We start from the raw sequence: 69,049 nt of genomic DNA, 5'->3' as shown, positions 1-69,049 counted from the left end.
ATATCGGCAAGGAAATGCTGTATTGTACCTTTGCATTTTTCTCCCAAACGAAAGACACTAGAATGAAAATTTTAAAGCCTCCTGTTAGTGCTTCATCTACACGTTATAGCCCTGCATTTTCCAATGCCTATCTCTTTGCAAAAGAGAGATATCGGCAAGGAAAAGCTGCATTGTACTTTTGCATTTTTCTCCCAAACGAAAGACACTAGAATGAAAATTTTAAAGCCTCCTGTTAGTGCTTCATCTACACGTTATAGCCCTGCATTTTCCAATGCCTAGCTCTTTGCAAAAGAGAGATATTGGCAAGGAAAAGCTGTATTGTACCTTTGCATTTTTCTCCCAAACGAAAGACACTAGAATGAAAATTTTAAAGCCTCCGGTTAGTGCTTCATCTACACATTATAGCCCTGAATTTTCCAATGCCTAGCTCTTTGCAAAAGAGAGATATCGGCAAGGAAAAGCTGTATTGTACCTTTGCATTTTTCTCCCAAACGAAGGACACTAGAATGAAAATTTTAAAGCCTACTGTTAGTGCTTCATCTACACGTTATAGCCCTGAATTTTCCAATGCCTAGCTCTTTGCAAAAGAGAGATATCGGCAAGGAAAAGCTGTATTGTACCTTTGCATTTTTCTCCAAAACGAAAGACACTAGAATGAAAATTTTAAAGCCTCCTGTTAGTGCTTCATCTACACGTTATAGCCCTGAATTTTCCAATGCCTATCTCTTTGCAAAAGAGAGATATCGGCAAGGAAAAGCTGTATTGTACCTTTGCATTTTTCTCCCAAACGAAGGACACTAGAATGAAAATTTTAAAGCCTCCTATTAGTGCTTCATCTACACGTTATAGCCCTGAATTTTCCAATGCCTATCTCTTTGCAAAAGAGAGATATCGGCAAGGAAAAGCTGTATTGTACCTTTGCATTTTTCTCCCAAACGAAGGACACTAGAATGAAAATTTTAAAGCCTCCTGTTAGTGCTTCATCTACACGTTGTAGCCCTGAATTTTCCAATGCCTATCTCTTTGCAAAAGAGAGATATCGGCAAGGAAAAGCTGTATTGTACCTTTGCATTTTTCTCCCAAACGAAAGACACTAGAATGAACATTTTAAAGCCTCCTGTTAGTGCTTCATCTACACGTTATAGCCCTGAATTTTCCAATGCCTATCTCTTTGCAAAAGAGAGATATCGGCAAGGAAATGCTGTATTGTACCTTTGCATTTTTCTCCCAAACGAAAGACACTAGAATTAAAATTTTAAAGCCTCCTGTTAGTGCTTCATCTACACGGTATAGCCCTGAATTTTCCAATGCCTAGCTCTTTGCAAAAGAGAGATATTGGCAAGGAGAAGCTGTATTGTACCTTTGCATTTTTCTCCCAAACGAAGGACACTAGATTGAAAATTTTAAAGCCTCCTATTAGTGCTTCATCTACACGTTATAGCCCTGAATTTTCCAATGCCTATCTCTTTGCAAAAGAGAGATATCGGCAAGGAAAAGCTGTATTGTACCTTTGCATTTTTCTCCCAAACGAAGGACACTAGAATTAAAATTTTAAAGCCTCCTGTTAGTGCTTCATCTACACGTTATAGCCCTGAATTTTCCAATGCCTATCTCTTTGCAAAAGAGAGATATCGGCAAGGAAAAGCTGTATTGTACCTTTGCATTTTTCTCCCAAACGAAGGACACTAGAATGAAAATTTAAAAGCCTCCTGTTAGTGCTTCATCTACACGTTATAGCCCTGAATTTTCCAATGCCTATCTCTTTGCAAAAGAGAGATATCGGCAAGGAAAAACTGTATTGTACCTTTGCATTTTTCTCCCAAACGAAAGACACTAGAATGAAAATTTTAAAGCCTCCTGTTAGTGCTTCATCTACACGTTATAGCCCTGAATTTTCCAATGCCTAGCTCTTTGCAAAAGAGAGATATTGGCAAGGAAATGCTGTATTGTACCTTTGCATTTTTCTCTCAAACGAAGGACACTAGAATGAAAATTTTAAAGCCTACTGTTAGTGCTTCATCTACACGTTATAGCCCTGAATTTTCCAATGCCTAGCTCTTTGCAAAAGAGAGATATCGGCAAGGAAAAGCTGTATTGTACCTTTGCATTTTTCTCCCAAACGAAAGACACTAGAATGAAAATTTTAAAGCCTCCTGTTAGTGCTTCATCTACACGGTATAGCCCTGAATTTTCCAATACCTAGCTCTTTGCAAAAGAGAGATATCGGCAAGGAAAAGCAGCATTGTACCTTTGCATTTTTCTCCCAAACGAAAGACACTAGAATGAAAATTGTAAAGCCTCCTGTTAGTGCTTCATCTACACGTTATAGCCCTGCATTTTCCAATGCCTAGCTCTTTGCAAAAGAGAGATATTGGCAAGGAAAAGCTGTATTGTACCTTTGCATTTTTCTCCCAAACGAAAGACACTAGAATGAAAATTTTAAAGCCTCCTGTTAGTGCTTCATCTACACATTATATCCCTGAATTTTCCAATGCCTAGCTCTTTGCAAAAGAGAGATATTGGCAAGGAAAAGCTGTATTGTACCTTTGCATTTTTCTCCCAAACGAAGGACACTAGAATGAAAATTTTAAAGCCTACTGTTAGTGCTTCATCTACACGTTATAGCCCTGAATTTTCCAATGCCTAGCTCTTTGCAAAAGAGAGATATCGGCAAGGAAAAGCTGTATTGTACCTTTGCATTTTTCTCCAAAACGAAAGACACTAGAATGAAAATTTTAAAGCCTCCTGTTAGTGCTTCATCTACACGTTATAGCCCTGAATTTTCCAATGCCTATCTCTTTGCAAAAGAGAGATATCGGCAAGGAAAAGCTGTATTGAACCTTTGCATTTTTCTCCCAAACGAAGGACACTAGAATGAAAATTTTAAAGCCTCCTATTAGTGCTTCATCTACACGTTATAGCCCTGAATTTTCCAATGCCTATCTCTTTGCAAAAGAGAGATATCGGCAAGGAAAAGCTGTATTGTACCTTTGCATTTTTCTCCCAAACGAAGGACACTAGAATGAAAATTTTAAAGCCTCCTGTTAGTGCTTCATCTACACGTTATAGCCCTGAATTTTCCAATGCCTATCTCTTTGCAAAAGAGAGATATCGGCAAGGAAAAGCTGTATTGTACCTTTGCATTTTTCTCCCAAACGAAAGACACTAGAATGAACATTTTAAAGCCTCCTGTTAGTGCTTCATCTACACGCCCTGAATTTTCCAATGCCTAGCTCTTTGCAAAAGAGAGATATTGGCAAGGAAAAGCTGTATTGTACCTTTGCATTTTTCTCCCAAACGAAGGACACTAGATTGAAAATTTTAAAGCCTCCTATTAGTGCTTCATCTACAAGTTATAGCCCTGAATTTTCCAATGCCTATCTCTTTGCAAAAGAGAGATATCGGCAAGGAAAAGCTGTATTGTACCTTTGCATTTTTCTCCCAAACGAAGGACACTAGAATTAAAATTTTAAAGCCTCCTGTTAGTGCTTCATCTACACGTTATAGCCCTGAATTTTCCAATGCCTATCTCTTTGCAAAAGAGAGATATCGGCAAGGAAAAGCTGTATTGTACCTTTGCATTTTTCTCCCAAACGAAGGACACTAGAATGAAAATTTAAAAGCCTCCTGTTAGTGCTTCATCTACACGTTATAGCCCTGAATTTTCCAATGCCTATCTCTTTGCAAAAGAGAGATATCGGCAAGGAAAAGCTGTATTGTACCTTTGCATTTTTCTCCCAAACGAAGGACACTAGAATGAAAATTTAAAAGCCTCCTGTTAGTGCTTCATCTACACGTTATAGCCCTGAATTTTCCAATGCCTATCTCTTTGCAAAAGAGAGATATCGGCAAGGAAAAACTGTATTGTACCTTTGCATTTTTCTCCCAAACGAAAGACACTAGAATGAAAATTTTAAAGCCTCCTGTTAGTGCTTCATCTACACGTTATAGCCCTGAATTTTCCAATGCCTAGCTCTTTGCAAAAGAGAGATATTGGCAAGGAAATGCTGTATTGTACCTTTGCATTTTTCTCTCAAACGAAGGACACTAGAATGAAAATTTTAAAGCCTACTGTTAGTGCTTCATCTACACGTTATAGCCCTGAATTTTCCAATGCCTAGCTCTTTGCAAAAGAGAGATATCGGCAAGGAAAAGCTGTATTGTACCTTTGCATTTTTCTCCCAAACGAAAGACGCTAGAATGAAAATTTTAAAGCCTCCTGTTAGTGCTTCATCTACAATTTATAGCCCTGAATTTTCCAATGCCTATCTCTTTGCAAAAGAGAGATATCGGCAAGGAAAAACTGTATTGTACCTTTGCATTTTTCTCCCAAACGAAAGACACTAGAATGAAAATTTTAAAGCCTCCTGTTAGTGCTTCATCTACACGGTATAGCCCTGAATTTTCCAATGCCTAGCTCTTTGCAAAAGAGAGATATCGGCAAGGAAAAGCAGCATTGTACCTTTGCATTTTTCTCCCAAACGAAAGACACTAGAATGAAAATTGTAAAGCCTCCTGTTAGTGCTTCATCTACACGTTATAGCCCTGCATTTTCCAATGCCTAGCTCTTTGCAAAAGAGAGATATTGGCAAGGAAAAGCTGTATTGTACCTTTGCATTTTTCTCCCAAACGAAAGACACTAGAATGAAAATTTTAAAGCCTCCTGTTAGTGCTTCATCTACACGTTATAGCCCTGAATTTTCCAATGCCTAGCTCTTTGCAAAAGAGAGATATTGGCAAGGAAAAGCTGTATTGTACCTTTGCATTTTTCTCCCAAACGAAGGACACTAGAATGAAAATTTTAAAGCCTACTGTTAGTGCTTCATCTACACGTTATAGCCCTGAATTTTCCAATGCCTAGCTCTTTGCAAAAGAGAGATATCGGCAAGGAAAAGCTGTATTGTACCTTTGCATTTTTCTCCCAAACGAAAGACACTAGAATGAAAATTTTAAAGCCTCCTGTTAGTGCTTCATCTACACGTTATAGCCCTGCATTTTCCAATGCCTAGCTCTTTGCAAAAGAGAGATATTGGCAAGGAAAAGCTGTATTGTACCTTTGCATTTTTCTCCCAAACGAAAGACACTAGAATGAAAATTTTAAAGCCTCCTGTTAGTGCTTCATCTACGCGTTATAGCCCTGAATTTTCCAATGCCTATCTCTTTGCCAAAGAGAGATATCGGCAAGGAAAAACTGTATTGTACCTTTGCATTTTTCTCCCAAACGAAAGACACTAGAATGAAAATTTTAAAGCCTCCTGTTAGTGCTTCATCTACACGTTATAGCCCTGAATTTTCCAATGCCTATCTCTTTGCCAAAGAGAGATATCGGCAAGGAAAAACTGTATTGTACCTTTGCATTTTTCTCCCAAACGAAGGGCACTAGAATGAAAATTTAAAAGCCTCCTGTTAGTGCTTCATCTACACGGTATAGCCCTGAATTTTCCAATGCCTAGCTCTTTGCAAAAGAGAGATATTGGCAAGGAAAAGCTGTATTGTACCTTTGCATTTTTTCTCTCAAACGAAAGACACTAGAATGAAAATTTTAAAGCCTCCTGTTAGTGCTTCATCTTCACGTTATAGCCCTGCATTTTCAAATGCCTATCTCTTTGCAAAAGAGAGATATCGGCAAGGAAAAGCAGCATTGTACTTTTGCATTTTTCTCCCAAACGAAGGACACTAGAATGAAAATTTAAAAGCCTCCTGTTAGTGCTTCATCTACACGGTATAGCCCTGAATTTTCCAATGCCTAGCTCTTTGCAAAAGAGAGATATTGGCAAGGAAAAGCTGTATTGTACCTTTGCATTTTTCTCCCAAACGAAGGACACTAGAATGAAAATTTTAAAGCCTCCTGTTAGTGCTTCATCTGCACGTTATAGCCCTGAATTTTCCAATGCCTATCTCTTTGCAAAAGAGATATATTGGCAAGGAAAAGCTGTATTGTACCTTTGCATTTTTTCTCTCAAACGAAAGACACTAGAATGAAAATTTTAAAGCCTCCTGTTAGTGCTTCATCTACACGTTATAGCCCTGAATTTTCCAATGCCTATCTCTTTGCAAAAGAGAGATATCGGCAAGGAAAAGCTGTATTGTACCTTTGCATTTTTCTCCCAAACGAAGGACACTAGAATGAAAATTTAAAAGCCTCCTGTTAGTGCTTCATCTACACGGTATAGCCCTGAATTTTCCAATGCCTAGCCCTTTGCAAAAGAGAGATATTGGCAAGGAAAAGCTGTATTGTACCTTTGCATTTTTCTCCCAAACGAAGGACACTAGAATGAAAATTTTAAAGCCTCCTGTTAGTGCTTCATCTGCACGTTATAGCCCTGAATTTTCCAATGCCTATCTCTTTGCAAAAGAGATATATTGGCAAGGAAAAACTGTATTGTACCTTTGCATTTTTCTCCTAAACGAAAGACACTAGAATGAAAATTTTAAAGCCTCCTGTTAGTGCTTCATCTACACGTTATAGCCCTGAATTTTCCAATGCCTAGCTCTTTGCAAAAGAGAGATATTGGCAAGGAAAAGCTGTATTGTACCTTTGCATTTTTCTCCCAAACGAAAGACACTAGAATGAAAATTTTAAAGCCTACTGTTAATGCTTCATCTACACGTTATAGCCCTGAATTTTCCAATGCCTAGCTCTTTGCAAAAGAGAGATATCGGCAAGGAAAAGCTGTATTGTACCTTTGCATTTTTCTCCCAAACGAAAGACACTAGAATGAAAATTTTAAAGCCTCCTGTTAGTGCTTCATCTACACGTTATAGCCCTGAATTTTCCAATGCCTATCTCTTTGCAAAAGAGAGATATCGGCAAGGAAAAGCTGTATTGTACCTTTGCATTTTTCTCCCAAACGAAGGACACTAGAATGAAAATTTTAAAGCCTCCTATTAGTGCTTCATCTACACGTTATAGCCCTGAATTTTCCAATTCCTATCTCTTTGCAAAAGAGAGATATCGGCAAGGAAAAGCTGTATTGTACCTTTGCATTTTTCTCCCAAACGAAGGACACTAGAATAAAAATTTTAAAGCCTCCTGTTAGTGCTTCATCTACACGTTATAGCCCTGAATTTTCCAATGCCTATCTCTTTGCAAAAGAGAGATATCGGCAAGGAAAAGCTGTATTGTACCTTTGCATTTTTCTCCCAAACGAAAGACACTAGAATGAAAATTTTAAAGCCTCCTGTTAGTGCTTCATCTACACGTTATAGCCCTGAATTTTCCAATGCCTATCTCTTTGCAAAAGAGAGATATCGGCAAGGAAATGCTGTATTGTACCTTTGCATTTTTCTCCCAAACGAAAGACACTATAATGAAAATTTTAAAGCCTCCTGTTAGTGCTTCATCTACACGTTATAGCCCTGCATTTTCCAATGCCTATCTCTTTGCAAAAGAGAGATATCGGCAAGGAAAAGCTGCATTGTACTTTTGCATTTTTCTCCCAAACGAAAGACACTAGAATGAAAATTTTAAAGCCTCCTGTTAGTGCTTCATCTACACGTTATAGCCCTGCATTTTCCAATGCCTAGCTCTTTGCAAAAGAGAGATATTGGCAAGGAAAAGCTGTATTGTACCTTTGCATTTTTCTCCCAAACGAAAGACACTAGAATGAAAATTTTAAAGCCTCCTGTTAGTGCTTCATCTACGCGTTATAGCCCTGAATTTTCCAATGCCTATCTCTTTGCCAAATAGAGATATCGGCAAGGAAAAACTGTATTGTACCTTTGCATTTTTCTCCCAAACGAAAGACACTAGAATGAAAATTTTAAAGCCTCCTGTTAGTGCTTCATCTACACGTTATAGCCCTGAATTTTCCAATGCCTATCTCTTTGCCAAAGAGAGATATCGGCAAGGAAAAACTGTATTGTACCTTTGCATTTTTCTCCCAAACGAAAGACACTAGAATTAAAATTTTAAAGCCTCCTGTTAGTGCTTCATCTACACGTTATAGCCCTGAATTTTCCAATGCCTATCTCTTTGCAAAAGAAAGATATCGGCAAGGAAAAGCTGTATTGTACCTTTGCATTTTTCTCCCAAACGAAGGACACTAGAATGAAAATTTAAAAGCCTCCTGTTAGTGCTTCATCTACACGGTATAGCCCTGAATTTTCCAATGCCTAGCTCTTTGCAAAAGAGAGATATTGGCAAGGAAAAGCTGTATTGTACCTTTGCATTTTTCTCCCAAACGAAAGACACTAGAATTAAAATTTTAAAGCCTACTGTTAGTGCTTCATCTACACGTTATAGCCCTGAATTTTCCAATGCCTAGCTCTTTGCAAAAGAGAGATATCGGCAAGGAAAAGCTGTATTGTACCTTTGCATTTTTCTCCCAAACGAAAGACACTAGAATGAAAATTTTAAAGCCTCCTGTTAGTGCTTCATATACACGTTATAGCCCTGAATTTTCCAATGCCTATCTCTTTGCAAAAGAGAGATATCGGCAAGGAAAAGCTGTATTGTACCTTTGCATTTTTCTCCCAAACGAAGGACACTAGAATGAAAATTTAAAAGCCTCCTATTAGTGCTTCATCTACACGGTATAGCCCTGAATTTTCCAATGCCTAGCTCTTTGCAAAAGAGAGATATTGGCAAGGAAAAGCTGTATTGTACCTTTGCATTTTTCTCCCAAACGAAGGACACTAGAATGAAAATTTTAAAGCCTCCTGTTAGTGCTTCATCTACACGTTATAGCCCTGAATTTTCCAATGCCTAGCTCTTTGCAAAAGAGAGATATCGGCAAGGAAAATCTGTATTGTACCTTTGCATTTTTCTCCCAAACGAAAGACACTAGAATGAAAATTTTAAAGCCTCCTGTTAGTGCTTCATCTACACGTTATAGCCCTGCATTTTCCAATTGCTATCTCTTTGCAAAAGAGAGATATCGGCAAGGAAAAGCTGCATTGTACTTTTGCATTTTTCTCCCAAACGAAAGACACTAGAATGAAAATTTTAAAGCCTCCTGTTAGTGCTTCATCTACGCGTTATAGCCCTGAATTTTCCAATGCCTATCTCTTTGCCAAAGAGAGATATCGGCAAGGAAAAACTGTATTGTACCTTTGCATTTTTCTCCCAAACGAAAGACACTAGAATGAAAATTTTAAAGCCTCCTGTTAGTGCTTCATCTACACGTTATAGCCCTGCATTTTCCAATGCCTAGCTCTTTGCAAAAGAGAGATATTGGCAAGGAAAAGCTGTATTGTACCTTTGCATTTTTCTCCCAAACGAAAGACACTAGAATGAAAATTTTAAAGCCTCCTGTTAGTGCTTCATCTACGCGTTATAGCCCTGAATTTTCCAATGCCTATCTCTTTGCCAAAGAGAGATATCGGCAAGGAAAAACTGTATTGTACCTTTGCATTTTTCTCCCAAACGAAAGACACTAGAATGAAAATTTTAAAGCCTCCTGTTAGTGCTTCATCTACACGTTATAGCCCTTAATTTTCCAATGCCTATCTCTTTGCCAAAGAGAGATATCGGCAAGGAAAAACTGTATTGTACCTTTGCATTTTTCTCCCAAACGAAGGACACTAGAATGAAAATTTAAAAGCCTCCTGTTAGTGCTTCATCTACACGGTATAGCCCTGAATTTTCCAATGCCTAGCTCTTTGCAAAAGAGAGATATTGGCAAGGAAAAGCTGTATTGTACTTTTGCATTTTTTCTCTCAAACGAAAGACACTAGAATGAAAATTTTAAAGCCTCCTGTTAGTGCTTCATCTACACGTTATAGCCCTGCATTTTCAAATGCCTATCTCTTTGCAAAAGAGAGATATCGGCAAGGAAAAGCAGCATTGTACTTTTGCATTTTTCTCCCAAACGAAAGACACTAGAATGAAAATTTTAAAGCCTCCTGTTAGTGCTTCATCTACACGTTATAGCCCTGAATTTTCCAATGCCTATCTCTTTGCAAAAGAGAGATATCGGCAAGGAAAAGCTGTATTGTACCTTTGCATTTTTCTCCCAAACGAAAGACACTAGAATGAAAATTTTAAAGCCTCCTGTTAGTGCTTCATCTACACGTTATAGCCCTGAATTTTCCAATGCCTATCTCTTTGCAAAAGAGAGATATCGGCAAGGAAAAGCTGTATTGTACCTTTGCATTTTTCTCCCAAACGAAAGACACTAGAATGAAAATTTTAAAGCCTCCTGTTAGGGCTTCATCTACACGTTATAGCCCTGAATTTTCCAATTCCTATCTCTTTGCAAAAGAGAGATATCGGCAAGGAAAAGCTGTATTGTACCTTTGCATTTTTCTCCCAAACGAAAGACACTAGAATGAAAATTTTAAAGCCTCCTGTTAGTGCTTCATCTACACGTTATAGCCCTGAATTTTCCAATGCCTATCTCTTTGCAAAAGAGAGATATCGGCAAGGAAATGCTGTATTATACCTTTGCATTTTTCTCCCAAACGAAAGACACTAGAATGAAAATTTTAAAGCCTCCTGTTAGTGCTTCATCTACACGTTATAGCCCTGCATTTTCCAATGCCTATCTCTTTGCAAAAGAGAGATATCGGCAAGGAAAAGCTGCATTGTACTTTTGCATTTTTCTCCCAAACGAAAGACACTAGAATGAAAATTTTAAAGCCTCCTGTTAGTGCTTCATCTACACGTAATAGCCCTGAATTTTCCAATGCCTATCTCTTTACAAAAGAGAGATATCGGCAAGGAAATGCTGTATTGTACCTTTGCATTTTTCTCCCAAACGAAAGACACTAGAATGAAAATTTTAAAGCCTCCTGTTAGTGCTTCATCTACACGTTATAGCCCTGAATTTTCCAATGCCTATCTCTTTGCAAAAGAGAGATATCGGCAAGGAAAAGCTGTACTGTACCTTTGCATTTTTCTCCCAAACGAAAGACACTAGAATGAAAATTTTAAAGCCTCCTGTTAGTGCTTCATCTACACGTTATAGCCCTGAATTTTCCAATGCCTATCTCTTTGCCAAAGAGAGATATCGGCAAGGAAAAACTGTATTGTACCTTTGCATTTTTCTCCCAAACGAAAGACACTAGAATTAAAATTTTAAAGCCTCCTGTTAGTGCTTCATCTACACGTAATAGCCCTGAATTTTCCAATGCCTATCTCTTTACAAAAGAGAGATATCGGCAAGGAAATGCTGTATTGTACCTTTGCATTTTTCTCCCAAACGAAAGACACTAGAATGAAAATTTTAAAGCCTCCTGTTAGTGCTTCATCTACACGTTATAGCCCTGCATTTTCCAATGCCTATCTCTTTGCAAAAGAGAGATATCGGCAAGGAAAAGCTGCATTGTACTTTTGCATTTTTCTCCCAAACGAAAGACACTAGAATGAAAATTTTAAAGCCTCCTGTTAGTGCTTCATCTACACGTTATAGCCCTGAATTTTCCAATGCCTATCTCTTTGCCAAAGAGAGATATCGGCAAGGAAAAACTGTATTGTACCTTTGCATTTTTCTCCCAAACGAAAGACACTAGAATTAAAATTTTAAAGCCTCCTGTTAGTGCTTCATCTACACGTTATAGCCCTGAATTTTCCAATGCCTATCTCTTTGCAAAAGAGAGATATCGGCAAGGAAAAGCTGTATTGTACCTTTGCATTTTTCTCCCAAACGAAGGACACTAGAATGAAAATTTAAAAGCCTCCTGTTAGTGCTTCATCTACACGGTATAGCCCTGAATTTTCCAATGCCTAGCTCTTTGCAAAAGAGAGATATTGGCAAGGAAAAGCTGTATTGTACCTTTGCATTTTTCTCCCAAACGAAAGACACTAGAATGAAAATTTTAAAGCCTACTGTTAGTGCTTCATCTACACGTTATAGCCCTGAATTTTCCAATGCCTAGCTCTTTGCAAAAGAGAGATATCGGCAAGGAAAAGCTGTATTGTACCTTTGCATTTTTCTCCCAAACGAAAGACACTAGAATGAAAATTTTAAAGCCTCCTGTCAGTGCTTCATCTACACGTTATAGCCCTGAATTTTCCAATGCCTATCTCTTTGCAAAAGAGAGATATCGGCAAGGAAAAGCTGTATTGTACCTTTGCATTTTTCTCCCAAACGAAGGACACTAGAATGAAAATTTAAAAGCCTCCTGTTAGTGCTTCAACTACACGGTATAGCCCTGAATTTTCCAATGCCTAGCTCTTTGCAAAAGAGAGATATTGGCAAGGAAAAGCTGTATTGTACCTTTGCATTTTTCTCCCAAACGAAGGACACTAGAATGAAAATTTTAAAGCCTCCTGTTAGTGCTTCATCTACACGTTATAGCCCTGAATTTTCCAATGCCTAGCTCTTTGCAAAAGAGAGATATCGGCAAGGAAAATCTGTATTGTACCTTTGCATTTTTCTCCCAAACGAAAGACACTAGAATGAAAATTTTAAAGCCTCCTGTTAGTGCTTCATCTACACGTTATAGCCCTGCATTTTCCAATGCCTATCTCTTTGCAAAAGAGAGATATTGGCAAGGAAAAGCTGTATTGTACCTTTGCATTTTTCTCCCAAACGAAAGACACTAGAATGAAAATTTTAAAGCCTACTGTTAGTGCTTCATCTACACGTTATAGCTCTGAATTTTCCAATGCCTAGCTCTTTGCAAAAGAGAGATATCGGCAAGGAAAAGCTGTATTGTACCTTTGCATTTTTCTCCCAAACGAAAGACACTAGAATGAAAATTTTAAAGCCTCCTGTTAGTGCTTCGTCTACACGTTATAGCCCTGAATTTTCCAATGCCTATCTCTTTGCAAAAGAGAGATATCGGCAAGGAAAAGCTGTATTGTACCTTTGCATTTTTCTCCCAAACGAAAGACACTAGAATGAAAATTTTAAAGCCTCCTGTTAGTGCTTCATCTACACGTTATAGCGCTGCATTTTCCAATGCCTATCTCTTTGCAAAAGAGAGATATCGGCAAGGAAAAGCTGCATTGTACTTTTGCATTTTTCTCCCAAACGAAAGACACTAGAATGAAAAATTTAAAGCCTCCTGATAGTGCTTCATGTACACGTAATAGCCCTGAATTTTCCAATGCCTATCTCTTTGCAAAAGAGAGATATCGGCAAGGAAATGCTGTATTGTACCTTTGCATTTTTCTCCCAAACGAAAGACACTAGAATGAAAATTTTAAAGCCTCCTGTTAGTGCTTCATCTACACGTTATAGCCCTGCATTTTCCAATGCCTATCTCTTTGCAAAAGAGAGATATCGGCAAGGAAAAGCTGCATTGTACTTTTGCATTTTTCTCCCAAACGAAAGACACTAGAATGAAAATTTTAAAGCCTCCTGTTAGTGCTTCATCTACACGTTATAGCCCTGAATTTTCCAATTCCTATCTCTTTGCAAAAGAGAGATATCGGCAAGGAAAAGCTGTATTGTACCTTTGCATTTTTCTCCCAAACGAAGGACACTAGAATGAAAATTTTAAAGCCTCCTATTAGTGCTTCATCTACACGTTATAGCCCTGAATTTTCCAATGCCTATCTCTTTGCAAAAGAGAGATATCGGCAAGGAAAAGCTGTATTGTACCTTTGCATTTTTCTCCCAAACGAAGGACACTAGAATGAAAATTTTAAAGCCTCCTATTAGTGCTTCATCTACACGTTATAGCCCTGAATTTTCCAATGCCTATCTCTTTGCAAAAGAGAGATATCGGCAAGGAAAAGCTGTATTGCACCTTTGCATTTTTCTCCCAAACGAAGGACACTAGAATGAAAATTTTAAAGCCTCCTGTTAGTGCTTAATCTACACGTTATAGCCCTGAATTTTCCAATGCCTATCTCTTTGCAAAAGAGAGATATCGGCAAGGAAATGCTGTATTGTACCTTTGCATTTTTCTCCCAAACGAAAGACACTAGAATGAAAATTTTAAAGCCTCCTGTTAGTGCTTCATCTACACGTTATAGCCCTGCATTTTCCAATGCCTATCTCTTTGCAAAAGAGAGATATCGGCAAGGAAAAGCTGCATTGTACTTTTGCATTTTTCTCCCAAACGAAAGACACTAGAATGAAAATTTTAAAGCCTCCTGTTAGTGCTTCATCTACACGTAATAGCCCTGAATTTTCCAATGCCTATCTCTTTGCAAAAGAGAGATATCGGCAAGGAAATGCTGTATTGTACCTTTGCATTTTTCTCCCAAACGAAAGACACTAGAATGAAAATTTTAAAGCCTCCTGTTAGTGCTTCATCTACACGTTATAGCCCTGCATTTTCCAATGCCTATCTCTTTGCAAAAGAGAGATATCGGCAAGGAAAAGCTGCATTGTACTTTTGCATTTTTCTCCCAAACGAAAGACACTAGAATGAAAATTTTAAAGCCTCCTGTTAGTGCTTCATCTACACGTTATAGCCCTGAATTTTCCAATGCCTATCTCTTTGCAAAAGAGAGATATCGGCAAGGAAAAGCTGTATTGTACCTTTGCATTTTTCTCCCAAACGAAGGACACTAGAATAAAAATTTTAAAGCCTCCTGTTAGTGCTTCATCTACACGTTATAGCCCTGAATTTTCCAATGCCTATCTCTTTGCAAAAGAGAGATATCGGCAAGGAAAAGCTGTATTGTACCTTTGCATTTTTCTCCCAAACGAAGGACACTAGAATGAAAATTTTAAAGCCTCCTGTTAATGCTTCATCTACACGTTATAGCCCTGAATTTTCCAATGCCTATCTCTTTGCAAAAGAGAGATATCGGCAAGGAAAAGCTGTATTGTACCTTTGCATTTTTCTCCCAAACGAAAGACACTAGAATGAAAATTTTAAAGCCTCCTGTTAGTGCTTCATCTACTTGTTATAGCCCTGAATTTTCCAATGCCTATCTCTTTGTTATCATGCTGTTAACTGGGTTCAGATCACAAGTTGTACGGTGTGATTGGTGTGGCTGGTATGAGTCTTACCCGGGATTCAAAATCCTTCCTTATTGTGTACGCTCGTCCGGGCACAGTATCCTAACTGAGGCTTGGAGGAGGGTCATAGGGGGAGGAGCCAGTGCACACCAGCTAGTCCTAAAGCTTTTACTTTGTGCCCAGTCTCCTGCGGAGCCGCTATTCCCCATGGTCCTTTCGGAGTCCCCAGCATCCACTACGGACTATGAGAAATAGAATTATCGGTAAGTAAATTCTTATTTTCTGGACTGTGTCCAGGATCATCCTTAGGAATAGAAGACGTGTCGTCGGGATCAGCTGCGATTTTGGAATATTAAGAATCCAACCGTGCTGCCGCAACACTACCTGAGATAGTGCTACCCCGACTACCAACTGTTCCCTGGATCTTGCCCTTATCCGGAGATCGTCCAAGTAAGGGATAATTAAAACTCCCTTCCTTCGAAGGAGTATCATCATTTCGGCCATTACTTTGGTAAAGACCCGGGGTGCCGTGGACAAACCAAACGGCAGCGTCTGAAACTGATAGTGACAGTTCTGTACCACAAACCTGAGGTACCCTTGGTGAGAAGGGTAATTTGGGACATGGAGATAAGCATCCTTGATGTCCAGAGACACCATATAATCCCCTTCTTCCCGGTTTGCCATCACCGCTCTGAGTGACTCCATCTTGAATTTGAACCTTTGTATGTAAGTGTTCAAGGATTTCAGATTTAAATTAGGTCTCACCGAGCCGTCCGGCTTCGGTACCACAAACAGCGTGGAATAATACCCCTTTCCCTGTTGTAGGAGGGGTACCTTGATTATCACCTGCTGGGAATACAGCTTGTGAATGGCTTCCCATACCGCCTCCCTGTCGGAGGGAGACGTCGGTAAAGCAGACTTTAGGAAAACGGCGAAGGGGAGACGTCTCGAATTCCAATTTGTACCCCTGAGATACCACCTGAAGGATCCAGGGGTCCACCTGTGAGTGAGCCCACTGCACGCTGAAATTTATGAGACGGGCCCACACCGTTTCTGTTCCTGGGAACTGGCTGTTTGCTGCAGCCTTTTTCCTCTCCCTCTGCCACGGGGCAGAAATGAGGAGCCTTTTGCCCGCTTGCCCTTATGGGGCCCAAAGGACTGCGCCTGATAATACGGCGTCTTCTTATGTTGAGAGGCTACCTGGGGTAAAAATGTGGATTTCCCAGCCGTTGCCGTGGCCACCAGGTCTGTTAGACCTACCCCAAATAACTCCTCCCTTTTATAAGGCGATACTTCCATATGCCTTTTGGAATCAGCATCACCTGACCACTGTCTTGTCCATAACCCTCTTCTGGCAGAAATGGACAGCGCACTTACTCTTGATGCCAGTCGGCAAATATCCCTCTGTGCATCACGCATATATAGAAAGCATATTTTAAATGCTCTATAGTCAGTAATATACTGTCCCTATCTAGGGTATCAATATTGTCAGTCAGGGAATCCGACCAAGCCACCCCAGCACTGCACATCCAGGCTGAGGCGATTGCTGGTCGCAGTATCACACCCGTGTGAGTGTATATACATTTTAGGATATTTTACTGCTTTCTGTCAGCAGGTTCCTTAAGGGCGGCCGTATCCGGGGACGGTAGTGCCACCTGTTTAGACAAGCGTGTGAGCGCTTTATTCACCCTAGGGGGTGTTTCCCAATGTGCCCTATCCTCTGGCGGGAAGGGGTATGATGCTAATAACTTTTTAGGAATTAACAGTTTTTATCGGGGGAAACCCACGCATCATCACACACTTCATTTAATTCCTCAGATGCAGGAAAAACTACAGGCAGTTTTTTCTCACCCAACATAATACCCTTTTTAGTGGTACTGGTATTATCAGAAATGTGTAAAAACATTTTCCATAGCCTCAATCATGTAACGTGTGGCCCTACTGGAAGTCACATTCGTCTCTTAATCGTCGACACTGGAATCAGTATCCGTGTCGGCGTCTGTATCTGCCATCTGCGGTAACGGGCGTTTTAGAGCCCCTGATGGCTTTTGAGACACCTGGACAGGCACAGGCTGAGTAGCCGGCTGTCTCATGTCATCAATCTTTTGTAAAGAGCTGACACTGTCACGTAATTCCTTCCATAAGCTCAGCCACTCAGGTGTTGACTCCCTAGGGGGTGACAACTCCATTACAGGCAATTGCTCCGCCTCCACACCATTTTCCTCCTCATACATGTCGACACAATCGTACCGACACACAGCACACACACAGGGAATGCTCTGATAGAGGACAGGACCCCACTAGCCCTTTGGGGAGACAGAGGGAGAGTATGCCAGCACACACCAGAGCGCTAATAATATATATACAGGGATAACCTTATATAAGTGTTTTTCCCCTTATAGCTGCTGTATTGTTATACTACGCCTAATTAGTGCCCCCCTCTCTTTTTTAACCCCTTTCTGTAGTGTAGTAACTGCAGGGGAGAGCCAGGGAGCTTCCCTCCAACGGAGCTGTGAGAGAAAATGGCGCCAGTGTGCTGAGGAGATAGGCTCCGCCCCCTTCTCGGCGGCCTTTTCTCCCGTTTTTCTGTGGAATCTGGCAGGGGTTAAAATTCATCCATATAGCCCTGGGGGCTATATGTGATGTATTTTCGCCAGCCAAGGTGTTTCTATTGCTGCTCAGGGCGCCCCCCCTAGCGCCCTGCACCCTCAGTGACCGAAGTGTGAAGTGTGCTGAGGAGCAATGGCGCACAGCTGCAGTGCTGTGCGCTACCTTGGTGAAGACAGGATGTCTTCTGCCGCCGATTTTCCGGACCTCTTCTTGCTTCTGGCTCTGTAAGGGGGCCGGCGGCGCGGCTCTGGGACCGAGCTCCGAGGCTGGGCCTGTGTTCAGTCCCTCTGGAGCTAATGGTGTCCAGTAGCCTAAGAAGCCCAATCCACTCTGCACGCAGGTGAGTTCGCTTCTTCTCCCCTTAGTCCCTCGATGCAGTGAGCCTGTTGCCAGCAGGTTTCACTGAAAATAAAAAACCTAAAACTAAACTTTCACTAAGAAGCTCAGGAGAGCCCCTAGTGTGCACCCTTCTCGGCCGGGCACAAAAATCTAACTGAGGCTTGGAGGATTGTCATAGGGGGAGGAGCCAGTGCACACCAGGTAGTCCTAAAGCTTTACTTTTGTGCCCAGTCTCCAGCGGAGCCGCTAATCCCCATGGTCCTTATGGAGTTCCCAGCATCCACTAGGACGTCAGAGAAACACTGATAGAGTACATTATATTTATGAATTAATTGCTTCCAGATTCTGCAGCAGCATCATCAGCACCACCAGTGTTACTCACAGTCACTTCACACTGACTGCTGCACAACACATCACTTAATTTCCGGGCCGCCCGCCACCTGGTGAAGAGACATGGGAGATGAAGGACCAGCAGTGCCACGTTGAGCGGAAGTATTGTGAATTAGTTACCCACACACTCCTTGTGACACCTGCTCCCCGTCTGCCCTCCCACCCGCCGCCTGCCATCCGGAACCCGCACTGACAAGTAAGTCTCAGCAGAATGTGTCTGCCAGCAGCTCCCAGTCCCTCCTAGAGGAACACTGCCAGTGGTGTGGCGGCCGCGGCACACTAGGACTGAGAGACCGCAGCAGGAGGAAAGCACAGGTGGGCGGGAGGAGAGCATGGGCGGACATCACCATGTCACATTGCAAGGTGACGCCAGTCCCCCCAGTGAGGCCGCCGACGAATGCACTCAGCATAGTATTAGCAGCAGGCAGAGGGGGGTCGGGTGCAGCGGTGGTGGGAGGTACGGAAATGAGCTGCAGGCTAGGCTCCACCGATCACACACTCAGCGATCACTGTGCTACAGCAAGCGTGGCGTGCAGCGGTGCTGGACATTAGGGAGTGCCTGTGCGCACCAGGCACCCCCTGTACGCACGCCTATGCGCTACCACCACCCATATGCCACACTACATCACTATGCTACAGCCCTCCCATATGCTGCACTTCATAATTACACTATACCCCCCATACAACATACTACATCACCACACTACACTACTCACAATAAAATTAAAACATCCCAGTTCCTCATTCTTAATGAGCTCACGTGAGTTCTCTCCCCAACGGAGCTCCAGACCAAGTAACAATGATGACACCAGCAGCGTGTAGGGGGCAGGCCTGGTCCACTTGTCAGGAGAGAGCAGTCACAGGAGGGTAAGAAGGGGGCGGGGCCTAGTCCTACAGACGGGAGAGAGCACAGACAGGAGAGAGCAAGGTACAGGGGTAGAAGGGGACGGAGCCTATTCTTACACGCTTTCAAAATTCGACTTTAAAATTCGACATTTGACAAATTCGACTTTTCTGCAATGGTACAAATGCGGCAATTCGACAAAAGTATATTCAATTGAAGTTTGTAAATTCGACAACAGTGCTTTTAAACAGTAAATTCGTCATTTTCAATCCGCCACACTTTGCTGGCGGAATCTAATAAAAAAAATTTAAAAACATGTTTTTTTTTGCAGTTTTTTTTTTTTGGTAATAGCATATCTATTTATATTAGAAGGGATTAGGTACTTGGTTTGTCTTTTTTGGAGGCACAAGTATTATTTATATATTTTTTAAAATATTATTTATTTTTTAAATGGAATGTGAAAAACCCGAAAAAAAATTGCGTGGGTCCCCCCTCCAAAGCATAACCAGCCTCGGGCTCTTCGAGCCGGTCCTGGTTCTAAAAATCTGGGGGAAAAACGGACAGGGGATCCCCCGTATTTTTAAAACCAGCACCGGGCTCTGCGCCTGGTGCTGGTGCAAAAAATACGGGGAACAAAAAGAGTAGGGGTCCCCCGTATTTTTTACACCAGCATCGGGCTCCACTAGCTGGACAGATAATGCCACAGCCGGGGGTCACTTTTATACAGTGCCCTGCGGCCGTGGCATTAAATATCCAACTAGTCACCCCTGGCCGGGGTACCCTTGGGGAGTGGGGACCCCTTCAATCAAGGGGTCCCCCCCAGCCACCCAAGGGCCAGGGGTGAAGCCCGAGGCTGTCCCCCCCATCCAAGGGCTGCGGATGGGAGGCTGATAGCCTTGAGAAAATTTAAATAATATTGTTTTTTCTAGTAGTACTACAAGTCCCAGCAAGCCTCCCCCGCAAGCTGGTACTTGGAGAACCACAAGTACCAGCATGCAGGAGAAAAACGGGCCCGCTGGTACCTGTAGTTCTACTGGGGAAAAAATACCCAAATAAAAACAGGACACAGACACCGTAAAAATTTAACTTTATTTCCCACCTGCCGACACACCCATACTTACCTATGTTGACATGAAGCAGTCGGTCCTCTTCTCCAAGTAGAATCCACGGGTACCTGAAAATAAAAGATAATTATACTCACCTGATCCAGGTTCCAGATTAAATCCACGTACTTGGCAAAACAACAAACTGAACACCCGGACCAGACGGACTGAAAGGGGTCCCATGTTTACACATGGGATCCCTTTCCACGAATGCAGACATCCGAATCTCGCGAGAATCCGACAGCGGGATGATGACGTTCGTGCGCGCTCGGGCTAGCCGAGCAAGGCGGGAAGGTTCGAACCTGCCTCGGACCCGTGTAAAATGGGTGAAGTTCGGGGGGTTCGGATTCCGACGAACCGAACCCACTCATCACTAGTATGTACGTGAGTGTCAGGTGCCGTGCGCGTACATACGTGTCAGTGCCGTGCGTGTACGTACGTGTGTGTCAAGTGTCGTGCGTGTACGTGTGTGTGTGTGTGTCAGGTGGCGCGTACCTACATGTGTGTATGTCAGGTGCTGTGCATGTGTGTACGTACAGGCGTGTGTCAGGTGCCGCGCGTGTACGTACGTGTGTGTGTGTGCCAGGAGCCGCGCGTGTACATGCGTGTGGGTGTCAGGAGCCGTGCGTATACGTACATACGTGTAGGTGTCAGGTGCCGTGCGTATACGTATATACGTGTGTGTGTCAGGAGCCGCGCGTGTTCGTACATGTGTGTGTGTGTCAGGAGCCACGCGTGTGTGTGTGTGTGTGTCAGGAGCCGCGCGTGTTCGTACATGTGTGTCAGGTGCCGCACGTGTATGTGTGTGTGTGTGTTAAATTTCGCGTGTGTACGTACGTATGTGTGTGCCTGGAGCCGCGCGTGTACATACATGTGTGTGTGTGTCAGGTGCTGTACGTGTATGTGTGTGTCTCAGGTGCTGCACGTGTATATGTGTGTATCTCAGGTGCTGCATTTGTATGCGTCAGCTGCCACGTGGGTGTCAGGTGTTGAGCGTGTATGTGTTTGTGTCGCATCTGTATGTGTGTGACTGTCAGGTGCTGCACGTGTATGTGTGTGTCAGGTGCTGCATGTATATATGTGTGTGTTAGGTGCTGTTCATGTATGTGGGAGTGGCAGGTGCTACATGTGTATATATGTGTGAGTGGCAGGTGCTGCGTGTGTATACGAGTGTGTGTGAGGTGCTGCGAGTGTATGTGTGTGTTAGGTGCTCTGAGTGTATATGATTGTGTGTCAGGTGCTGTGCGTGTGTGCGTTAAATGCCACATGTATGTATGTATGTGTGTCAGGTGCTGCGTGTGTGTGTGGGTGTGTCAGGTGCTGCATGTCTGTGTGTGTGGGTGTGTCAGGTGCTGCATGTGTGTGTGTGTGTGTGTGTGTCTGTCAGGTGCTGCATGTGTGTGTCAGGTGCTGCATGTCTGCGTGTGTGTCAGGCGCTGCATGTCTGTGTCAGGTGCTGCGTGTGTGTGTGTGTGTGTCAGGTGCTGTGTGTGTGTGTGTGTGTGTGTGTGTCAGGTGCTGCGTGTCTGCGTGTGTGTGTCAGGTGCTGCGTGTCTGCGTGTGTGTGTCAGGTGCTGCGTGTGTGTGTGTGTGTGTGTGTGTGTCAGGTGCTGCGTGTCTGCGTGTGTGTGTCAGGTGCTGCATGTCTGCGTGTGTGTGTCAGGCGCTGCATGTCTGTGTGTCAGGTGCTGCGTGTGTGTGTGTCAGGTGCTGTGTGTGTGTGTCAGGTGCTGCGTGCCGTGTGCGTGTGTCAGGTGCGTGAGTGTGCGTGTGTCAGGTGCGTGAGTGTGTGTGTGTCAGGTGCGTGAGTGTGTGTGTGTGTGTCAGGTGCGTGAGTGTGTGTGTCAGGTGCGTGAGTGTGTGTGTGTCAGGCGCTGCGTGTCTGTGTGTGTCAGGCGCTGCGTGTCTGTGTGTGTAAGGCGCTGCGTGTGAGTGTGTGCGTGTGTGTCAGGTCCGTGTGAGTGTCAGGTGCTGCGTCTGTGTGTGTGTGTGTCAGGTGCTGCGTTGTGTGCGTGTGTGTCAGGCGCTGCGGTGTGCGTGTGTCAGGCGCTGCAGGGGAGGGCGGGGGGGGACGGACAGCAGGGGAGGGCGGGGGGGGGGACGGACACACAGCAGGGGAGGGCGGGGGGAGAACGGACACACAGCAGAGAGGAGGAGGGGGGGTGGCCGGACACAGCGGGAGGAGGGGGGGGTGGCCGGACACAGCGGGAGGAGGGGGGGTGGCCGGACACAGCGGGAGGAGGGGGGGTGGCCGGACACAGCGGGAGGAGAGGGGGTGGCCGGACAAGGCGGTGAGGGGGGGTGGCCGGACACAGCGGGAGGGGGGGTGGCCGGACACAGCGGGAGGGGGGGTGGACGGACACAGCGGGAGGGGGGGGGTGGCCGGACACAGCGGGAGGGGGGGGGTGGCCGGACACAGCGGGAGGAGGGTGAGGGTGGCCGGACACAGCGGGAGGGGGGGGGTGGCCAGGACACAGCGGGAGGGGGGGGGTGGCCGGGACACAGCGGGAGGGGGGGGTGGCCGGACACAGCGGGAGGGGGGGGTGGACGGACACAGCGAGAGGGGGGGGTGGGCCGGACACAGCGGGAGGGGGGGGGTGGCCGGACACAGCGGGAGGAGGGGAGGGTGGCCGGACACAGCGGGAGGAGGGGGAGGGTGGCCGGACACACAGCAGGGAGGGCGCGGGGGGGAACACACTGCAGGGAGGAGGGGGGGGGACACACAGCAGGGAGGGCAAGGGGGGGGGCGACGGACACACAGCAGGGGGGGGGAGGGAGACGGACACACAGCAGGGAGGGCGAGAGGGGGAGGGGGGGGTGACTGGTGACCATAGAGACCTTGATAAATACCGCATACTGCACGGAGGGAGGGCCGGACACAGCGGGAGGAGGAGGAGGGAGGAGTGGCCGGACACAGCTGCCCGAGGCGCCTCCTACTGCCAGCCGCACTACAGACGCGGGGAGGAGACGCAGGCAGCCACCAGGGAAGGTCCGGCGGCGGGCCGGGCACACAGCGGGCGAGCGGGCGGGGCGAGCGGGCGGGCGGGCGGGCGGGCGGGCGGGAGGGGAGGGTGGCCGGGGCGGGCGGGAGGGGAGGGTGGCCGGACACGCGGGGGAGAAGTGGAAGCTGGGTACACAGCGGTGGGCTGCCTGACAGAACTCACCCAGTGCTACGCAGCTCCGGCGATCTCCTCCCGCTTCATGGACCTCAATGAACTCACACGCCGGGAACCGCTGGCTGTCCTCCTGCAGCTCCACGTGACTCCTTCCCGCTCTGTCTCCTCGTGCCCAACTGCCAGAGCTACTCTCTGTACACCCCCTGCTGGCGGTCACTGCGCAGGCGCAACAAATTGAAATGCCCTATCTCTATAATGGGGCATATTTCTCTTAATTAAAAAAACCCTATAACTTTCTGAAAAACCACAACCCCAAAAGGCACTACACTGGGGCATACTCTATCTAGTAAAACAAACCCCAAGTCTTAATTCGTCCTCTATCCTGACTTATGCCTTCCCAAAAAAATCTTCATTCACTCTATGGGAAAACGTTGTCAAAAAGCCACAGAGGGAGTGGCAGAAAAAAACTGACAGTTGGAAATTTAGCTTACTCCCAATTCCTCATTTTTTATTATTTTGCCCTGAAATTTGTCCTGCAGCAGCGGGTGACGATTCTACGCGTCCATACCAAATTTCAGCTCAGTACGTCCAATCAGTTTTGAGGTGTAGCCCCTCAAACACCATGCCCCCATCTCAGAAGTTCCCTATGGGAGAATTCCGTTTGTTCGATTCAGCCTTAATATAAGGGCACGACCGTGCCCTTATAATTGACTGTATTGTTTTCTTTCAAAAATCCACTTAATTTTCTTTACCCGATTATTAAAATGGTAATTGACAAAAACAAACTACATTGTCACCAGAAGAGCAATACAAAATGTACAAGTGATATATTAAAATCATCTTTCCAGCTTGAATTTCAATGATGCATTGGGGCAACGATTTTGTGAGAAACATCTTCACCCTTAAATAAAGATTTTCTTAATTCCTTACCTGTGTGCTAATTAGATATCACCTTGTTTTCACATTAAACAGACTTCCACATGAGAAAACAGCAAAGATGCAGTGGCGTTAATGTTTCCTGGTGTCAACCTGTATTATTTCCGTAGATATTGAAATGAGGATGCATCTTGCTGCCTTTCCAATGAAGCAAGTTTAATTTAGTAATAGGTGAAAAACCATCCCTACAAAGATGTTAATCAGATACTTGGCTTTGTGGACACTTTTCAGAGAACAAATTTGTTATCATAAAAATAAAGCCAGAAAATGAAGAGCTGTTTAATCACTCAATTGGATTTTTCTGCCAGCATTTTTCTTTTTCTCTGCAACCCACTGCTAAATTGTGCTTCCTAGCTGTTTTTTTATAAAATCACTTAATCAAATCTAACTCTGATTACATCAGAGAAGGCCAGGTACCCTACACCATAAGAGGGGGTTTGCAATTTTGACTTGTCTACTTAAATATCACCAAAATCTGATCACAAGGTCAATTACGTCCCTGGGTGGGATTGAACCACCAACCTTTTGATAAATAGCTGAACACACTAACCGATTGCGCCACAGAGACACTTTGCAAAAACTATATACTGACAAAGACTAATAAGCATTCATCTAGAACGTTTCCTAGAAAAACTTTAAAAAGTCAATAATCTGGAGAGTTTTTGTAAGATGTTTCTTCCAGCAACCAATGAAGAAACACATTGGTACTTTCGCATGATGTGTGAGTGCTTCAGGATCTCTTGCACTTACATGTGCAGCAGAGTACTGCAATGGAAGCATGCTGGGCCCATAACCCAGAGGTAGGCAGATTGAAACTATCCTTTGCTATATGCATTTTTTTTTGTTCACTAAAGTAATCCAAAACTGGGATTGATATTTTAGCTTTTATTTTTACTTAAAGTACAATAACTTTTACCATTTTAATTTGTTTTAATAGTATATTGACAGTATTGTTTTCTTTCAAAAATCCACTTAATTTTCTTTACCCTATTATTAAAATGGTAATTGACAAAAACAAACTACATTGTCACCAGAAGAGCAATACAAAATGTACAAGTGATATATTAAAATCATCTTTCCAGCTTGAATTTCAATGATGCATTGGGGCAACGATTTTGTGAGAAACATCTTCACCCTTAAATAAAGATTTTCTTAATTCCTTACCTGTGTGCTAATTAGATATCACCTTGTTTTCACATTAAACAGACTTCCACATGAGAAAGCAGCAAGGATGCAGTGGCGTTAATGTTTCCTGGTGTCAACCTGTATTATTTCAGTAGATATTGAAATGAGGATGCATCTTGCTGCCTTTCCAATGAAGCAAGTTTAATTTAGTAATAGGTGAAAAACCATCCCTACAAATATGTTAATCAGATACTTGGCTTTGTGGACACTTTTCAGAGAACAAATTTGTTATCATAAAAATAAAGCCAGAAAATGAAGAGCTGTTTAATCACTCAATTGGATTTTTCTGCCAGCATTTTTCTTTTTCTCTGCAACCCACTGCTAAATTGTGCTTCCTAGCTGTTTTTTTTTATAAAATCACTTAATCAAATCTAACTCTGATTACATCAGAGAAGGCCAGGTACCCTACACCATAAGAGGGGGTTTGCAATTTTGACTTGTCTACTTAAATATCACCAAAATCTGATCACAAGGTCAATTACGTCCCTGGGTGGGATTGAACCACCAACCTTTTGATTAATAGCTGAACACACTAACCGATTGCGCCACAGAGACACTTTGCAAAAAGTACATACTGACAAAGACTAATAAGCATTCATCTAGAACGTTTCCTAGAAAAACTTTAAAAAGTCAATAATCTGGAGAGTTTTTGTAAGATGTTTCTTCCAGCAACCAATGAAGAAACACATTGGTACTTTCGCATGATGAGTGAGTGCTTCAGGATCTCTTGCACTTACATGTGTAGCAGAGTACTGCACTGGAAGCATGCTGGGCCCATAACCCAGAGGTAGGCAGATTGAAACTATCCTTTGCTATATGCATTTTTTTTGTTCATTAAAGTAATCCAAAACTGGGATTGATATTTTAGCTTTTATTTTTACTTAAAGTACAATAACTTTTACCATTTTAATTTGTTTTAATAGTATATTGACAGTATTGTTTTCTTTCAAAAATCCAATTAATTTTCTTTACCCGATTATTAAAATGGTAATTGACAAAAACAAACTACATTGTCACCAGAAGAGCAATACAAAATGTACAAGTGATATATTAAAATCATCTTTCCAGCTTGAATTTCAATGATGCATTGGGGCAACGATTTTGTGAGAAACATCTTCACCCTTAAATAAAGATTTTCTTAATTCCTTACCTGTGTGCTAATTAGATATCACCTTGTTTTCACATTAAACAGACTTCCATATGAGAAAACAGCAAAGATGCAGTGGCTTGGATTTTTGAAAGAAAACAATACTGTCAATATACTATTAAAACAAATTAAAATGGTAAAAGTTATTGTACTTTAAGTAAAAATAAAAGCTAAAATATCAATCCCAGTTATGAATTACTTTAATGTACAAAAAAATAATGCATATAGCAAAGGATAGTTTCAATCTGCCTACCTCTGGGTTATGGGCCCAGCATGCTTCCATTGCAGTACTCTGCTGCACATGTAAGTGCAAGAGATCCTGAAGCACTCACTCATCATGCGAAAGTACCAATGTGTTTCTTCATTGGTTGCTGGAAGAAACATCTTACAAAAACTCTCCAGATTATTGACTTTTTAAAGTTTTTCTAGGAAACGTTCTAGATGAATGCTTATTAGTCTTTGTCAGTATGTATTTTCTGCAAAGTGTCTCTGTGGCGCAATCGGTTAGTGTGTTCAGCTATTTATCAAAAGGTTGGTGGTTCAATCCCACCCAGGGACGTAATTGACCTTGTGATCAGATTTTGGTGATATTTAAGTAGACAAGTCAAAATTGCAAACCCCCTCTTATGGTGTAGGGTACCTGGCCTTCTCTGATGTAATCAGAGTTAGATTTGATTAAGTGATTTTATAAAAACAGGTAGGAAGCACAATTTAGCAGTGGGTTGCAGAGAAAAAGAAAAATGCTGGCAGAAAAATCCAATTGAGTGATTAAACATCTCTTCATTTTCTGGCTTTATTTTTATGATAACAAATTTGTTCTCAGAAAAGTGTCCACAAAGCCAAGTATCTGATTAACATCTTTGTAGGGATGGTTTTTCACCTATTACTAAATTAAACTTGCTTCATTGGAAAGGCAGCAAGATGCATCCTCATTTCAATATCTACGGAAATAATACAGGTTGACACCAGGAAACATTAACGCCACTGCATCTTTGCTGTTTTCTCATGTGGAAGTCTGTTTAATATGAAAACAAGGTGATATCTAATTAGCACACAGGTAAGGAATTAAGAAAATCTTTATTTAAGGGTGAAGATGTTTCTCACAAAATCGTTGCCCCAATGCATCATTGAAATTCAAGCTGGAAAGATGATTTTAATATATCACTTGTACATTTTGTATTGCTCTTCTGGTGACAATGTAGTTTGTTTTTGTCAATTACCATTTTAATAATCGGGTAAAGAAAATTAATTGGATTTTTGAAAGAAAACAATACTGTCAATATACTATTAAAACAAATTAAAATGGTAAAAGTTATTGTACTTTAAGTAAAAATAAAAGAGCAAAAATATCAATCCCAGTTTTGGATTACTTTAATTAACAAAAAAAAATGCATATAGCAGAGGATAGTTTCAATCTGCCTACCTCTGGGTTATGGACCCAGCACTTCCATTACAGTACTCTGCTGCACATGTAAGTGCAAAAGATCCTGAAGCACTCACTCATCATGGGAAAGTACCAATGTGTTTCTTCATTGGTTGATGGAAGAAACATCTTACAAAAACTCTCCACATTATTGACTTTTTAAAATGTTTCTAGGAATCGTTCTAGATGAATGCTTATTAGCCTTTGTCAGTATGGACTTTTGCAAAGTGTTGCTGTGGCGCAATCAGTTAGTGTGTAAGGCTATTAACCAAAAGGTTGGTGGTTCAATCCCACCCAGAGACTTAATTGACCTTGTTATCAGATTTTGGTGATCTTTAAGTAGACAAGTCAAAATTTCAAACCCCCTGTTATGGTGTAGGGTACCTGGCCTTCTCTGATGTAATCAGAGTTAGATTTGATTCAGTGATTTTATAAAAACAGCTAGGAAGCACAATTTAGCAGTGGGTTGCAGAGAAAAAGAAATATGCTGGCAGAAAAATCCAATTGAGTGATTAAACAGCTCTTCATTTTCTGGCTTTATTTTATGCTAACAAATTTGTGCTCTGAAAAGTGTCCACAAAGCCAAGTATCTGATTAACACCTTTGTAGGGATGGTTTTTCACCTATTATTAAATTAAACTTGCTTCATTGGAAAGGCAGCAAGTGATGTCATCCAAGCAGTGGGTCAAAGTTGGCTTCAAACCTCGTCTGCTTATGAAAAGAGAAAAGGGGTATGCAGGGCATGGCGGCCTTTTGCGGTGCTTGGATGACCCCTAGTTCGCATTAAATAATGCAGTCGAGTTTCCCACATTTGGGGAAATCACAGGGGTCAGCATACCCAGAATGCAATGAATGAACCGCTCCCTGGGAGAACAGTCTTCATGACCATGGTATCTCCTATGCAAAATAAGTATGATTTGGGATAGGGCTGGGGAGGGCCGCTGCTCAGGCACATCTCTGTCAAGTAAAGGAGATTCAACTGAGGCAGCACAAGGGAACTCTCATCTGGGGACAACAACTGCAGGGAGAACACATATTTTCAGATGAACATGGGACGGCAGAAGGCTGCCTAATACTGAAGCACCCCCAAACAACAAACCAAATGCAACAACTAGTGCAAGCATTCCTGGGGGAAGGCCTGCAGCAGATGGATTTGCATATGGCGATGTCATCCAAGCAGTGGGTCAAAGTTGGCTTCAACCCTCGTCTGCATATGAAAAGAGAAAAGGGGCGTGCAGGGCATGGCGGCCTTTTGCGGCACTTGGATGACCCCTAGTTCACATTTCTTGCAGCAGCTGGGCACTGTAACAGCTCCAGAGCTGCTCTGTAAGGCAAGTAAAAGGGTGTGGGCCCTGCAGCACTACCTGTAGTTTGCATTGTGCGAGACCCCTAGTTCGCATTAAACACCCCCACCCTCCTTCGGTGTGGGGCTCATGTTGGCCATGCCCCAGCCCCTGAAGCATTCACGCTGATTTCTTGCAGCAGCTGGGCACTGTAACAGCTCAAGAGCTGCTCTGTAAGGCAAGTAAAAGGGTGTGGGCCCTGCAGCACTAACTGTAGTTTGCATTGTGCTTTGGAAGGCACAAAGTAAGCAGACGGGAAGAGAAGTCAGGATAGTGCACAAGGGTATAGACGGGAGGGGCTCAAGAAAAAAGAAGTGGAAACAGACAGCAAACTAGGCTTCCAATGCACAATGCAAACTACAGGTAGTGCTGCAGGGCCCACACCCTTTTACTTGCCTTACAGAGCAGCTCTGGAGCTGTTTAATCACTCAATTGGATTTTTCTGCCAGCATAATTTTTCTCTTACGTCCTAGAGGATGCTGGGGACTCCGTAAGGACCATGGGGGATAGACGGGCTCCGCAGGAGACATGGGCACTTTAAGAAAGACTTTAGATCTGGGTGTGCACTGGCTCCTCCCTCTATGCCCCTCCTCCAGACCTCAGTTTACTACTGTGCCCAGAGGAGACTGGGTGCTTTTCAGGGAGCTCTCCTGAGTTTCCTGACAGAAAGTATATTTGTTAGATTTTTTTATTTTCAGGGAGCCTGCTGGCAACAGACTCCCTGCATCGAGGGGCGGAGGGGAGAGATGCACACCTACTTCTGTGAGTTGATAGGCTCTGCTTCTTAGGCTACTGTACAGCATTAGCTCCAGAGGGATCGGTACGCAGGTCTCACCCTCGCCGTCCGTCCCAGCGCCGCGCCGCCGTCCCCCTCGCAGAGCCGGAAGATAGAAGCCGGGTGAGTATGAGAAGAAAAGAAGACTTCAGAGGCGGCGGAAGACTTCATGATCTTCACTGAGGTAACGCACAGCAGTAAAGCTGTGCTCCATTGCTCCCATACACCTCTCACACGGCAGTCAGTGTAAGGGTGAAGGGCGCAGGGGGGACGCCCTGGGCAGCAATATAGACCTCTCTTTGGCAAAATAAATATATATGCAGCTAGGCACTGTATATATATATAAGAGCCCCCGCCTTTTTTTTACTATATTTGAGCGGGACAGAAGCCCGTCGCTGAGGGGGTGGGGCTTCTCCCTCAGCACTCACCAGCGCCATTTTCTCCACAGCACCGCTGAGGGGAAGCTCCACGGACTCTCCCCTGCTTATACCACGGTAGAAAGAGGGTCTTAAAGAAGAGGGGGGCACATAATTAGGCGCATATATATATGGAAATACAGCGCTACTGGGTAAACATAAAATTATTGTGTTTTTTTCCTGGGTCATATAGCGCTGGGGTGTGTGCTGGCATACTCTCTCTCTCTGTCTCTCCAAAGGGCCTTGTTGGGGAACTGTCCTCAGATAAGAGGATTCCCTGAGTGTATGGTGTGTCGGTACACGTGTGTCGACATGTCTGAGGTAGAAGGCTCTCCTAGAGAGGAGCAGGAGCAAATTAATGTGGTGTCTCCATCGACAACGCCGACACCTGACTGGATGGATATGTGGAATGTTTTAAGTGCTAATGTAAACTTATTACACAAGAGATTAGACAAAGCTGAAGCTAGGGAACAGTCAGGGAGTCAACCCATGCCTGTCCCTATGTCGCAGGGACCTTCGGGGTCTCAAAAGCGCCCACTATCCCAAATAGTTGACACAGATACCGACACGGATTCTGACTCCAGTGTCGACTACGATGATGCAAAGTTACAGCCAAAATTGGCTAAATGTATTCGATATATGATTATTGCACTAAAAGATGTTTTGCACATCACAGAGTCCCCTGTCCCTGACACGAGGGTACACATGTATAAGGGAAAGAAACCTGAGATAACCTTTCCCCCCTCACATGAGTTGAACGAATTATGTGAAAAAGCTTGGGAATCTCCAGACAAAAAGCTGCAGATTCCCAAAAGGATTCTTATGGCGTATCCTTTCCCGCCAATGGACAGGATACGGTGGGAATCCTCCCCTAGGGTGGATAAAGCATTGACACGCTTATCCAAAAAGGTAGCGCTGCCATCCCAGGATACGGCTACCATCAGGGACCCTGCTGACTGCAAGCAGGAGGTTACCCTAAAGTCCATTTACACACATTCTGGTACCTTACTCAGACCGGCAATTGCGTCGGCCGGGGTTGTAGCGCGGTGGCAGCGGAATTGCAGACCCGTCCTCAATTCCTGCTAAAAGTGGAATCATCCTTTCATATGAACCAACCTATTGTGATGCCTGTGGCTACGCGTGACTTGGAGGATTCCGAGTCCCTTGATGTGGTCAGGGCTTTGAAAATTTACGTGGCCAGAACGGCTAGAGTCAGAAAAACAGAAGCACTGTTTGTCCTGTATGCAGCCAACAAGATTGGCACCCCTGCTTCAAAGCAGACTATTGCTCTCTGGATCTGTAACACGATTCAGCAGGCGCATTCTATGGCGGCAAATCCATCTGCGAACTACAGGTAGTGCTGCAGGGCCCACACCCTTTTACTTGCCTTACAGAGCAGCTCTGGAGCTGTTACAGTGCCCAGCTGCTGCAAGAATTCAGCTTGAATGCTTCAGGGGCTGGGGCATAGCCAACATGAGCCCCACACCAAAGGAGGGTGGAGGTGTTTAATGCAAACTAGGGGTCAGCCAAGCGCCGCAAAAGGCCACCATGCCCTGCACGCCCCTTTTCTCTTTTCATATGCAGACGAGGGTTGAAGCCAACTTTGACCAACTGCTTGGATGACATCACCATATGCAAATCCATCTGCGGCAGGCCTTCCCCCAGGAATGCTTGCACTAGTTGTTGCATTTGGTTTGTTGTTTGGGGGTGCTTCAGTATTAGGCAGCCTTCTGCCCTCCCATGTTCATCTGAAAATATATGTTCTCCCTGCAGTTGTTGTCCCAAGATGAGAGTTCCCTTGTGCTGCCTCAGTTGAATCTCCTTTACTTGACAGAGATGTGCATGAGCAGCGGCCCTCCCCAGCCCTATTCCAAATCATACTTATTTTGCATAGGAGATACCATGGTCATGAAGATTTTTCTCCCAGGGTGAGGTTCATTCATTGCATTTTGGGTATGCTGACCCCTGTGATTTCCCCAAATGTGGGAAACTCGACTGCATTATTTGTGGTAGTGGGAGGCTGTGTTTGTGATTTCTTCTGGTCAGCTCTGGTAAAAGTCAGATTTCTTTGTTTCAGATTTTCCTTTAGCCTTGTTCTTCTTTCGAGAGTTCCCTTGTGCTGCCTCAGTTGGATCTCCTTCACTTAACAGGGGGGTGCCCGAGCAGCGACCCTCCCCAGCTCTAGCCCAACTCCTACTTACCTGCCAGGTGAGATACTATGATCATGAAGGTGCTTCTCCCAGGGCAAGGCTCACCCATTGCACTCTGGGTGTGCTGCCCCTGCGATTTCCCCAAATGTGGGAAACTTGACTGCATAATTTGTGTTTCCCCTGGTCGGCTCTCGTATAATTCAGATATCTTTGTCTCAGATCTCTCTCCAGCCTAGTTTGCTGTCTGTTTCCACTTCTCTTTTCTTCAGCCGCTCCCTTCTATACCCTTGTGCACTATCCTGACTTCTCCTCCCGTCTGCTTACTTTGTGCCTTCCAATGCACAATGCAAACTACAGGTAGTGCTGCAGGGCCCACACCCTTTTACTTGCCTTACAGAGCGTCTCTGGAGCTGTTACAGTGCCCAGCTGCTGCAAGAAATCTGCTTGAATGCTTCAGGGGATGGGACATGGCCAACATGAGCCCCACACCAAAGGAGGGTGGAGCAGAAGGCTGCCTAATACTGAAGCACCCCCAAACAACAAACCAAATGCAACAACTAGTGCAAGCATTCCTGGGGGAAGGCCTGCCGCAGATGGATTTGTGGTGATGTCATCCAAGCAGTTGGTCAAAGGTGGCTTCAACCCTCGTCTGCATATGAAAACAGAAAAGGGGCGTGCAGGGCATGGTGGACTTTTGCGGCGCTTGACTGACCCCTAGTTTGCATTAAACACCTCCACCCTCCTTCGGTGTGGGGCTCATGTTGGCTATGCCCCAGCCCCTGAAGCATTCAAGCTGATTTCTTGCAGCAGCTGGCCACTGTAACAGCTCCAGAGCTGCTCTGTAAGGCAAGTAAAAGGGTGTGGGCCCTGCAGCACTACCTGTAGTTTGCATTGTGCATTGGAAGGCACAAAGTAAGCAGACGGGAGGAGAAGTCAGGATAGTGCACAAGGGTATAGAAGGGAGCGGCTGAAGAAAAGAGAAGTGGAAACAGACAGCAAACTAGGCTGGAGAGAGACCTGAGACAAAGAGATCTGAATTATACGAGAGCCGACCAGGGGAAACACAAATTATGCAGTCAAGTTTCCCACATTTGGGGAAATCGCAGGAGCAGCACACCCAGAGTACAATGGGTGAGCCTTGCCCTGGGAGAAGCACCTTCATGATCATAGTATCTCACCTGGCAGGTAAGTAGGAGTTGGGCTAGAGCTGGGGAGGGTCGCTGCTCGGGTACCCCCCTGTAAAGTGAAGGAGATCCAACTGAGGCAGCACAAGGGAACTCTCGAAAGAAGAACAAGGCTAAAGGAAAATCTGAGACAAAGAAATCTGACTTTTACCAGAGCTGACCAGAAGAAATCACAAACACAGCCTCCCACTACCACAAATAATGCAGTCAAGTTTCCCACATTTGGGGAAATCACAGGGGTCAGCATACCCAAAATGCAATGAATAAACCTCACCCTGGGAGAAAAATCTTCATGACCATGGTATCTCCTATGCAAAATAAGTAAGATTTGGAATAGGGCTGGGGAGGGCCGCTGCTCATGCACATCTCTGTCAAGTAAAGGAGATTTAACTGAGGCAACACAAGGGAACTCTCATCTGGGGACAACAACTGCAGGGAGAACATATATTTTCAGATGAACATGGGAGGGCAGAAGGCTGCCTAATACTGAAGCACCCCCAAACAACAAACCAAATGCAACAACTAGTGCAAGCATTCCTGGGGGAAGGCCTGCCGCAGATGGATTTGCATATGGTGATGTCATCCAAGCAGTGGGTCAAAGTTGGCTTCAACCCTCGTCTGCATATGAAAAGAGAAAAGGGGCGTGCAGGGCATGGTGGCCTTTTGCGGCGCTTGGCTGACCCCTAGTTTGCATTAAACACCTCCACCCTCCTTTGGTGTGGGGCTCATGTTGGCTATGCCCCAGCCCCTGAAGCATTCAAGCTGATTTCTTGCAGCAGCTGGGCACTGTAACAGCTCCAGAGCTGCTCTGTAAGGCAAGTAAAAGGGTGTGGGCCCTGCAGCACTACCTGTAGTTCGCATTGTGCGTTGGAAGGCACAAAGTAAGCAGACAGGAGGAGAAGTCAGGATAGTGCGCAAGGGCATAGAAGGGAGCGGCTCAAGAAAAGAGAAGTGGAAACAGACAGCAAACTAGGCTGGAGAGAGACCTGAGACAAAGAGATCTGAATTATACGAGAGCCGACCAGGGGAAACACAAATTATGCAGTCAAGTTTCCCACATTTGGGGAAATCGCAGGAGCAGCACACCCAGAGCAATGGGTGAGCCTTGCCCTGGGAGAAGCACCTTCATGATCATAGTATCTCACCTGGCAGGTAAGTAGGAGTTGGGCTAGAGCTGGGGAGGGTCGCTGCTCGGGTACCCCCCTGTAAAGTGAAGGAGATCCAACTGAGGCAGCACAAGGGAACTCTCGAAAGAAGAACAAGGCTAGAGGAAAATCTGAGACAAAGAAATCTGACTTTTACCAGAGCTGACCAGAGGAAAGCACAAACACAGTCCCCCACTACCACAAATAATGCAGTCAAGTTTCCCACATTTGGGGAAATCACAAGGGTCAGCATACCCAAAATGCAATGAATGAACCTCACCCTGGGAGAACAATCTTCATGACCATGGTATCTCCTATGCAAAATAAGTATGATTTGGAATAGGGCTGGGGAGGGCCGCTGCTCATGCACATCTCTGTCAAGTAAAGGAGATTCAACTGAGGCAGCACAAGGGAACTCTCATCTGGGGACAACAACTGCAGGGAGAACACATATTTTCAGATGAACATGGGAGGGCAGAAGGCTGCCTAATACTGAAGCACCCCCAAACAACAAACCAAATGCAACAACTAGTGCAAGCATTCCTGGGGGAAGTTCTGCAGAAGACGGATTTGCATACGGTGATGTCATCCAAGCAGTGGGTCAAAGTTGGCTTCAACCCTCATCTGCATATGAAAAGAGAAAAGGGGCGTGCAGGGCATGGCGGCCTTTTGCGGTGCTTGGATGACCCCTAGTTCGCATTAAACACCTCCACCCTCCTTCGGTGTGGGGCTCATGTTGGCCATGCCCCAGCCCCTGAAGCATTCAAGCTGATTTCTTGCAGCAGCTGGCCACTGTAACAGCTCCAGAGCTGCTCTGTAAGGCAAGTAAAAGGGTGTGGGCCCTGCAGCACTACCTGTAGTTTGCATTGTGCATTGGAAGGCACAAAGTAAGCAGACGGGAGGAGAAGTCAGGATAGTGCACAAGGGTATAGAAGGGAGCGGCTGAAGAAAAGAGAAGTGGAAACAGACAGCAAACTAGGCTGGAGAGAGACCTGAGACAAAGAGATCTGAATTATACGAGAGCCGACCAGGGGAAACACAAATTATGCAGTCAAGTTTCCCACATTTGGGGAAATCGCAGGGGCAGCACACCCAGAGTGCAATGGGTGAGCCTTGCCCTGGGAGAAGCACCATCATGATCATAGTATCTCACCTGGCAGGTAAGTAGGAGTTGGGCTAGAGCTGGGGAGGGTCTCTGCTCGGGCACCCCCCTGTCAAGTGAAGGAGATCCAACTGAGGCAGCACAAGGGAACTCTCAAAAGAAGAACAAGGCTAGAGGAAGATCTGAAACAAAGAAATCTGACTTTTACCAGAGCTGACCAGAGGAAAACACAAACACAGTCCCCCACTACCACAAATAAAGCAGTCGAGTTTCCCACATTTGGGGAAATCACAGGGGTCAGCATACCCAGAATGCAATGAATGAACCTCACCCTGGGAGAATAATCTTCATGACCATGGTATCTCCTATGCAAAATAAGTATGATTTGGGATAGAGCTGGGGTGGGCCGCTGCTCAGGCACATCTCTGTCAAGTTAAGGAGATTCAACTGAGGCAGCACAAGGGAACTCTCATCTGGGGACAACAACTGCAGGGAGAACACATATTTTCAGATGAACATGGGAGGGCAGAAGGCTGCCTAATACTGAAGCACCCCCAAACAACAAACCAAATGCAACAACTAGTGCAAGCATTCCTGGGGGAAGGCCTGCCGCAGATGGATTTGCATATGGTGATGTCATCCAAGCAGTGGGTCAAAGTTGGCTTCAACCCTCGTCTGCATATGAAAACAGAAAAGGGGCGTGCAGGGCATGGTGGCCTTTTGCGGCGCTTGTCTGACCCCTAGTTTGCATTAAACACCTCCACCCTCCTTCGGTGTGGGGCTCATGTTGGCTATGCCCCAGCCCCTGAAGCATTCAAGCTGATTTCTTGCAGCAGCTGGGCACTGTAACAGCTCCAGAGCTGCTCTGTAAGGCAAGTAAAAGGGTGTGGGCCCTGCAGCACTACCTGTAGTTTGCATTGTGCATTGGAAGGCACAAAGTAAGCAGACGGGAGGAGAAGTCAGGATAGTGCACAAGGGTATAGAAGGGAGCGGCTGAAGAAAAGAGAAGTGGAAACAGACAGCAAACTAGGCTGGAGAGAGACCTGAGACAGAGAGATCTGAATTATACGAGAGCCGACCAGGGGAAACACAAATTATGCAGTCAAGTTTCCCACATTTGGGGAAATTGCAGGAGCAGCACACCCAGAGTACAATGGGTGAGCCTTGCCCAGGGAGAAGCACCTTCATGATCATAGTATCTCACCTGGCAGGTAAGTAGGAGTTGGGCTAGAGCTGGGGAGGGTCGCTGCTCGGGTACCCCCCTGTAAAGTGAAGGAGATCCAACTGAGGCAGCACAAGGGAACTCTCGAAAGAAGAACAAGGCTAAAGGAAAATGTGAGACAAAGAAATCTGACTTTTACCAGAGCTGACCAGAGGAAAGCACAAACACAGTCTCCCACTACCACAAATAATGCAGTCAAGTTTCCCACATTTGGGGAAATCACAGGGGTCAGCATACCCAAAATGCAATGAATGAACATCACCCTGGGAGAAAAATCTTCATGACCATGGTATCTCCTATGCAAAATAAGCATGATTTGGAATAGGGCTGGGGAGGGCCGCTGCTCATGCACATCTCTGTCAAGTAAAGGAGATTCAACTGAGGCAGCACAAGGGAACTCTCATCTTGGGTCAACAACTGCAGGGAGAACACATATTTTCAGATGAACATGGGAGGGCAGAAGGCTGCCTAATACTGAAGCACCCCCAAGCAACAAACCAAATGCAACAACTAGTGCAAGCATTCCTGGGGGAAGTTCTGCAGAAGACGGATTTGCATACGGTGATGTCATCCAAGCAGTGGGTCAAAGTTGGCTTCAACCCTCATCTGCATATGAAAAGAGAAAAGGGGCGTGCAGGGCATGGCGGCCTTTTGCGGTGCTTGGATGACCCCTAGTTCGCATTAAACACCTCCACCCTCCTTTGGTGTGGGGCTCATGTTGGCCATGCCCCATCCCCTGAAGCATTCAAGCTGATTTCTTGCAGTAGCTGGGCACTGTAACAGCTCCAGAGCTGCTCTGTAAGGCAAGTAAAAGGGTGTGGGCCCTGCAGCACTACCTGTAGTTTGCATTGTGCATTGGAAGGCACAAAGTAAGCAGACGGGAGGAGAAGTCAGGATAGTGCACAAGGGTATAGAAGGGAGCGGCTGAAGAAAAGAGAAGTGGAAACAGACAGCAAACTAGGCTGGAGAGAGACCTGTGACAAAGAGATCTGAATTATACGAGAGCCGACCAGGGGAAACACAAATTATGCAGTCAAGTTTCCCACATTTGGGGAAATCGCAGGAGCAGCACACCCAGAGTACAATGGGTGAGCCTTGCCCTGGGAGAAGCACCTTCATGATCATAGTATCTCACCTGGCAGGTAAGTAGGAGTTGGGCTAGAGCTGGGGAGGGTCGCTGCTCGGGTACCCCCCTGTAAAGTGAAGGAGATCCAACTGAGGCAGCACAAGGGAACTCTCGAAAGAAGAACAAGGCTAAAGGAAAATCTGAGACAAAGAAATCTGACTTTTACCAGAGCTGACCAGAGGAAAGCACAAACACAGTCTCCCACTACCACAAATAATGCAGTCAAGTTTCCCACATTTGGGGAAATCACAGGGGTCAGCATACCCAAAATGCAATGAATGAACCTCACCCTGGGAGAAAAATCTTCATGACCATGGTATCTCCTATGCAAAATAAGTATGATTTGGAATAGGGCTGGGGAGGGCCGCTGCTCATGCACATCTCTGTCAAGTAAAGGAGATTCAACTGAGGCAGCACAAGGGAACTTTCATCTGGGGACAACAACTGCAGGGAGAACACATATTTTCAGATGAACATGGGAGGGCAGAAGGCTGCCTAATACTGAAGCACCCCCAAACAACAAACCAAATGCAACAACTAGTCCTAGCATTCCTGGGGGAAGTTCTGCAGAAGACGGATTTGCATACGGTGATGTCATCCAAGCAGTGGGTCAAAGTTGGCTTCAACCCTCATCTGCATATGAAAAGAGAAAAGGGGCGTGCAGGGCATGGCGGCCTTTTGCGGTGCTTGGATGACCCCTAGTTCGCATTAAACACCTCCACCCTCCTTTGGTGTGGGGCTCATGTTGGCCATGCCCCATCCCCTGAAGCATTCAAGCTGATTTCTTGCAGCAGCTGGGCACTGTAACAGCTCCAGAGCTGCTCTGTAAGGCAAGTAAAAGGGTGTGGGCCCTGCAGCACTACCTGTAGTTTGCATTGTGCATTGGAAGGCACAAAGTAAGCAGATGGGAGGAGAAGTCAGGATAGTGCACAAGGGTATAGAAGGGAGCGGCTGAAGAAAAGAGAAGTGGAAACAGACAGCAAACTAGGCTGGAGAGAGACCTGAGACAAAGAGATCTGAATTATACGAGAGCCGACCAGGGGAAACACAAATTATGCAGTCAAGTTTCCCACATTTGGGGAAATCGCAGGGGCAGCACACCCAGAGTGCAATGGGTGAGCCTTGCCCTGGGAGAAGCACCTTCATGATCATAGTATCTCACCTGGCAGGTAAGTAGGAGTTGGGCTAGAGCTGGGGAAAGTCGCTGTTCGGGCACCCCCCTGTCAAGTGAAAGAGATCCAACTGAGGCAGCACAAGGGAACTCTCGAAAGAAGAACAAGGCTAGAGGAAGATCTGAGACAAAGAAATCTGACTTTTTCCAGAGCTGACCAGAGGAAAGCACAAACACAGTCCCCCACTACCACAAATAATGCAGTCGAGTTTCCCACATTTGGGGAAATCACAGGGGTCAGCATACCCAAAATGCAATGAATGAACCTCACCCTGGGAGAACAATCTTCATGACCATGGTATCTCCTATGCAAAATAAGTATGATTTGGGATAGGGCTGGGGAGGGCCGCTGCTCATGCACATCTCTGTCAAGTAAAGGAGATTCAACTGAGGCAGCACAAGGAAACTCTCATCTGGGGACAACAACTGCAGGGAGAACACATATTTTCAGATGAACATGGGAGGGCAGAAGGCTGCCTAATACTGAAGCACCCCCAAACAACAAACCAAATGCAACAACTAGTACAAGCATTCCTGGGGGAAGTTCTGCAGAAGACGGAATTGCATACGGTGATGTCATCCAAGCAGTGGGCCAAAGTTGGCTGGAACCCTCATCTGCATATGAAAAGAGAAAAGGGGTATGCAGGGCATGGCGGCCTTTTGCGGCGCTTGGATGACCCTTAGTTCGCATTAAACACCCCCACCCTCCTTCGGTGTGGGGCTCATGTTGGCCATGCCCCATCCCCTGAAGCATTCAAGCTGATTTCTTGCAGCAGCTTGGCACTGTAACAGCTCCAGAGCTGTTCTGTTAGGCAAGTAAAAGGGTGTGGGCCCTGCAGCACTACCTGTAGTTTGCATTGCGCATTGGAAGGCACAAAGTAAGCAGACAGGAGGAGAAGTCAGGATAGTGCACAAGGGTATAAAAGGGAGCGGCTCAAGAAAAGAGAAGTTGAAACAGACAGCAAACTAGGCTGGAGAGAGACCTGAGACAAAGAGATCTGAATTATACGAGACCTGACCAGGGGAAACACAAATTATGCAGTCAAGTTTCCCACATTTGGGGAAATCGCAGGGGCAGCACACCCAGAGTGCAATGGGTGAGCCTTGCCCTGGGAGAAGCACCTTCATGATCATAGTATCTCACCTGGCAGGTAAGTAGGAGTTGGGCTAGAGCTGGGGAGGGTCGCTGCTCGGGCACCCCCCTGTCAAGTGAAGGAGATCCAACTGAGGCAGCACAAGGAAACTCTCGAAAAAAGAACAAGGCTAGAGGAAGATCTGAGACAAAGAAATTTGACTTTTACCAGAGCTGACCAGAGGAAAACACAAACACAGTCCCCCACTACCAACAAATAAAGCAGTCGCGTTTCCCACATTTGGGGAAATCACAGGGGTCAGCATACCCAGAATGCAATGAATGAACCTCACCCTGGGAGAGTAATCTTCATGACCATGGTATCTCCTATGCAAAATAAGTATGATTTGGGATAGGGCTGGGGAGGGCCGCTGCTCATGCACATCTCTGTCAAGTAAAGGAGATTCAACTGAGGCAGCACAAGGGAACTCTCATCTGGGGACAACAACTGCAGGGAGAACACATATTTTCAGATGAACATGGGAGGGCAGAAGGCTGCCTAATACTGAAGCACCCCCAAACAACAAACCAAATGCAACAACTAGTGCAAGCATTCCTGGGGTAAGTTCTGCAGAAGACGGATTTGCATACGGTGATGTCATCCAAGCAGTGGGTCAAAGTTGGCTTCAACCCTCATCTGCATATGAAAAGAGAAAAGGGGCGTGCAGGGCATGGCGGCCTTTTGCGGTGCTTGGATGACCCCTAGTTCGCATTAAACACCCCCACCCTCCTTTGGTGTGGGGCTCATGTTGGCCATGCCCCATCCCCTGAAGCATTCAAGCTGATTTATTGCAGCAGCTGGGCACTGTAACAGCTCCAGAGCTGCTCTGAACGGCAAGTAAAAGGGTGTGGGCCCTGCAGCACTACCTGTAGTTTGCATTGTGCATTGGAAGGCACAAAGTAAGCAGACGGGAGAAGTCAGGATAGTGCGCAAGGGCATAGAAGGGAGCGGCTCAAGAAAAGAGAAGTTGAAACAGACAGCAAACTAGGCTGGAGAGAGACCTGAGACAAAGAGATCTGAATTATACGAGAGCCGACCAGGGGAAACACAAATTATGCAGTCAAGTTTCCCACATTTGGGGAAATCGCAGGAGCAGCACACCCAGAGTGCAATGGGTGAGCCTTGCCCTGGGAGAAGCACCTTCCTGATTATAGTATCTCACCTGGCAGGTAAGTAGGAGTTGGGCTAGAGCTTGGGAGGGTCGCTGCTCGGGCACCCCCCTGTCAAGTGAAGGAGATCCAACTGAGGCAGCACAAGGAAACTCTCGAAAGAAGAACAAGGCTAGAGGAAGATCTGAGACAAAGAAATCTGACTTTTACCAGAGCTGACCAGAGGAAAGCACAAACACAGTCCCCCACTACCACAAATAATGCAGTCGAGTTTCCCAAATTTGGGGAAATCACAGGGGTCAGCATACCCAGAATGCAATGAATGAACCTCACCCTGGGAGAACAATCTTCATGACCATGGTATCTCCTATGCAAAATAAGTATGATTTGGGATAGGGCTGGGGAGGGCCGCTGCTCAGGCACATCTCTGTCAAGTAAAGGAGATTCAACTGAGGCAGCACAAGGGAACTCTCATCTGGGGACAACAACTGCAGGGAGAACACATATTTTCAGATGAATATGGGAGGACAGAAGGCTGCCTAATACTGAAGCACCCCCAAACAACAAACCAAATGCAACAACTAGTAAAAGCATTCCTGGGTGAAGGTCTGCAGAAGACGGATTTGCATACGGTGATGTCATCCAAGCAGTGGGCCAAAGTTGGCTGGAACCCTCATCTGCATATGAAAAGAGAAAAGGGTTATGCAGGGCATGGCGGCCTTTTGCGGCGCTTGGATGACCCCTAGTTCGCATTAAACACCTCCACCCTCCTTCGGTGTGGGGCTCATGTTGGCTATGCCCCAGCCCCTGAAGCATTCAAGCTGATTTCTTGCAGCAGCTGGGCACTGTAACAGCTCCAGAGCTGCTCTGTAAGGCAACTAAAAGGGTGTGGGCCCTGCAGCACTACCTGTAGTTCGCATTGTGCGTAGGAAGGCACAAAGTAAGCAGACGGGAGAAGTCAGGATAGTGCGCAAGGGCATAGAAGGGAGCGGCTCAAGAAAAGAGAAGTGGAAACAGACAGCAAACTAGGCTGGAGAGAGACCTGAGACAAAGAGATCTGAATTATACGAGAGCCGACCAGGGGAAACACAAATTATGCAGTCAAGTTTCCCACATTTGGGGAAATCGCAGGGGCAGCACACCCAGAGTGCAATGGGTGAGCCTTGCCCTGGGAGAAGCACCTTCATGATCATAGTATCTCACCTGGCAGGTAAGTAGGAGTTGGGCAAGAACTGGGGAGGGTCGCTGCTCGGGCACCCCCCTGTCAAGTGAAGGAGATCCAACTGAGGCAGCACAAAGGAACTCTCGAAAGAAGAACAAGGCTAGAGGAAGATCTGAGACAAAGAAATCTGACTTTTACCAGAGCTGACCAGAAGAAAGCACAAACACAGTCCCCCCACTACCAACAAATAAAGCAGTCGCGTTTCCCACATTTGGGGAAATCACAGGGGTCAGCATACCCAGAATGCAATGAATGAACCTCACCCTGGGAGAGTAATCTTCATGACCATGGTATCTCCTATGCAAAATAAGTATGATTTGGGATAGGGCTGGGGAGGGCCGCTGCTCATGCACATCTCTGTCAAGTAAAGGAGATTCAACTGAGGCAGCACAAGGGAACTCTCATCTGGGGACAACAACTGCAGGGAGAACACATATTTTCAGATGAACATGGGAGGGCAGAAAGCTGCCTAATACTGAAGCACCCCCAAACAACAAACCAAATGCAACAACTAGTGCAAGCATTCCTGGGGGAAGGCCTGCAGCAGATGGATTTGCATACGGTGATGTCATCCAAGCAGTGGGTCAACGTTGGCTTCAACCCTCGTCTGCATATGAAAAGAGAAAAGGGGCGTGCAGGGCATGGCGGCCTTTTGCGACGCTTGGATGACCCCTAGTTCGCATTAAACACCTCCACCCTCCTTCGGTGTGGGGCTCATGTTGGCTATGCCCCAGCCCCTGAAGCATTCAAGCTGATTTCTTGCAGCAGCTGGGCACTGTAACAGCTCCAGAGCTGCTCTGTACGGCAAGTAAAAGGGTGTGGGCCCTGCAGCACTACCTGTAGTTTGCATTGTGCATTGGAAGGCACAAAGAAAGCAGACAGGAGGAGAAGTCAGGATAGTGCACAAGGGTATAAAAGGGAGGGGCTCATGAAAAAAGAAGTGGAAACAGACAGCAAATTAGGCTGGAGAGAGACCTGAGACAAAGAGATCTGAATTATACGAGAGCCGACCAGGGGAAACACAAATTATGCAGTCAAGCTTCCCACATTTGGGGAAATCAGAGTGCAATGGGTGAGCCTTGCCCTGGGAGAAGCACCTTCATGATCATAGTATCTCACCTGGCAGGTAAGTAGGAGTTGGGCTAGAGCTGGGGAGGGTCGCTGCTCGGGCACCCCCCTGTCAAGTGAAAGAGATCCAACTGAGGCAGCACAAGGGAACTCTCGAAAGAAGAACAAGGCTAGAGGAAGATCTGAGACAAATAAATCTGACTTTTACCAGAGCTGACCAGAGGAAAGCACAAACACAGTCCCCCACTACCACAAATAATGCAGTCGAGTTTCCCACATTTGGGGAAATCACAGGGGTCAGCATACCCAGAATACAATGAATGAACCTCACCCTGGGAGAACAATCTTCATGACCATGGTATCTCCTATGCAAAATAAGTATGATTTGGGATAGGGCTGGGGAGGGCCGCTGCTCAGGCACATCTCTGTCAAGTAAAGGAGATTCAACTGAGGCAGCACAAGGGAACTCTCATCTGGGGACAACAACTGCAGGGAGAACACATATTTTCAGATGAACATGGGAGGGCAGAAGGCTGCTTAATACTGAAGCACCCCCAAACAACAAACCAAATGCAACAACTAGTGCAAGCATTCCTGGGGGAAGGCCTGCAGCAGATGGATTTGCATACGGTGATGTCATCCAAGCAGTGGGTCAAAGTTGGCTTCAACCCTCGTCTGCATATGAAAAGAGAAAAGGGGCGTGCAGGGCATGGCGGCCTTTTGCGGCGCTTGGATGACCCCTAGTTCACATTAAACACCTCCACCCTCCTTCGGTGTGGGGCTCATGTTGGCTATGCCCCAGCCCCTGAAGCATTCAAGCTGATTTCTTGCAGCAGCTGGGCACTGTAACAGCTCCAGAGCTGCTCTGTACGGCAAGTAAAAGGGTGTGGGCCCTGCAGCACTACCTGTAGTTTGCATTGTGCATTGGAAGGCACAAAGTAAGCAGACAGGAGGAGAAGTCAGGATAGTGCACAAGGGTATAAAAGGGAGGGGCTCATGAAAAAAGAAGTGGAAACAGACAGCAAACTAGGCTGGAGAGAGACCTGAGACAAAGAGATCTGAATTATACGAGAGCTGACCAGGGGAAACACAAATTATGCAGTCAAGCTTCCCACATTTGGGGAAATCGCAGGGGCACCACACCCAGAGTGCAATGGGTGAGCCTTGCCCTGGGAGAAGCACCTTCATGATCAAAGTATCTCACCTGGCAGGTAAGTAGGAGTTGGGCTAGAGCTGAGGAGGGTCGCTGCTCTGGCACCCCCCTGTCAAGTGAAAGAGATCCAACTGAGGCAGCACAAGGGAACTCTCGAAAGAAGAACAAGGCTAGAGGAAGATCTGAGACAAATAAATCTGACTTTTACCAGAGCTGTCCAGAGGAAAGCACAAACACAGTCCCCCACTACCACAAATAATGCAGTCGAGTTTCCCACATTTGGGGAAATCACAGGGGTCAGCATACCCAGAATGCAATGAATGAACCTCACCCTGGGAGAACAATCTTCATGACCATGGTATCGCCTATGCAAAATAAGTATGATTTTGTATAGGGCTGGGGAGGGCCGCTGCTCAGGCACATCTCTGTCAAGTAAAGGAGATTCAACTGAGGCAGCACAAGGGAACTCTCATCTGGGGACAACAACTGCAGGGAGAACACATATTTCCAGATAAACATGGGAGGGCAGAAGGCTGCCTAATACTGAAGCACCCCCAAACAACAAACCAAATGCAACAACTAGTACAAGCATTCCTGGGGGAAGGCCTGCAGCAGATGGATTTGCATATGGTGATGTCATCCAAGCAGTGGGTCAAAGTTGGCTTCAACCCTCGTCTGCATATGAAAAGAGAAAAGGGGCGTGCAGGGCATGGCGGCCTTTTGCGGCGCTTGGATGACCCCTAGTTCGCATTAAACACCTCCACCCTCCTTCGGTGTGGGGCTCATGTTGGCTATGCCCCAGCCCCTGAAGCATTCAAGCTGATTTCTTGCAGCAGCTGGGCACTGTAACAGCTCCAGAGCTGCTCTGAACGGCAAGTAAAAGGGTGTGGGCCCTGCAGCACTACCTGTAGTTTGCATTGTGCATTGGAAGGCACAAAGTAAGCAGACGGGAGAAGTCAGGATAGTGCGCAAGGGCATAGAAGGGAGCGGCTCAAGAAAAGAGAAGTTGAAACAGACAGCAAACTAGGCTGGAGAGAGACCTGAGACAAAGAGATCTGAATTATATGAGAGCCGACCAGGGGAAACACAAATTATGCAGTCAAGTTTCCCACATTTGGGGAAATCGCAGGAGCAGCACACCCAGAGTGCAATGGGTGAGCCTTGCCCTGGGAGAAGCACCTACATGATCATAGTATCTCACCTGCCAGGTAAGTAGAAGTTGGGCTAGAGCTGGGGAGGGTCGCTGCTCGGGTACCCCCCTGTCAAGTGAAGGAGATCCAACTGAGGCAGCACAAGGGAACTCTCGAAAGAAGAACAAGGCTAGAGGAAGATCTGAGACAAAGAAATCTGACTTTTACCAGAGCTGACCAGAGGAAAGCACAAACACAGTCCCCCACTACCACAAATAATGCAGTCGAGTTTCCCACATTTGGGGAAATCACAGGGGTCAGCATACCCAGAATGCAATGAATGAACCTCACCCTGGGAGAACAATCTTCATGACCATGGTATCTCCTATGCAAAATAAGTATGATTTGGGATAGGGCTGGGGAGGGCCGCTGCTCAGGCACATCTCTGTCAAGTAAAGGAGATTCAACTGAGGCAGCACAAGGGAACTCTCATCTGGGGACAACAACTGCAGGGAGAACACAAATTTTCAGATGAACATGGGAGGGCAGAAGGCTGCCTAATAATGAAGCACCCCCAAACAACAAACCAAATGCAACAACTAGTGCAAGCATTCCTGGGGGAAGGCCTGCAGCAGATGGATTTGCATACGGTGATGTCATCCAAGCAGTGGGTCAAACAACAAACCAAATGCAACAACTAGTGCAAGCATTCCTGGGGGAAGGCCTGCAGCAGATGGATTTGCATACGGTGATGTCATCCAAGCAGTGGGTCAAAGTTGGCTTCAACCCTCGTCTGCATATGAAAAGAGAAAAGAGGCGTGTAGGGCATGGCGGCCTTTTGCGGCGCTTGGATGACCCCTAGTTCGCATTAAACACCTCCACCCTCCTTCGGTGTGGGGCTCATGTTGGCTATGCCCCAGCCCCTGAAGCATTCAAGCTGATTTCTTGCAGCAGCTGGGCACTGTAACAGCTCCAGAGCTGCTCTGTACGGCAAGTAAAAGGGTGTGGGCCCTGCAGCACTACCTGTAGTTTGCATTGTGCATTGGAAGGCACAAAGTAAGCAGGCAAGGTCCAGAGAACAGTTAGAGGTCGGAGTAGCACTATCTCAAGTAGTACTACGACAGCACGGATGGATTCTAAATATTCCAAAATCGCAGCTGATTCCGACGACACGTCTGCTGTTCCTAGGGATGATTCTGGACACAGTACAGAAAAAGGTGTTTCTCCCGGAGGAGAAAGCCAAGGAGTTATCCGACATAGTCAGGAACCTCCTAAGACCAGGCCAAGTGTCAGTACAATGCACAATGGTCCTGGGAAAGATGGTGGCTTCTTACGAAGCGATTCCATTCGGCAGATTCCATGCAAGAACTTTTCAGTGGGATCTGCTGGACAAATGGTCCGGATCGCATCTTCAAATGCATCAGCGGATAACCCTGTCTCCAAGGACAAGGATGTCTCTCCTGTGGTGGTTACAGAGTGCTCATCTCCTAGAGGGCCGCAGATTCGGCATTCAGGATTGGGTCCTGGTGACCACGGATGCCAGCCTGAGAGGCTGGGGAGCAGTCACACAGGGAAGAAATTTCCTGGGCTTGTGGTCAAGCATGGAAACGTCACTTCACATAAATATCCTGGAACTAAGGGCCATTTACAATGCCCTAAGTCAGGCAAGACCTCTGCTTCAGGGTCAGCCGGTGTTGATCCAGTCGGACAACATCACGGCAGTCGCCCACGTAAACAGACAGGGCGGCACAAGAAGCAGGAGGGCAATGATGGAAGTGGCAAGGATTCTTCGCTGGGCGGAGAATCATGTGATAGCACTGTCAGCAGTGTTCATTCCGGGAGTGGACAACTGGGAAGCAGACTTCCTCAGCAGACACGATCTTCACCCGGGGGAGTGGGGACTTCACCCAGAAGTCTTCCACATGATTGTGAACCGTTGGGAAAAACCAAAGGGTGGACATGATGGCGTCCCGCCTCAACAAAAAGCTGGACAGATATTGCGCCAGGTCAAGGGACCCTCAGGCAATAGCTGTGGACTCTCTGGTAACACCGTGGGTGTACCAGTCAGTGTATGTGTTCCCTCCTCTTCCTCTCATACCAAAAGTACTGAGAATCATAAGAAGGAGAGGAGTAAAGACTATACTCGTGGCTCCGGATTGGCCAAGAAGGACTTGGTACCCGGAAATTCAAGAGATGCTCACGGAAGACCCGTGGCCTCTACCTCTAAGAAAGGACCTGCTCCAGCAGGGACCATGTCTGTTCCAAGACTTACCGCGGCTGCGTTTGACGGCATGGCGGTTGAACGCCGGATCCTGAAGGAAAAAGGCATTCCGGATGAAGTCATCCCTACCCTGATCAAAGCCAGGAAGGATGTAACCATACAACATTATCACCGTATTTGGCGTAAATATGTTGCGTGGTGCGAGGCCAGGAAGGCCCCTACAGAGGAATTTCAACTGGGTCGTTTCCTGCATTTCCTGCAAACAGGACTGTCTATGGGCCTCAAATTAGGGTCCATTAAGGTTCAAATTTCGGCCCTGTCAATATTCTTCCAAAAAGAACTGGCTTCTGTTCCTGAAGTTCAGACGTTTGTCAAGGGAGTACTGCATATACAGCCTCCTTTTGTGCCTCCAGTGGCACCTTGGGATCTCAATGTAGTTTTGGGATTCCTAAAATCACATTGGTTTGAACCACTCACCACTGTGGACTTAAAATATCTCACATGGAAAGTGGTAATGCTGTTAGCCCTGGCTTCAGCCAGGCGTGTCTCAGAATTGACCAAAACAAAAAACTGCAACAAACGAGCGCCTAATCATCAAAATAAAAAGTGAAAACCAATACGTGTTTCATAGAATTAAATAATCACAATTTTATGTTCCTGATAGTCTGCGCTTGCCGGAATACTATGTGTAGTATTGTGGTGATAGCATAGAAAAAGAACAAACGGCTGCGCTGAATATCAGGAACGAAACATGATGTACAGAGAGCCAACGTAAAAAATAACAATGTTTATTAATAAAACATATAAAAAGATTAATTGTCAAATAACCGGTGAAAAATATATACAAATATATATAAGAACAGTCACTAGACGTGAACTAGTGGTATATTGTAATGACTCAGCTTATTGGGGTGAAAAGTTCCGTGATTCACTTGTTAGATAGTTGATAAATACCAGGTGTGTTGGTAGGATCCTAATGAATAAAAAAGTCCCTCAGTTGAAATTGATATTCAATACCTTTCCAAAATGGGCTGGTAAGAGCCGAGCGTCCTCGGCTTCAATGTCCTGCAATGCCCATATACGCTGTGCAGCGGAAAGGAATGGACCGTCTCTCTCACAACCCGGTCGTGGCGGCGTGTGCGCTGAAGCCGCTGATGTCGGATGCTGTAGAAGGAGGGTGCAGCGGGGACCAAGGAACACCTGGAAGATTTCACCTGAGCTGAGTGTGGATAGGGGCGGGTCCTGACGCGTTTCGTCACGTTCACGTGACTTTCTCAAAGGTAGAATGTTCTTATATATATTTATATATATTTTTCACCGGTTATTTGACAATTAATCTTTTTATATGTTTTATTAATAAACATTGTTATTTTTTACGTTGGCTCTCTGTACATCGCGTCTCAGAATTGGCGGCTTTATCCTATAAAAGCCCTTACCTAATTTTTCATATGTGGTGCCTGCGGCTACTAGGGACTTGGAGGATTCCAAGTTGCTGGACGTAGTCAGGGCCCTGAAAATATATGTTTCCAGGACGGCTGGAGTCAGAAAATCTGATTCGCTGTTTATCCTGTATGCACCCAGCAAGCTGGGTGCTCCTGCTTCTAAGCAGACGATTGCTCGTTGGATTTGTAGTACAATTCAGCTTGCACATTCTGTGGCAGGCCTGCCACAGCCAAAATCTGTAAAAGCCCATTCCACACGGAAAGTGGGCTCATCTTGGGCGGCTGCCCGAGGGGTCTCGGCTTTACAACTTTGCCGAGCAGCTACTTGGTCAGGGGAAAACATGTTTGCTAAATTCTACAAATTTGATACCCTGGCTGAGGAGGACCTGGAGTTCTCTCATTCGGTGCTGCAGAGTCATCCGCACTCTCCCACCCGGTTGGGAGCTTTGGTATAATCCCCATGGTCCTTTCGGAGTCCCCAGCATCCACTAGGACGTTAGAGAAAATAAGAATTTACTTACCGATAATTCTATTTCTCATAGTCCATAGTGGATGCTGGGCGCCCATCCCAAGTGCGGATTGTCTGCATTACTTGTACATAGTTATTGTTACAAAAATCGGGTTATTGTTGTTGTGAGCCATCTTTTCAGAGGCTCCTTCTGTTATCATGCTGTTAACTGGGTTCAGATCACAAGTTGTACGGTGTGATTGGTGTGGCTGGTATGAGTCTTACCCGGGATTCAAAATCCTTCCTTATTGTGTACGCTCGTCCGGGCACAGTATCCTAACTGAGGCTTGGAGGAGGGTCATAGGGGGAGGAGCCAGTGCACACCAGCTAGTCCTAAAGCTTTTACTTTGTGCCCAGTCTCCTGCGGAGCCGCTATTCCCCATGGTCCTTTCGGAGTCCCCAGCATCCACTACGGACTATGAGAAATAGAATTATCGGTAAGTAAATTCTTATTTTCTGGACTGTGTCCAGGATCATCCTTAGGAATAGAAGACGTGTCGTCGGAATCAGCTGCGATTTTGGAATATTAAGAATCCAACCGTGCTGCCGCAACACTACTTGAGATAGTGCTACCCCGACTACCAACTGTTCCCTGGATCTTGCCCTTATCCGGAGATCGTCCAAGTAAGGGATAATTAAAACTCCCTTCCTTCGAAGGAGTATCATCATTTCGGCCATTACTTTGGTAAAGACCCGGGGTGCCGTGGACAAACCAAACGGCAGCGTCTGAAACTGATAGTGACAGTTCTGTACCACAAACCTGAGGTACCCTTGGTGAGAAGGGTAATTTGGGACATGGAGATAAGCATCCTTGATGTCCAGAGACACCATATAATCCCCTTCTTCCCGGTTTGCCATCACCGCTCTGAGTGACTCCATCTTGAATTTGAACCTTTGTATGTAAGTGTTCAAGGATTTCAGATTTAAATTAGGTCTCACCGAGCCGTCCGGCTTCGGTACCACAAACAGCGTGGAATAATACCCCTTTCCCTGTTGTAGGAGGGGTACCTTGATTATCACCTGCTGGGAATACAGCTTGTGAATGGCTTCCCATACCGCCTCCCTGTCGGAGGGAGACGTCGGTAAAGCAGACTTTAGGAAAACGGCGAAGGGGAGACGTCTCGAATTCCAATTTGTACCCCTGAGATACCACCTGAAGGATCCAGGGGTCCACCTGTGAGTGAGCCCACTGCACGCTGAAATTTATGAGACGGGCCCCCACCGTTTCTGTTCCTGGGAACTGGCTGTTTGCTGCAGCCTTTTTCCTCTCCCTCTGCCACGGGGCAGAAATGAGGAGCCTTTTGCCCGCTTGCCCTTATGGGGCCCAAAGGACTGCGCCTGATAATACGGCGTCTTCTTATGTTGAGAGGCTACCTGGGGTAAAAATGTGGATTTCCCAGCCGTTGCCGTGGCCACCAGGTCTGTTAGACCTACCCCAAATAACTCCTCCCTTTTATAAGGCGATACTTCCATATGCCTTTTGGAATCAGCATCACCTGACCACTGTCTTGTCCATAACCCTCTTCTGGCAGAAATGGACAGCGCACTTACTCTTGATGCCAGTCGGCAAATATCCCTCTGTGCATCACGCATATATAGAAAGCATCTTTTAAATGCTCTATAGTCAGTAATATACTGTCCCTATCTAGGGTATCAATATTGTCAGTCAGGGAATCCGACCAAGCCATCCCAGCACTGCACATCCAGGCTGAGGCGATTGCTGGTCGCAGTATCACACCCGTGTGAGTGTATATACATTTTAGGATATTTTACTGCTTTCTGTCAGCAGGTTCCTTAAGGGCGGCCGTATCCGGGGACGGTAGTGCCACCTGTTTAGACAAGCGTGTGAGCGCTTTATTCACCCTAGGGGGTGTTTCCCAATGTGCCCTATCCTCTGGCGGGAAGGGGTATGATGCTAATAACTTTTTAGGAATTAACAGTTTTTATCGGGGGAAACCCACGCATCATCACACACTTCATTTAATTCCTCAGATGCAGGAAAAACTACAGGCAGTTTTTTCTCACCCAACATAATACCCTTTTTAGTGGTACTGGTATTATCAGAAATGTGTAAAAACATTTTCCATAGCCTCAATCATGTAACGTGTGGCCCTACTGGAAGTCACATTCGTCTCTTAATCGTCGACACTGGAATCAGTATCCGTGTCGGCGTCTGTATCTGCCATCTGCGGTAACGGGCGTTTTAGAGCCCCTGATGGCTTTTGAGACACCTGGACAGGCACAGGCTGAGTAGCCGGCTGTCTCATGTCATCAATCTTTTGTAAAGAGCTGACACTGTCACGTAATTCCTTCCATAAGCTCAGCCACTCAGGTGTCGACTCCCTAGGGGGTGACAACTCCATTACAGGCAATTGCTCCGCCTCCACACCATTTTCCTCCTCATACATGTCGACACAATCGTACCGACACACACACACACAGGGAATGCTCTGATAGAGGACAGGACCCCACTAGCCCTTTGGGGAGACAGAGGGAGAGTATGCCAGCACACACCAGAGCGCTATATATATATATATAAATATACAGGGATAACCTTATATAAGTGTTTTTCCCCTTATAGCTGCTGTATTGTTATACTACGCCTAATTAGTGCCCCCCTCTCTCTTTTAACCCCTTTCTGTAGTGTAGTAACTGCAGGGGAGAGCCAGGGAGTTTCCCTCCAACGGAGCTGTGAGAGAAAATGGCGCCAGTGTGCTGAGGAGATAGGCTCCGCCCCCTTCTCGGCGGCCTTTTCTCCCGTTTTTCTGTGGAATCTGCCAGGGGTTAAAATTCATCCATATAGCCCTGGGGGCTATATGTGATGTATTTTCGCCAGCCAAGGTGTTTCTATTGCTGCTCAGGGTGCCCCCCCCTAGCGCCCTGCACCCTCAGTGACCGAAGTGTGAAGTGTGCTGAGGAGCAATGGCGCACAGCTGCAGTGCTGTGCGCTACCTTGGTGAAGACAGGATGTCTTCTGCCGCCGATTTTCCGGACCTCTTCTTGCTTCTGGCTCTGTAAGGGGGCCGGCGGCGCGGCTCTGGGACCGAGCTCCGAGGCTGGGCCTGTGTTCGGTCCCTCTGGAGCTAATGGTATCCAGTAGCCTAAGAAGCCCAATCCACTCTGCACGCAGGTGAGTTCGCTTCTTCTCCCCTTAGTCCCTCGATGCAGTGAGCCTGTTGCCAGCAGGTCTCACTGAAAATAAAAAACCTAAAACTAAACTTTCACTAAGAAGCTCAGGAGAGCCCCTAGTGTGCACCCTTCTCGGCCGGGCACAAAAATCTAACTGAGGCTTGGAGGATTGTCATAGGGGGAGGAGCCAGTGCACACCAGGTAGTCCTAAAGCTTTACTTTTGTGCCCAGTATCCTGCGGAGCCGCTAATCCCCATGGTCCTTACGGAGTTCCCAGCATCCACTAGGACGTCAGAGAAACACTGATAGAGTACATTATATTTATGAATTAATTGCTTCCAGATTCTGCAGCAGCATCATCAGCACCACCAGTGTTACTCACAGTCACTTCACACTGACTGCTGCACAACACATCACTTAATTTCCGGGCCGCCCGCCACCTGGTGAAGAGACATGGGAGATGAAGGACCAGCAGTGCCACGTTGAGCGGAAGTATTGTGAATTAGTTACCCACACACTCCTTGTGACACCTGCTCCCCGTCTGCCCTCCCACCCGCCGCCTGCCGTCCGGAACCCGCACTGACAAGTAAGTCTCAGCAGAATGTGTCTGCCAGCAGCTCCCAGTCCCTCCTAGAGGAACACTGCCAGTGGTGTGGCGGCCGCGGCACACTAGGACTGAGAGACCGCAGCAGGAGGAAAGCACAGGTGGGCGGGAGGAGAGCATGGGCGGACATCACCACGTCACATTGCAAGGTGACGCCAGTCCCCCCAGTGAGGCCGCCGACGAATGCACTCAGCATAGTATTAGCAGCAGGCAGAGGGGGGTCGGGTGCAGCGGTGGTGGGAGGTACGGAAATGAGCTGCAGGCTAGGCTCCACCGATCACACAGTCAGCGATCACTGTGCTACAGCAAGCGTGGCGTGCAGCGGTGCTGGACATTAGGGAGTGCCTGTGCGCACCAGGCACCCCTTGTACGCACGCCTATGCGCTACCACCCCCCATATGCCACACTACATCACTATGCTACAGCCCTCCCATATGCTGCACTTCATAATTACACTATACCCCCCATACAACATACTACATCACCACACTACACTACTCACAATAAAATTAAAACATCCCAGTTCCTCATTCTTAATGAGCTCACGTGAGTTCTCTCCCCAACGGAGCTCCAGACCAAGTAACAATGAAGACACCAGCAGCGTGTAGGGGGCAGGCCTGGTCCACTTGTCAGGAGAGAGCAGTCACAGGAGGGTAAGAAGGGGGCGGGGCCTAGTCCTACAGACGGGAGAGAGCACAGACAGGAGAGAGCAAGGTACAGGGGTAGAAGGGGACGGAGCCTATTCTTACAGGCTTTCAAAATTCGACTTTAAAATTCGACATTTGACAAATTCGACTTTTCTGCAATGGTACAAATGCGGCAATTCGACAAAAGTATATTCAATTGAAGTTTGTAAATTCGACAACAGTGCTTTTAAACAGTAAATTCGTCATTTTCAATCCGCCACACTTTGCTGGCGGAATCTAATAAAAAAAATTTAAAAACATGTTTTTTTTTTGCAGTTTTTTTTTTTTGGTAATAGCATATCTATTTATATTAGAAGGGATTAGGTACTTGGTTTGTCTTTTTTGGAGGCACAAGTATTATTTATATATTTTTTAAAATATTATTTATTTTTTAAATGGAATGTGAAAAACCCGGAAAAAAAATTGCGTGGGTCCCCCCTCCAAAGCATAACCAGCCTCGGGCTCTTCGAGCCGGTCCTGGTTCTAAAAATCCGGGGGAAAAACGGACAGGGGATCCCCCGTATTTTTAAAACCAGCACCGGGCTCTGCGCCTGGTGCTGGTGCAAAAAATACGGGGGACAAAAAGAGTAGGGGTCCCCCGTATTTTTTACACCAGCATCGGGCTCCACTAGCTGGACAGATAATGCCACAGCCGGGGGTCACTTTTATACAGTGCCCTGCGGCCGTGGCATTAAATATCCAACTAGTCACCCCTGGCCGGGGTACCCTGGGGGAGTGGGGACCCCTTCAATCAAGGGGTCCCCCCCCCCAGCCACCTAAGGGCCAGGGGTGAAGCCCGAGGCTGTCCCCCCCATCCAAGGGCTGCGGATGGGAGGCTGATAGCCTTGAGAAAAGTTAAAGAATATTGTTTTTTCTAGTAGTACTACAAGTCCCAGCAAGCCTCCCCCGCAAGCTGGTACTTGGAGAACCACAAGTACCAGCATGCAGGAGAAAAACGGGCCCGCTGGTACCTGTAGTTCTACTGGGGAAAAAATACCCAAATAAAAACAGGACACAGACACCGTGAAAGTATAACTTTATTTCCCACCTGCCGACACACACATACTTACCTATGTTGACATGAAGCAGTCGGTCCTCTTCTCCAAGTAGAATCCACGGGTACCTGAAAATAAAAGATAATTATACTCACCTGATCCAGGTTCCAGATTAAATCCACATACTTGGCAAAACAACAAACCGAACACCCGGACCAGACGGACTGAAAGGGGTCCCATGTTTACACATGGGATCCCTTTCCACGAATGCAGACATCCGAATCTCGCGAGAATCCGACAGCGGGATGATGACGTTCGTGCGCGCTCAGGCTAGCCGAGCAAGGCGGGAAGGTTCGAACCTGCCTCGGACCCGTGTAAAATGGGTGAAGTTCGGGGGGTTCGGATTCCGACGAACCGAACCCACTCATCACTAGTATGTACGTGAGTGTCAGGTGCCGTGCGCGTACATACGTGTCAGTGCCGTGCGTGTACGTACGTGTGTGTGTCAAGTGTCGTACGTGTACGTGTGTGTGTGTGTGTGTGTCAGGTGGCGCGTACCTACATGTGTGTATGTCAGGTGCTGTGCATGTGTGTACGTACAGGCGTGTGTCAGGTGCCGCGCGTGTACGTACGTGTGTGTGTGTGTGTGTGCCAGGAGCCGCGCGTGTACATGCGTGTGGGTGTCAGGAGCCGTGCGTATACGTACATACGTGTAGGTGTCACGGTGCCGTGCGTATACGTATATACGTGTGTGTGTCAGGAGCCGCGCGTGTTCGTACATGTGTGTGTGTGTGTGTGTGTCAGGAGCCACGCGTGTGTGTGTGTCAGGAGCCACGCGTGTTCGTACATGTGTGTCAGGTGCCGCACGTGTATGTGTGTGTGTGTGTTAAATTCCGCGTGTGTACGTACGTATGTGTGTGCCTGGAGCCGCGCGTGTACATACATGTGTGTGTGTGTCAGGTGCTGTACGTGTATGTGTGTGTCTCAGGTGCTGCACGTGTATATGTGTGTATCTCAGGTGCTGCATTTGTATGCGTCAGCTGCCACGTGGGTGTCAGGTGTTGAGCGTGTATGTGTTTGTGTCGCATCTGTATGTGTGTGACTGTCAGGTACTGCACGTGTATGTGTGTGTCAGGTGCTGCATGTATATATGTGTGTGTTAGGTGCTGTTCATGTATGTGGGAGTGGCAGGTGCTACATGTGTATATATGTGTGAGTGGCAGGTGCTGCGTGTGTATACGAGTGTGTGTGAGGTGCTGCGAGTGTATGTGTGTGTTAGGTGCTCTGAGTGTATATGATTGTGTGTCAGGTGCTGTGCGTGTGTGCGTTAAATGCCACATGTATGTATGTGTGTCAGGTGCTGCGTGTGTGTGTGGGTGTGTCAGGTGCTGCATGTCTGTGTGTGTGGGTGTGTCAGGTGCTGCATGTGTGTGTGTGTGTGTGTGTCTGTCAGGTGCTGCATGTGTGTGTCAGGTGCTGCATGTCTGCGTGTGTGTGTCAGGCGCTGCATGTCTGTGTCAGGTGCTGCATGTGTGTGTGTCAGGTGCTGTGTGTGTGTGTGTGTCAGGTGCTGCGTATGTGTGTGTGTGTCAGGTGCTGCGTGTCTGTGTCAGGTGCTGCGTGTCTGCGTGTGTGTGTCAGGTGCTGCGTGTCTGCGTGTGTGTGTCAGGTGCTGCATGTCTGCGTGTGTGTGTCAGGTGCTGCGTGTGTGTGTGTGTGTGTGTCAGGTGCTGCGTGTCTGCGTGTGTGTGTCAGGTGCTGCGTGTCTGTGTGTGTGTGTCAGGCGCTGCATGTCTGTGTGTCAGGTGCTGCGTGTGTGTGTGTGTGTCAGGTGCTGTGTGTGTGTGTCAGGTGCTGCGTGCCGTGTGCGTGTGTCAGGTGCGTGAGTGTGCGTGTGTCAGGTGCGTGAGTGTGTGTGTGTCAGGTGCGTGAGTGTGTGTGTGTGTGTCAGGTGCGTGAGTGTGTGTGTCAGGTGCGTGAGTGTGTGTGTGTCAGGCGCTGCGTGTCTGTGTGTGTCAGGCGCTGCGTGTCTGTGTGCGTCAGGCGCTGCGTGTGAGTGTGTGCGTGTGTGTCAGGTCCGTGTGAGTGTCAGGTGCTGCGTCTGTGTGTGTGTGTCAGGTGCTGCGTGTGTGCGTGTGTGTCAGGCGCTGCGTGTGCGTGTGTCAGGCGCTGCAGGGAGGGCGGGGGGGGGGGGACACACAGCAGGGAGGGCGGGGGGAGAACGGACACACAGCAGAGAGGAGGAGGGGGGGTGGACAGACACAGCGGGAGGAGGGGGGGTGGCCTGACACAGCGGGAGGAGGGGGGGTGGCCGGACACAGCGGGAGGAGGGGGGGGTGGCCGGACACAGCGGGAGGGGGAGGGTGGCCGGACACAGCGGGAGGGGGGGGTGGACGGACACAGCGGGAGGGGGGGTGGCCGGACACAGCGGGAGGGGGGGGTGGCCGGACACAGCAGGAGGAGGGGAGGGTGGCCGGACACAGCGGGAGGAGGGGAGGGTGGCCGGACACAGCGGGAGGGGGGGGTGGCCAGACACAGCGGGAGTGGGGGGGGGTGGCCGGTCACAGCGGGAGGGGGTGGTGGCCGGACACAGCGGGAGGGGGGGGTGGACGGACACAGCGAGAGGGGGGGGGTGGCCGGACACAGCGGGAGGGGGGGGGGGGGTGGTGGCCGGACACAGCGGGAGGAGGGGAGGGTGGCCGGACACACAGCAGGGAGGGCACGGGGGGGAACACACTGCAGGGAGGAGGGGGGGGACACACAGCAGGGAGGGCAAGGGGGGGGGGGCGACGGACACACAGCAGGGGGGGAGACGGACACACAGCAGGGAGGGCGAGAGGGGGAAGGGGGGGTGACTGGTGACCATAGAGACCTTGATAAATACCGCATACTGCAGGTAGGGAGGGCCGGACACAGCGGGAGGAGGAGGAGGGAGGAGTGGCCGGACACAGCTGCCCGAGACGCCTCCTACTGCCAGCCGCACCACAGACGCGGGGAGGAGACGCAGGCAGCCACCAGGGAAGGTCCGGCGGGCGGCCGGGCACACAGCGGGCAAGCGGGCGGGCGAGCGGGCGAGCGGGCGGGCGGGAGGGGAGGGTGGCCGGGCGGGCGGGAAGGGAGGGTGGCCGGACACGCGGGGGAGAAGTGGAAGCTGGGTACACAGCGGTGGGCTGCCTGACAGAACTCACCCAGTGCTACGCAGCTCCGGCGATCTCCTCCCGCTTCATGGACCTCAATGAACTCACACGCCGGGAACCGCTGGCTGTCCTCCTGCAGCTCCACGTGACTCCTTCCCGCTCTGTCTCCTCGTGCCCAACTGCCAGAGCTACTCTCTGTACACCCCCTGCTGGCGGTCACTGCGCAGGCGCAACAAATTGAAATGCCCTATCTCTATAATGGGGCATATTTCTCTTAATTAAAAAAACCCTATAACTTTCTGAAAAACCACAACCCCAAAAGGCACTACACTGGGGCATACTCTATCTAGTAAAACAAACCCCAAGTCTTAATTCGTCCTCTATCCTGAGTTATGCCTTCCCAAAAAAATCTTCATTCACTCTATAGGAAAACGTTGTCAAAAAGCCACAGAGGGAGTGGCAGAAAAAAACTGACAGTTGGAACTTTAGCTTACTCCCAATTCCTCATTTTTTATTATTTTGCCCTGAAATTTGGCCTGCAGCAGCGGGTGACGATTCTACGCGTCCATGCCAAATTTCAGCTCAGTACGTCCTATCAGTTTTGAGGTGTAGCCCCTCAAACACCATGCCCCCATCTCAGAAGTTCCCTATGGGAGAATTCCGTTTGTTCGATTCAGCCTTAATATAAGGGCACGACCGTGCCCTTATAATTGACAGTATTGTTTTCTTTCAAAAATCCACTTAATTTTCTTTACCCGATTATTAAAATGGTAATTGACAAAAACAAACTACATTGTCACCAGAAGAGCAATACAAAATGTACTAGTGATATATTAAAATCATCTTTCCAGCTTGAATTTCAATGATGCATTGGCGCAACGATTTTGTGAGAAACATCTTCACCCTTAAATAAAGATTTTCTTAATTCCTTACCTGTGTGCTAATTAGATATCACCTTGTTTTCACATTAAACAGACTTCCACATGAGAAAACAGCAAAGATGCAGTGGCGTTAATGTTTCCTGGTGTCAACCTGTATTATTTCCGTAGACATTGAAATGAGGATGCATCTTGCTGCCTTTCCAATGAAGCAAGTTTAATTTAGTAATAGGTGAAAAACCATCCCTACAAAGATGTTAATCAGATACTTGGCTTTGTGGACACTTTTCAGAGAACAAATTAGTTAGCATAAAAATAAAGCCAGAAAATGAAGAGCTGTTTAATCACTCAATTGGATTTTTCTGCCAGCATTTTTCTTTTTCTCTGCAACCCACTGCTAAATTGTGCTTCCTAGCTGTTTTTTTATAAAATCACTGAATCAAATCTAACTCTGATTACATCAGAGAAGGCCAGGTACCCTACACCATAAGAGGGGGTTTGCAATTTTGACTTGTCTACTTAAATATCACCAAAATCTGATCACAAGGTCAATTACGTCCCTGGGTGGGATTGAACCACCAACCTTTTGATTAATAGCTGAACACACTAACCGATTGCGCCACAGAGACACTTTGCAAAAAGTATATACTGACAAAGACTAATAAGCATTCATCTAGAACGTTTCCTAGAAAAACTTTAAAAAGTCAATAATCTGGAGAGTGTTTGTAAGATGTTTCTTCCAGCAACCAATGAAGAAACACATTGGTACTTTCGCATGATGAGTGAGTGCTTCAGGATCTCTTGCACTTACATGTGCAGCAGAGTATTGCAATGGAAGCATGCTGGGTCCATAACCCAGAGGTAGGCAGATTGAAACTATCCTTTGCTATATGCATTTTTTTGTTGTTCATTAAAGTAATCCAAAACTGGGATTGATATTTTAGCTTTTATTTTTACTTAAAGTACAATAACTTTTACCATTTTAATTTGTTTTAATAGTATATTGACAGTATTGTTTTCTTTCAAAAATCCACTTAATTTTCTTTACCCTATTATTAAAATGGTAATTGACAAAAACAAACTACATTGTCACCAGAAGGGCAATACAAAATGTACAAGTGATATATTAAAATCATCTTTCCAGCTTGAATTTCAATGATGCATTGGGGCAACGATTTTGTGAGAAACATCTTCACCCTTAAATAAAGATTTTCTTAATTCCTTACCTGTGTGCTAATTAGATATCACCTTGTTTTCACATTAAACAGACTTCCACATGAGAAAGCAGCAAGGATGCAGTGGCGTTAATGTTTCCTGGTGTCAACCTGTATTATTTCAGTAGATATTGAAATGAGGATGCATCTTGCTGCCTTTCCAATGAAGCAAGTTTAATTTAGTAATAGGTGAAAAACCATCCCTACAAATATGTTAATCAGATACTTGGCTTTGTGGACACTTTTCAGAGAACAAATTAGTTAGCATAAAAATAAAGCCAGAAAATGAAGAGCTGTTTAATCACTCAATTGGATTTTTCTGCCAGCATTTTTCTTTTTCTCTGCAACCCACTGCTAAATTGTGCTTCCTAGCTGTTTTTATAAAATCACTGAATCAAATCTAACTCTGATTACATCAGAGAAGGCCGGGTACCCTACACCATAACAGGGGGTTTGAAATTTTGACTTGTCTACTTAAAGATCACCAAAATCTGATAACAAGGTCAATTAAGTCCCTGGGTGGGATTGAACCACCAACCTTTTGGTTAATAGCCTTACACACTAACTGATTGCGCCACAGCGACACTTTGCAAAACTATATACTGACAAAGGCTAATAAGCATTCATCTAGAACGATTCCTAGAAACATTTTAAAAAGTCAATAATGTGGAGAGTTTTTGTATGATGTTTCTTCCATCAACCAATGAAGAAACACATTGGTACTTTCCCATGATGAGTGAGTGCTTCAGGATCTCTTGCACTTACATGTGCAGCAGAGTACTGTAATGGAAGCATGCTGGGTCCATAACCCAGAGGTAGGCAGATTGAAACTATCCTCTGCTATATGCATTTTTTTTTGTTAATTAAAGTAATCCAAAACTGGGATTGATATTTTTGCTCTTTTATTTTTACTTAAAGTACAATAACTTTTACCATTTTAATTTGTTTTAATAGTATATTGACAGTATTGTTTTCTTTCAAAAATCCAATTAATTTTCTTTACCCGATTATTAAAATGGTAATTGACAAAAGCAAACTACATTGTCACCAGAAGAGCAATACAAAATGTACAAGTGATATATTAAAATCATCTTTCCAGCTTGAATTTCAATGATGCATTGGGGCAACGATTTTGTGAGAAACATCTTCACCCTTAAATAAAGATTTTCTTAATTCCTTACCTGTGTGCTAATTAGATATCACCTTGTTTTCACATTAAACAGACTTCCACATGAGAAAGCAGCAAGGATACAGTGGCGTTAATGTTTCCTGGTGTCAACCTGTATTATTTCAGTAGATATTGAAATGAGGATGCATCTTGCTGCCTTTCCAATGAAGCAAGTTTAATTTAGTAATAGGTGAAAAACCATCCCTACAAAGATGTTAATCAGATACTTGGCTTTGTGGACACTTTTCAGAGAACAAATTTGTTAGCATAAAAATAAAGCCAGAAAATGAAGAGCTGTTTAATCAGTCAATTGGATTTTTTTGCCAGCATATTTCTTTTTCTCTGCAACCCACTGCTAAATTGTGCTTCCTAGCTGTTTTTATAAAATCACTGAATCAAATCTAACTCTGATTACATCAGAGAAGGCCAGGTACCCTACACCATAACAGGGGTTTTCGAAATTTTGACTTGTCTACTTAAATATCACCAAAATCTGATCACAAGGTCAATTACATCCCTGGGTGGGATTGAACCACCAACCTTTTGATTAATAGCTGAACACACTAACCGATTGCGCCACAGAGACACTTTGCAAAAAGTACATACTGACAAAGACTAATAAGCATTAATCTAGAACGTTTCCTAGAAAAACTTTAAAAAGTCAATAATCTGGAGAGTTTTTGTAAGATGTTTCTTCCAGCAACCAATGAAGAAACACATTGGTACTTTCGCATGATGAGTGAGTGCTTCAGGATCTCTTGCACTTACATGTGCAGCAGAGTACTGCACTGGAAGCATGCTGGGCCCATAACCCAGAGGTAGGCAGATTGAAACTATCCTTTGCTATATGCATTTTTTTTTGTTCATTAAAGTAATCCAAAACTGGGATTGATATTTTAGCTTTTATTTTTACTTAAAGTACAATAACTTTTACCATTTTAATTTTTTTTAATAGTATATTGACAGTATTGTTTTCTTTCAAAAATCCAATTAATTTTCTTTACCCGATTATTAAAATGGTAATTGACAAAAACAAACTACATTGTCACCAGAAGAGCAATACAAAATGTACAAGTGATATATTAAAATCATCTTTCCAGCTTGAATTTCAATGATGCATTGGGGCAACGATTTTGTGAGAAACATCTTCACCCTTAAATAAAGATTTTCTTAATTCCTTACCTGTGTGCTAATTAGATATCACCTTGTTTTCACAGTAAACAGACTTCCACATGAGAAAGCAGCAAGGATGCAGTGGCGTTAATGTTTCCTGGTGTCAACCTGTATTATTTCAGTAGATATTGAAATGAGGATGCATCTTGCTGCCTTTCCAATGAAGCAAGTTTAATTTAGTAATAGGTGAAAAACCATCCCTACAAATATGTTAATCAGATACTTGGCTTTGTGGACACTTTTCAGAGAACAAATTAGTTAGCATAAAAATAAAGCCAGAAAATGAAGAGCTGTTTAATCACTCAATTGGATTTTTCTGCCAGCATTTTTCTTTTTCTCTGCAACCCACTGCTAAATTGTGCTTCCTAGCTGTTTTTATAAAATCACTGAATCAAATCTAACTCTGATTACATCAGAGAAGGCCAGGTACCCTACACCATAACAGGGGGTTTGAAATTTTGACTTGTCTACTTACAGATCACCAAAATCTGATAACAAGGTCAATTAAGTCCCTGGGTGGGATTGAACCACCAACCTTTTGGTTAATAGCCTTACACACTAACTGATTGCGCCACCGCGACACTTTGCCAAAGTACATACTGATAAAGGCTAATAAGCATTCATCTAGAACGATTCCTAGAAACATTTTAAAAAGTCAATAATGTGGAGAGTTTTTGTATGATGTTTCTTCCATCAACCAATGAAGAAACACATTGGTACTTTCCCATGATGAGTGAGTGCTTCAGGATCTCTTGCACTTACATGTGCAGCAGAGTACTGTAATGGAAGCATGCTGGGTCCATAACCCAGAGGTAGGCAGATTGAAACTATCCTCTGCTATATGCATTTTTTTTTTGTTAATTAAAGTAATCCAAAACTGGGATTGATATTTTTGCTCTTTTATTTTTACTTAAAGTACAATAACTTTTACCATTTTAATTTGTTTTAATAGTATATTGACAGTATTGTTTTCTTTCAAAAATCCACTTCATTTTCTTTACCCTATTATTAAAATGGTAATTGACAAAAACAAACTACATTGTCACCAGAAGAGCAATACAAAATGTACAAGTGATATATTAAAATCATCTTTCCAGCTTGAATTTCAATGATGCATTGGGGCAACGATTTTGTGAGAAACATCTTCACCCTTAAATAAAGATTTTCTTAATTCCTTACCTGTGTGCTAATTAGATATCACCTTGTTTTCACATTAAACAGACTTCCACATGAGAAAGCAGCAAGGATGCAGTGGCGTTAATGTTTCCTGGTGTCAACCTGTATTATTTCAGTAGATATTGAAATGAGGATGCATCTTGCTGCCTTTCCAATGAAGCAAGTTTAATTTAGTAATAGGTGAAAATCCATCCCTACAAAGATGTTAATCAGATACTTGGCTTTGTGGACACTTTTCAGAGAACAAATTTGTTAGCATAAAAATAAAGCCAGAAAATGAAGAGCTGTTTAATCAGTCAATTGGATTTTTTTGCCAGCATATTTCTTTTTCTCTGCAACCCACTGCTAAATTGTGCTTCCTAGCTGTTTTTATAAAATCACTGAATCAAATCTAACTCTGATTACATCAGAGAAGGCCAGGTACCCTACACCATAACAGGGGTTTTCGAAATTTTGACTTGTCTACTTAAATATCACCAAAATCTGATCACAAGGTCAATTACGTCCCTGGGTGGGATTGAACCACCAACCTTTTGATTAATAGCTGAACACACTAACCGATTGCGCCACAGAGACACTTTGCAAAAAGTACATACTGACAAAGACTAATAAGCATTCATCTAGAACGTTTCCTAGAAAAACTTTAAAAAGTCAATAATCTGGAGAGTTTTTGTAAGATGTTTCTTCCAGCAACCAATGAAGAAACACATTGGTACTTTCGCATGATGAGTGAGTGCTTCAGGATCTCTTGCACTTACATGTGCAGCAGAGTACTGCACTGGAAGCATGCTGGGCCCATAACCCAGAGGTAGGCAGATTGAAACTATCCTTTGCTATATGCATTTTTTTTTTGTTCATTAATGTAATCCAAAACTGGGATTGATATTTTAGCTTTTATTTTTACTTAAAGTACAATAACTTTTACCATTTTAATTTTTTCTAATAGTATATTGACAGTATTGTTTTCTTTCAAAAATCCAATTAATTTTCTTTACCCGATTATTAAAATGGTAATTGACAAAAACAAACTACATTGTCACCAGAAGAGCAATACAAAATGTACAAGTGATATATTAAAATCATCTTTCCAGCTTGAATTTCAATGATGCATTGGGGCAACGATTTTGTGAGAAACATCTTCACCCTTAAATAAAGATTTTCTTAATTCCTTACCTGTGTGCTAATTAGATATCACCTTGTTTTCACATTAAACAGACTTCCACATGAGAAAGCAGCAAGGATGCAGTGGCGTTAATGTTTCCTGGTGTCAACCTGTATTATTTCAGTAGATATTGAAATGAGGATGCATCTTGCTGCCTTTCCAATGAAGCAAGTTTAATTTAGTAATAGGTGAAAAACCATCACTACAAATATGTTAATCAGATACTTGGCTTTGTGGACACTTTTCAGAGAACAAATTAGTTAGCATAAAAATAAAGCCAGAAAATGAAGAGCTGTTTAATCACTCAATTGGATTTTTCTGCCAGCATATTTCTTTTTCTCTGCAACCCACTGCTAAATTGTGCTTCCTAGCTGTTTTTATAAAATCACTGAATCAAATCTAACTCTGATTACATCAGAGAAGGCCAGGTACCCTACACCATAACAGGGGGTTTGAAATTTTGACTTGTCTACTTAAAGATCACCAAAATCTGATAACAAGGTCAATTAAGTCCCTGGGTGGGATTGAACCACCAACCTTTTGGTTAATAGCCTTACACACTAACTGATTGCGCCACAGCGACACTTTGCAAAACTATATACTGACAAAGGCTAATAAGCATTCATCTAGAACGATTCCTAGAAACATTTTAAAAAGTCAATAATGTGGAGAGTTTTTGTAAGATGTTTCTTCCATCAACCAATGAAGAAACACATTGGTACTTTCCCATGATGAGTGAGTGCTTCAGGATCTCTTGCACTTACATGTGCAGCAGAGTACTGTAATGGAAGCATGCTGGGTCCATAACCCAGAGGTAGGCAGATTGAAACTATCCTCTGCTATATGCATTTTTTTTGTTAATTAAAGTAATCCAAAACTGGGATTGATATTTTTGCTCTTTTATTTTTACTTAAAGTACAATAACTTTTACCATTTTAATTTGTTTTAATAGTATATTGACAGTATTGTTTTCTTTCAAAAATCCAATTAATTTTCTTTACCCGATTATTAAAATGGTAATTGACAAAAACAAACTACATTGTCACCAGAAGAGCAATACAAAATGTACAAGTGATATATTAAAATCATCTTTCCAGCTTGAATTTCAATGATGCATTGGGGCAACGATTTTGTGAGAAACATCTTCACCCTTAAATAAAGATTTTCTTAATTCCTTACCTGTGTGCTAATTAGATATCACCTTGTTTTCACATTAAACAGACTTCCACATGAGAAAACAGCAAAGATGCAGTGGCGTTAATGTTTCCTGGTGTCAACCTGTATTATTTCCGTAGATATTGAAATGAGGATGCATCTTGCTGCCTTTCCAATGAAGCAAGTTTAATTTAGTAATAGGTGAAAAACCATCCCTACAAAGATGTTAATCAGATACTTGGCTTTGTGGACACTTTTCAGAGAACAAATTTGTTATCATAAAAATAAAGCCAGAAAATGAAGAGCTGTTTAATCACTCAATTGGATTTTTCTGCCAGCATTTTTCTTTTTCTCTGCAACCCACTGCTAAATTGTGCTTCCTAGCTGATTTTTTATAAAATCACTTAATCAAATCTAACTCTGATTACATCAGAGAAGGCCAGGTACCCTACACCATAAGAGGGGGTTTGCAATTTTGACTTGTCTACTTAAATATCACCAAAATCTGATCACAAGGTCAATTACGTCCCTGGGTGGGATTGAACCACCAACCTTTTGACTAATAGCTGAACACACTAACCGATTGCGCCACAGAGACACTTTGCAAAAAGTCCATACTGACAAAGACTAATAAGCATTCATCTAGAACGTTTCCTAGAAAAACTTTAAAAAGTCAATAATCTGGAGAGTTTTTGTAAGATGTTTCTTCCAGCAACCAATGAAGAAACACATTGGTACTTTCCCATGATGAGTGAGTGCTTCAGGATCTCTTGCACTTACATGTGCAGCAGAGTACTGTAATGGAAGCATGCTGGGTCCATAACCCAGAGGTAGGCAGATTGAAACTATCCTCTGCTATATGCATTTTTTTTTTGTTAATTAAAGTAATCCAAAACTGGGATTGATATTTTTGCTCTTTTATTTTTACTTAAAGTACAATAACTTTTACCATTTTAATTTGTTTTAATAGTATATTGACAGTATTGTTTTCTTTCAAAAATCCAATTAATTTTCTTTACCCGATTATTAAAATGGTAATTGACAAAAGCAAACTACATTGTCACCAGAAGAGCAATACAAAATGTACAAGTGATATATTAAAATCATCTTTCCAGCTTGAATTTCAATGATGCATTGGGGCAACGATTTTGTGAGAAACATCTTCACCCTTAAATAAAGATTTTCTTAATTCCTTACCTGTGTGCTAATTAGATATCACCTTGTTTTCACATTAAACAGACTTCCACATGAGAAAGCAGCAAGGATGCAGTGGCGTTAATGTTTCCTGGTGTCAACCTGTATTATTTCAGTAGATATTGAAATGAGGATGCATCTTGCTGCCTTTCCAATGAAGCAAGTTTAATTTAGTAATAGGTGAAAAACCATCCCTACAAAGATGTTAATCAGATACTTGGCTTTGTGGACACTTTTCAGAGAACAAATTTGTTAGCATAAAAATAAAGCCAGAAAATGAAGAGCTGTTTAATCAGTCAATTGGATTTTTTTGCCAGCATATTTCTTTTTCTCTGCAACCCACTGCTAAATTGTGCTTCCTAGCTGTTTTTATAAAATCACTGAATCAAATCTAACTCTGATTACATCAGAGAAGGCCAGGTACCCTACACCATAACAGGGGTTTTCGAAATTTTGACTTGTCTACTTAAATATCACCAAAATCTGATCACAAGGTCAATTACGTCCCTGGGTGGGATTGAACCACCAACCTTTTGATTAATAGCTGAACACACTAACCGATTGCGCCACAGAGACACTTTGCAAAAAGTACATACTGACAAAGACTAATAAGCATTCATCTAGAACGTTTCCTAGAAAAACTTTAAAAAGTCAATAATCTGGAGAGTTTTTGTAAGATGTTTCTTCCAGCAACCAATGAAGAAACACATTGGTACTTTCGCATGATGAGTGAGTGCTTCAGGATCTCTTGCACTTACATGTGCAGCAGAGTACTGCACTGGAAGCATGCTGGGCCCATAACCCAGAGGTAGGCAGATTGAAACTATCCTTTGCTATATGCATTTTTTTTTTGTTCAT

The 69,049-nt window shown here is 45.3% G+C and overlaps 24 non-coding genes and 2 pseudogenes across 24 annotated transcripts; 2 read left to right on the top strand and 24 right to left on the bottom strand.

The window, feature by feature from the left end:
• Positions 1–28,635: 28,635 nt before the first annotated feature.
• LOC135004983 (U1 spliceosomal RNA) lies at positions 28,636–28,814 on the bottom strand (annotated as a pseudogene).
• A 3,497-nt stretch (positions 28,815–32,311) lies between these two features.
• LOC135004742 (U1 spliceosomal RNA) lies at positions 32,312–32,475 on the top strand. Its single transcript, XR_010205470.1, has one exon. It is a non-coding gene; the product is annotated as a U1 spliceosomal RNA (small nuclear RNA).
• Positions 32,476–32,627: 152 nt separating this feature from the next.
• Positions 32,628–32,790, top strand: LOC135004816 (U1 spliceosomal RNA). Its single transcript, XR_010205539.1, has one exon. It is a non-coding gene; the product is annotated as a U1 spliceosomal RNA (small nuclear RNA).
• Positions 32,791–33,614: 824 nt separating this feature from the next.
• Positions 33,615–33,777, bottom strand: LOC135004880 (U1 spliceosomal RNA). The gene has a single exon (XR_010205598.1). It is a non-coding gene; the product is annotated as a U1 spliceosomal RNA (small nuclear RNA).
• Positions 33,778–33,929: 152 nt separating this feature from the next.
• On the bottom strand, positions 33,930–34,093 carry LOC135004755 (U1 spliceosomal RNA). The gene has a single exon (XR_010205483.1). It is a non-coding gene; the product is annotated as a U1 spliceosomal RNA (small nuclear RNA).
• Positions 34,094–34,767: 674 nt separating this feature from the next.
• On the bottom strand, positions 34,768–34,928 carry LOC135004962 (U1 spliceosomal RNA). The gene has a single exon (XR_010205667.1). It is a non-coding gene; the product is annotated as a U1 spliceosomal RNA (small nuclear RNA).
• Positions 34,929–35,080: 152 nt separating this feature from the next.
• Positions 35,081–35,244, bottom strand: LOC135004671 (U1 spliceosomal RNA). Its single transcript, XR_010205401.1, has one exon. It is a non-coding gene; the product is annotated as a U1 spliceosomal RNA (small nuclear RNA).
• Positions 35,245–35,918: 674 nt separating this feature from the next.
• On the bottom strand, positions 35,919–36,081 carry LOC135004862 (U1 spliceosomal RNA). The gene has a single exon (XR_010205584.1). It is a non-coding gene; the product is annotated as a U1 spliceosomal RNA (small nuclear RNA).
• Positions 36,082–36,233: 152 nt separating this feature from the next.
• LOC135004701 (U1 spliceosomal RNA) lies at positions 36,234–36,397 on the bottom strand. Its single transcript, XR_010205429.1, has one exon. It is a non-coding gene; the product is annotated as a U1 spliceosomal RNA (small nuclear RNA).
• A 674-nt stretch (positions 36,398–37,071) lies between these two features.
• On the bottom strand, positions 37,072–37,234 carry LOC135004837 (U1 spliceosomal RNA). The gene has a single exon (XR_010205560.1). It is a non-coding gene; the product is annotated as a U1 spliceosomal RNA (small nuclear RNA).
• Positions 37,235–37,386: 152 nt separating this feature from the next.
• On the bottom strand, positions 37,387–37,550 carry LOC135004770 (U1 spliceosomal RNA). The gene has a single exon (XR_010205497.1). It is a non-coding gene; the product is annotated as a U1 spliceosomal RNA (small nuclear RNA).
• A 674-nt stretch (positions 37,551–38,224) lies between these two features.
• Positions 38,225–38,387, bottom strand: LOC135004879 (U1 spliceosomal RNA). The gene has a single exon (XR_010205597.1). It is a non-coding gene; the product is annotated as a U1 spliceosomal RNA (small nuclear RNA).
• A 152-nt stretch (positions 38,388–38,539) lies between these two features.
• Positions 38,540–38,703, bottom strand: LOC135004730 (U1 spliceosomal RNA). Its single transcript, XR_010205458.1, has one exon. It is a non-coding gene; the product is annotated as a U1 spliceosomal RNA (small nuclear RNA).
• Positions 38,704–39,377: 674 nt separating this feature from the next.
• LOC135004811 (U1 spliceosomal RNA) lies at positions 39,378–39,540 on the bottom strand. The gene has a single exon (XR_010205534.1). It is a non-coding gene; the product is annotated as a U1 spliceosomal RNA (small nuclear RNA).
• Positions 39,541–39,692: 152 nt separating this feature from the next.
• Positions 39,693–39,856, bottom strand: LOC135004658 (U1 spliceosomal RNA). Its single transcript, XR_010205388.1, has one exon. It is a non-coding gene; the product is annotated as a U1 spliceosomal RNA (small nuclear RNA).
• Positions 39,857–40,530: 674 nt separating this feature from the next.
• LOC135004821 (U1 spliceosomal RNA) lies at positions 40,531–40,693 on the bottom strand. The gene has a single exon (XR_010205544.1). It is a non-coding gene; the product is annotated as a U1 spliceosomal RNA (small nuclear RNA).
• A 152-nt stretch (positions 40,694–40,845) lies between these two features.
• On the bottom strand, positions 40,846–41,010 carry LOC135004840 (U1 spliceosomal RNA). The gene has a single exon (XR_010205563.1). It is a non-coding gene; the product is annotated as a U1 spliceosomal RNA (small nuclear RNA).
• Positions 41,011–41,681: 671 nt separating this feature from the next.
• LOC135004904 (U1 spliceosomal RNA) lies at positions 41,682–41,844 on the bottom strand. Its single transcript, XR_010205621.1, has one exon. It is a non-coding gene; the product is annotated as a U1 spliceosomal RNA (small nuclear RNA).
• Positions 41,845–41,996: 152 nt separating this feature from the next.
• On the bottom strand, positions 41,997–42,160 carry LOC135004629 (U1 spliceosomal RNA). Its single transcript, XR_010205359.1, has one exon. It is a non-coding gene; the product is annotated as a U1 spliceosomal RNA (small nuclear RNA).
• Positions 42,161–42,831: 671 nt separating this feature from the next.
• LOC135004810 (U1 spliceosomal RNA) lies at positions 42,832–42,994 on the bottom strand. Its single transcript, XR_010205533.1, has one exon. It is a non-coding gene; the product is annotated as a U1 spliceosomal RNA (small nuclear RNA).
• A 152-nt stretch (positions 42,995–43,146) lies between these two features.
• On the bottom strand, positions 43,147–43,312 carry LOC135004799 (U1 spliceosomal RNA). The gene has a single exon (XR_010205523.1). It is a non-coding gene; the product is annotated as a U1 spliceosomal RNA (small nuclear RNA).
• A 972-nt stretch (positions 43,313–44,284) lies between these two features.
• On the bottom strand, positions 44,285–44,448 carry LOC135004632 (U1 spliceosomal RNA). The gene has a single exon (XR_010205363.1). It is a non-coding gene; the product is annotated as a U1 spliceosomal RNA (small nuclear RNA).
• A 674-nt stretch (positions 44,449–45,122) lies between these two features.
• Positions 45,123–45,285, bottom strand: LOC135004963 (U1 spliceosomal RNA). Its single transcript, XR_010205668.1, has one exon. It is a non-coding gene; the product is annotated as a U1 spliceosomal RNA (small nuclear RNA).
• A 152-nt stretch (positions 45,286–45,437) lies between these two features.
• Positions 45,438–45,601, bottom strand: LOC135004663 (U1 spliceosomal RNA). The gene has a single exon (XR_010205393.1). It is a non-coding gene; the product is annotated as a U1 spliceosomal RNA (small nuclear RNA).
• Positions 45,602–46,293: 692 nt separating this feature from the next.
• On the bottom strand, positions 46,294–46,435 carry LOC135004786 (U1 spliceosomal RNA; annotated as a pseudogene).
• Positions 46,436–46,587: 152 nt separating this feature from the next.
• LOC135004819 (U1 spliceosomal RNA) lies at positions 46,588–46,751 on the bottom strand. The gene has a single exon (XR_010205542.1). It is a non-coding gene; the product is annotated as a U1 spliceosomal RNA (small nuclear RNA).
• Positions 46,752–69,049: the final 22,298 nt, after the last annotated feature.

This window comes from Pseudophryne corroboree, unplaced genomic scaffold, assembly GCF_028390025.1.
Source record: "Pseudophryne corroboree isolate aPseCor3 unplaced genomic scaffold, aPseCor3.hap2 scaffold_195, whole genome shotgun sequence".
NCBI classification, from domain to species: domain Eukaryota; kingdom Metazoa; phylum Chordata; class Amphibia; order Anura; family Myobatrachidae; genus Pseudophryne; species Pseudophryne corroboree.
Note: the sequence above shows the minus strand (reverse complement) of the source record. Positions and strands in the feature narration are given on the sequence as shown.